The sequence below is a fragment of the Phoca vitulina genome, unplaced genomic scaffold, assembly GCF_004348235.1.
Source record: "Phoca vitulina isolate PV1807 unplaced genomic scaffold, GSC_HSeal_1.0 scaffold25, whole genome shotgun sequence".
In the NCBI taxonomy this organism is placed as follows: Eukaryota; Metazoa; Chordata; class Mammalia; order Carnivora; family Phocidae; genus Phoca; species Phoca vitulina.
In genome coordinates, this window is record NW_022589728.1 from 23,237,355 (window position 1) to 23,309,443 (window position 72,089).

At 41.8% G+C, this 72,089-nt stretch overlaps 1 protein-coding gene across 1 annotated transcript in view; it reads right to left on the minus strand.

The window, feature by feature from the left end:
* Positions 1–69,997: 69,997 nt before the first annotated feature.
* Positions 69,998–72,089, minus strand: part of CUNH8orf89 (chromosome unknown C8orf89 homolog) — a 20,735-nt gene continuing 18,643 nt past the window's right edge. Inside the window, exon 5 of the mRNA XM_032421934.1 lies at positions 69,998–70,231. Within this exon, the coding sequence (XP_032277825.1) occupies positions 70,083–70,231 (149 nt within the window). The 3' untranslated portion in view covers positions 69,998–70,082. The remainder of the gene's footprint in view (positions 70,232–72,089) is intronic.

Genomic DNA, 72,089 nt, shown 5'->3' on the forward strand with positions numbered 1-72,089 from the left:
TTCCAGTCACTGATAGGGAGATGGGTTGGAAAATATTTCCATTCTGGTAATCTCAATAGTATAAAAAACAAAGAAATCAGAAAGGAGAGAAAAATGTCTTATTTATATTTGAACTATATGAACCATGACCGTTGCTATGTTTCCTAAAAAATATGAAGCTTCCTGAGATATTCACAAGTTCTTTATGGGTTTTTCTTTCCAGAATGGTCTTAAAAATTAAATACAAATTTTCTAGGATGTAAACTTTAATCACAGAGCATGTAGAACAGTGAATTTTTATTTAATCTATAGAAAACATTTGTTTTAGGGACTGGAACTTATTCACTTAAAATGCAGAACAATTGTTTTCTCTCTCTCTCTCTTTTTTGTTTTTGTTGTTATTGAGGTAAAATTGATGTCTAACGTTATATAAGTTCCAGGCGTACATTAAAATTCGATGTTTGTATACACTACAAAGTGATCACCATCATAAGTCTAGTTACCACCCACCACCATACAATTGAGCCCCTTTACCCATTTTGCCCACCCCTAACTGCCATCCCCTCTGGTAACCACCAGTCAGTTCTCTGTATTTATGAGTTTGCTTTTGTTTTGTTGCTTGGTTTGTTTTGTTTGTAAATGAGCTGTTAATCTGATTCATCATTATATAAATTGTGTGAAATTCACTAAAGAAAATCATTCGGGGCCCCTGGGTCCAGTTTTTCTCTATGCCAATTTTGTAATACATAATAAAAATAAGAAAGTTCTGTGGCCAATTCAAACCCAAATACAATAAGTCCAGTATTTTTGAAAATATATTATCCCTTCTTCAACCACACACTATTATCATGGATCCCGCTTTCTAAACAACACTGCTGGAGGTCCCGTCTTATATTGCTTCTAGTGTTAAAAGATAAACTGAGGCATATTGAAATTTTTAAGAATTTATTTGATCATTTATTGACTCAAATCAGACAGTACCAAACCAGAAGTGGTTAGGGCCCTGGGTGGGCAGGAGCCACAGGAAAGACAGAGAACCTTTGGAAGCAAGGAAAGTATTTGATTGGCCACAACAAAAGCTTAATCGACTTTTTGTGACTGGTTGTCCTTAGTGTTTGTTTTTCTAAGGTTGAGGCATTAATAGGCTTAGATTTGGGATTGCTTACTAGACCAGCTGACAGGACATCAGAATCACCTCTGACAAATGGCTTCCTTGTTTAATTAATTTAACACTGGATAGAAGCTTCTTTCAAATTCTTATAGTCTGCATTTGCTTTTTAACTTTTTAAGTGTAAAAAATAATACAAATATCTTCTACTTTACCACAATCTGAATTTCCCAAGCATTGGGAACAATTTGACGCTGCTCCTTGATCATTTTTCCATTTCAGTAATATTTTCCCCTTTCCTCTTAAGGAAGAGATGAAGGTTATTTTCCATTTATGACTCGGCTGCTAATAACAGGGCATTTAAGAGAAATGTTACAGCACGGAGGGGGGGGGAGTGGTCCATATTCACTGTCTAATTGCATCATTGTACCCAAAATGAAATCACTTCTGTCCAAGACGCAGGGCCGGGTGACAGCCCAGTTATTATGGGCACAGGTAAAAGGAGACATCTAAGTGCTCATCTGGGAAATCTGTATGAAGCAGGACTCTGATTCTGTGTGGCATGGCTCATCTGGGTTGCAGTGACCATCTGAGAGACCAGCAGGCCCAGGCTGGGGGGCAGGCTTCCTGCAGTGTGTTTATATCCATGAGAAGAACAGCCCCAGCTATGCGAATGATAGGCTATTCAGTTGGAAGTGGCTTTAGGAAAAATAAACAGAGCCCAGCTGCATTTCTCATATCTCTGCTCTTCAGTAGAAAGGAAGGGCTCAGGCTCACCATTCTCTCCTGGAATTAGTAGATTTTTAAGATGTCTGATAGATTTCCAAGGTTTGGGCGTAGGACTAATAATACTATTAGCTGCAACTTATTGGACACTTAATCTACGCTACATACTTTGCATTTATTGTCTCAGTGAATCTCCTCAATCACCTAATGAGTGCTACTATTCCCATTTTCCCAGGAGGTGAAGTTATACAGCTCATAAATTGCAAATCCAGGATCTGAGCCCCCCCTCTCCAGCCCCCAGTCTGTCTGACTCCAAAGTCCGAGCCCTGACCATGACCTGTGGCAGTTGCCAAATTTCAAGCCAACTGGAAGACAGGCACATCTGCTGAGGGAGGAAGTGTGACTATGAGCCAGCCTTGGAAATAAGCAGTCACCAGTACCCTAGCACAAGAAGGCACTCCCAAATGCTTACTGCTTGAGCTGAGTATTCAGGAGTGAGGAGAAAAAGGTGCAAAGTAATTTGTAACTGAATGAAGCAAGTGTGGTTAAGGGAGCCTGGGCTTCTCAGGACGGTGGGCAGGGAACAAGTGATTAAGAGCCTTTACTGCAAAGCTAGCAGTTAGGATTTATTCTGGGCCAATGAGCAACCCTTGAAATCATTTAAACAGGGGAGTAATACAAGCAGATTTGTGTTTCGAAAGATCTTCTTAGCCACAGTATGGAAGGTCAATTGAAGGTGAGCCATGATGGTGGCAGTGAGGAGGCAGAATTGGTGGGATTTGGAGGCTGAGGGTGTGAGGGAGATGGAAGAGCCAAGGATGATGCCCAGGTTTCCAATCTGACGGGGATGGGTGGCTGGTGGTACCACTCACTGAAATAGGAAACAGGAAGAGAAGAAGTTTCCTGATGATAGCTCAGATTTGGACTTGCTGGGTTTGAGATATCTGTAGGATATGCAGGTGAGTGACAGACAAATAAATCTGCAGCTAAAGAGGGAGGTACAATTGGAAAATGGGAACGTGGAAGTCACTAACTTATTGTGACACATTAAGTCAGAGATATGGATGACATTGTCTTAGGAAAGCCTTTGGAATAAGAATAGAAGTCTTGGTCTAGACCCTTGAGGAATACCAATAGGTAAGGGATGAATAGAGGAAATGGAGCCATGAAAAATGATTGAGAGGGAATGACCAGAGAAAGGAAAACCAAGATGTATTGTTCTAGAAACCATAAGAAGAAGTGTAAAGAGAACTTGCCCACCAATCTCAGATACGCAGATGCCCTCCATAGTCCCCAAAACACCTGCCAAAGCCTTTACTGTGTCATGTACTGCTTGTCTCTTCCCCAGGGGTGGACACCATCTTCGAGGTCAGGGGCTGGTTATTTGTCTCTGGATCTCCAGGATCTGAAAACATGTCCATTGGCTTAGGCAACTGAGAACAGCTTCGGTAAAGTGATGGGGGTGGAATTCTGGTTGGAACAGATTGAGGAATGAATGGATGAGGGGGAATTTAAAATGTTAGATCTCAATTATCCAAGCCGAGAGAACAGAACAGAAATGGGGATGAAACAAACAGAAAGAGATAAGCCCAAAAGTTATATTTGACTTTGAACATAGACTCTGTAGAAAACCTGTGTTCTTTCACAGATTCAGACAGCCCTCCCTCAGTCCCAGCCCCCGCTCGGATATGGCCCAAGGCCTGCAGTTGAAACTCACCCTGTGTGGCTCAGCTGGGATTAGGTGCCTGCCTTCAACTCAGGTCATGATCTCAAGGTCCTGGGATCAAACCCCACACCAGGCTCCCTGCTTGGTAAGGAGTCTGCTTCTCCCTCTCCCTCTGCCCCTTCCCTGACTTGTGCGCACTCTCTCTTGCTCTCTCGCTCTCTCTGTCTCAAATAAATAAATAAAATCTTTAAAAAAAAAAAAAAAGAAACTCGCCCAAGGAGAGGAAAAAAGGAGACAGTAGACACCTCAAAGAGGATGAGCCCTTGCTCTGTGATTGAGAACTGCCTAATATGAAAGGGGCCTAAAAAATGAAGCTTCGTGTAAGGAAGCTCTGCTGGTGCAGATAACAGATAATCATAAGGTGTATCATCTCTATTTTCATGACAAACAGAAGGTCTGAATGTTTGCAAGCCAATAAAACATCCTCAAGCATTTGAAGATTAGTGTACTTTAAGATTTTGGATGAATGCCATTCAGAAAATGTTTCCTTCATGAAGGTGTCATTATAATAATGAATGTTTTGCATTTGGGGAAGTGGTGTAATATTTGGAATGTTCAGCCAAAGGGAAAAAGATTAGTAGCTAGCTCTAATGACTTCTGGAGAACATGAGAATTTTAGTTTCTTGAGTCTTCTTTTTTTTTTTTCACCCCAAAGTCAAATGAAGGGTGGAATAAGGAAAAATTGAAAACAAATACAAGAGATTGGCTTGATCATAATAATAACAAGAGTACTTCATGTACATATCAATTTGTTTTTTAAAGTGCTTTGACATGCATTAAGCTGATTTGGATGTATATTTATAAATAAACCATAATGAGGGCATGTTAGCTGTGATAATCCTATGAAAGAGATGAGGAAATTGATGATCAGATATAGCTTCATCCTTAGCAGCAGCATCCTTTTGACGGAATGCCCAAATCAGCCTCCCCCCACACCCTTCCTCCCTCCCTCCATTCCTCTCTCCCTTCCTTCCTTCCTTCCCTCCTTCCGTAGAGCACAGAGGACTCTGCCATCGTGATACTGTAATATAATAAGAGAGATATATATTTTGATCTTCATTCCTGGCTCCTAAAACAGTCCCAGAGCAATACAGATGAAAGGAGCACCTTTTGTTTTAAGATTTGGTTTCTGTTCCCAGTTCCTGAAATTGTTCTGGCTCAATAAAGATAAAAAAGACCGACTTTTCTTATTCATTACAAGCCCTTTCAACCCACTTGAGTTTATATGAATGAGGTGACTTTTAGAAAGTCCCTAAGGTTGGGAGCTGGTTTCCAAAGGAACCAAACTTATAATTAGAGAGTTGGAACTTTCAGTGCCCCCCTCCCCATTCCACCTCCAGGGAGGGGGGAGGGCCTGGAGTTGACGTTAACCACTAAGGGTCAATGGCTTAATTAATTGTGCCTATGTAATGAAGCTTCTGTAAAAAATCCTACCGGAAGGGGTTCAGGGAACTTCAGAGCTGGTGACCACATGGAAATGCCAGAATAGTGGAGCATCTGGAGAGGCCATGGAAGCTGTGTACTTCCCCCATACCTCGCCCTACGGGTCGTAAGGGGAAAACCCCACGTTTGTGTCAGACATAGCAATAGTAGTAGTAGTGAGAGAAATGGAGTTTTCTTTTTAGTCATGTACTATACAAGCTGCTAATCTAATAAATACCTTGTTATAACCTGTGTCCCCAAGTTATCCTATTGTCAAACAGACATCCTTCTTGGACTTCCGTATACAGGAAGATGAGAGCTACATGGTGGTCCAGGGCATGAGTCCTGGGTCCACGTACAAGCTCTTCGACCTTGGGCCAATTAATTAAAATGTGTGTGCCTCAATTTCCTCACTAATAAAATAATCCCTCCCTGAGAAGGTGGTTAGGAGTAGTAAATGAGTTCGTATTTGTAAAGTCCCTACTTGGCACTCAATAAACGTTATTTAAGTGTGTGTTTAATAAATAAATGAGCTGGGTAAGCTCGGCATTCCTTTGTGAGGGGAGAATAGCTCTTTATTCCTTATTGCTCAGCAACTTGTTCACACAATTACAACTAATCTCCAAATACACGGGAGCAAGACATTCGCTTTATTGTTTCTTTCCACCATCTAGAAGAAATTCCATAAATGAAAGAGTTTATGAGAACTGAATATATATCACCAAACATCTCTTATAAAGGCGCAGATCCAATGCCTACTTAAGGAAGAAAGGCTGCTTCTTTCCTGGGATGCACCCTTTATTCAAATCCCGGGGGACATTCCATATCTGAAATGGAGAAGTTAATGATTCCCAGAGACCACTTTTTGAGATTGTTGAACTTATTTCATCAGTTTATGCCATTTGTGGGTGGGTGGGAAGATTTTACAGTCCGCTACCAATTCTTTCCAACTGCTAGAGAAGAATATTCACTCAGGGTTGCTTCTACTAAGGTCATGAGGTCACGGCATAATTTTTTTTCTCTTGTCCTTACAAGGAAATCTTCAAAACTTTCTTCAGACAGGGAACCAAAAATAGTGACAAGGAGAAAGGGTTGCCAAAGATGTGTCCTTCCCCCCCCCATTTCATTTATAGTAAAATCTTAAATCTTTGAGAACAGTTGTGCACGTTCCTCTCGATAGACACTGTTTATTTCAAGCTGTAATTCATGCTGCATTTACACCACCACTCTCAGGTTATCTTATGTTTAAATATCCACAGCGACCACTAGTCCCTTCTGGTTGTTTTTAAGTGCAATAATTTTCCAGACAGTTACACCTCTTTCTGTCTCTGCCAAATTTTGCAAGATATCTGTAGTCCCTGAGAGAGGCAACAGTGGGTTCTGAGGGCGGAAGACACGAGTTCAAGTTCTGGACCCACCATTGGCTCTTAGCCCCGGGAAAGAGCTCTGCCATATTTCCTCACTTCTGAAATGTGGGTGATGGTAACTTGAAGTCTCCCCCTCCTTCCTCACAGAGCTATGGAGAAGATCAAGTGAAACGATGATGTAGAAACACTTGAAAGCTCTATTTCAAAGTAAGTTACATTACTTTAAGCATTTTCCCTGTATGTATATTTCACAATAAATAAAGCTAAAATAATTGAATCTGAAAATATAACAGGTGTATCATCTCTATTTTCGTGACAAACAGAAGGTCTGAGTGTTTGCAAGCCAATTAAACATTGTTGAATTTGCAAAACAAAAGGTGTCTATTCAAATATCAGTACCGTGCATATATACATACACGCTAGGGTACCAGACATGTCAGGGCTCTAACCGGGACTACCAACTTTGGATTTAGCATCTCTGAACCTTAGAACCTAGGATTCAGAAAACAGATTGCATTTTCTCTGCCCACCAAACATGCATCTTCTCCTTCTCTTTCGAACGAACTGAGGCCGGGTTTTTAGCGGAGCATGCCGATCCCCAGCTAGAGGATGACATGTCTCATTTTCCTGTACAGTTAGGTGTGGCCATCGAAACTCTGGCCAAGGAGATGTTAAGCAGGAGTGTTGTGTGGGATTTCCAGAAAGTTCTGTAAGTTCTGTAGTAGGGAAGAGTTGCACCCTCTCTCTTCCCTCTCTTCTCTTGTCCCGTTGTTTGGAAAGTGGCTAAGACGGCTGATAATGCAACTCTCACCTCAAGTGTGAGGAAGCAGACTGCATCCTAGGGAAGCTGAGGGTAAGACGAGAAGGGTTTTGTGTACCTGGCGACAGTGGAGTCAACCAAAAAACCCCAGATGACCTGGCTCTGAACTTCTTATGTGCAAGAAAGAATTAAACTACTATCTTGTTTCAATTTTTTTTGGAAGGGGGGGAGTGGGTATCTGTTATTCACAGCTGAACCTAATGTTAACTGAAAAATGTCTCTCTGTGACTGACCCATCATTTTTTTAAAGATTTATTTATTTATTTATTTGAGAGAGAGAGCAGGAGCAGGAGGGGCAGAGGGAGAGGGAGAGAGAATCTCAAGTAGAGGCCTCACGGAGCCTGACTCAGGGCTCGATCTCATGACCCTGAGATCATGACCTGAGCTGAAACCAAGAGTCAGGTGCTAACCAACTGCACCACCCAGGCGCCCCTGAGACCCATCATTTTTAAAGACAAGTTTGAATCTCTTTCCTAAAGTAAGATGCTGGGAGGCAAAATATATGATCCCCCATGATTATTTGGCAATTTACTGATGACTTTGTGTTAAACCCCCACAACTCCCAAATCTTGGTCTTTGGCAAGCAATAAGACTTACACAAATGAAAGGTTGGGCCATGTCAGCTGAAACAGAGCAGACAGAGTGTCTTTTTTAAAAAAAATCTGTCTGAAAGAACAGTGACTTAAGCAGGTCACTGTGGAGTTGCATGTCACTTGCTCATGGAGGCTGATCTGACAGAGCAGCACCTCATCCCTTGACACGAGTCTGGTGAAGATCCAGGGTGGCACATGGAGTGAGGTAGGTGAGCACATGTAAGTACATGGGCCTGTAGTTTTGTGCGCAGCACCAAGGAAATCTAGCTAAACAGCATTTATACCTGTATTTGGAAACCGATGAGGTGATTAGACAATCCATTAATATTTATTGGGCAACATGGTATTTTTGTACGGACAAAATAAACAGCCTCTTTGGGAAGGTACACCTGGCCATTATGTTCTCAGAATGTATGGTGCAGCACTGTCTTCTTCATTCACTCACTCAGCATGTTTCCGTGGAGGTCCTACTGCATGCCAGGCTACGGAGCGACATGGGACCACCTTGCTGACACGACTCCCCCTTCTGGGATAACATCTTTTATTCTCCCTTGTTGAGGGCCAATGTGTCTCTGAGGCCCAGGTTTGGGCCGAGAAGGCTTCTCTGACCTCCACAGCCCTCAGCCTTGGTTCCCTGCTCTGCTCCAAGCTCCTGCGATGTCTTGTATCTGCACAACCAATTGGGCACTTGGCAAATGCTACCTTCAATGGGTTTATTCTACTGTGAGGTGAGTACCTTGAGTTCAGAGACACATCTATGGTGCCTAATAAATGCTTGTGGGTGATACCATATTCGTTGAGTACTTGACAATTTCTTTGGTCAATATTCATCTCCTGCAGGCCTTGCACTATACTAAGCACGAGTGGGGAGAAAAGATGAATAAAACTCGGACTCAGGGGCCACTGGAGGAAGAGAAGTGTGAGCAAATCATTATAATTCAACATCATATATGTTAGAAAAAAAGCTTGGAGCAAGTGGTAGGGTAGAAGCTTCTGATTTCTTCTTGGAAAGACTTCACAGAAGAAGCAGCGTCCCACCTAGCTCTAAAGGGAGAGGAAAGGCCACGTGGGTGAAGGAGTGGCTCACACACATTCCACCAATGGCTCTTCAGGATCTCTTGCAAAGTCGGTAGGGCACTTACTGTATCTCCACTTTTTACACGAAGAACTGGGAGCAGAACATGTCAGAGTGTGAGGTCCAGGAGCTCCTGGCTGTCAAGAGAAATGAAGTGGGCCCAGAACTCAAGCTCTGGATCCCAATCCGGTGCTCTTTCTATCATGCCTCCTGGTCTCCCTAAGTAACGTGAGTTCGGCCCCGGAGGAGGTCAGGTGTTTCTTATTTTCTCAGTTAAAATGAGCTGAGCCACCCAATTCATTTAATTTATTGCATTTTCCCCTTCCATTTTTCATAATTCTCTCATTTACGAGGCCAGAGTTCTTAGTAATTCCCCTTCCTGGAATCTTCCCTAAGGAAATAATCAGAGACGCAGACACAAATTTATGTACGAAAACTTTCCTAGCTGAACTATTTATAATAACAAAAAATAGGAAACAACCTAAATTTCCAACAAAAACAGACTAGTAGGCAGGCCCTAAACATCTTTCCATATATTTTAATGACATTTTTAAAATGCTTACAATTAATGCTATTAAAAAAAAAAAAAAGGACAGGATAAAGACCCATGATTCCAATTTTGTTGGGTATATATGCCACGATACGCAGAGGAGAAAGAAGGGCTTTCAGCAAGATGCTCACCGCGGCCATCTTGATGCTCTTTGTTCAAATCGCCTGTTTGCCACAGTGTGCATTTTACCATCAGAAAAATAAATAAATAATAAATAAATAAATATCATTTATGAAATGCAAAAGTCATCAAGAGGGCAATAAAATGGAGACTGGATTCTTGTATTCGTCAGGGTGTCCAGAGAAACAGAAACAGAATGAGTGAGAGAGATTGATTTGTTGTAAGGAATCAGCTCATGTGATGATTAAGGAAGCCAGCAAGTCCAAACTCTTTAGGGTAAGCAGTGGGCTGGAAACCCAGAGAAGAGTTGATGCTGCAGTTTGAGTCCAAAGGCAGTTTGCTGGGTGAATTCTGTCTTATTCAGAGGTCATCTTTTTTCTAGTAAGGCCTTCAACTGACTGAATGGGCCCCACTCACATTATGGAGGCTAACCTGTTTTACTCAATGTCTACTGACTTAAATCTTAATCTCATCTAAAAAAGACCTTCACAGAAACATCAGAATAATGTTTGACCAAATACCTAGTTACTGTGGCCTAGCTAAGCTGAAACAAAATTAACTATCACAATCCCATGACTAAAGATTTCTCACTGTAGATGCAACCATTTGGAGACAGAAGCTCTGTCTCCTCCTCTGCATCCCTCTGTCACTCAGCACGGGTCTGGCTCATGGTAGATGTGCAGCAGGTGTTGGATGAGTGTGTCGGTGAGCAAGGGAGCAAATTACTAAAAGGATAGGCAACAATATTACTAAATTATCAATCCAGAATGTCACAATCTACAGTCAAGTTCCCTTAGCCTGGGACCTGGCCTGCCTTCAGAGGAAGCCATACCACACCATAAGGGCAAGTCCTGGCCGCCGTGATTACCCCAAACCCATGATTTACCCTACTCTACCCACATTTCTAGACCTACCAGAAACTTGCCCTGAGCCCAGAAGCTACTAAGGACACACAGTCCCTCTCAGTGATGTTGCCTTGAGTGAACAATGATCAGTGGGAGACACAAGTCCTGTAGGGCCCGAGATATGGCCCCTCCAGGGGTGCCTGAGTATAGTCCTCACTAAACAGCCTCCTTTGCCTCAGTCCAGGCAGGTCCCAGTGACCGACAGCCAGACAGCGACCTTTGCTGCCTCAGCCCCTGCTGAGAGTATGCAGTTTCTCCAGCCACCACAGAGTCCTCTTCCATTTTTCGATGTGGGTGTTTGTTGCCTCTGGGTTTCTTGTTTTACTGATTAGTTAAAAATTTGCTTGGGCTAGAATCTTTCCTGAAACCACAGAGCCCCAGATCCTCTGACCTGCCCATATTCCACCCCCCTCTGGAGCCTCAGAAGGGCGGAACTCTGGGTGCCCAGTCATTTCAGAACTGCCTGGCTTAGTTAGAGACATTTCAATAGCTGTGGTCACCAAGGCACAAAGGCCAGGGAATTCCAGAGGCCCATAAAGTGATTTGAAAGAAGGAACAAGGAGCAAGTTGTTGTTTTTTTTTATAATGAATAAAAATCTTCTATTCAATGTGGTGATCTTGTTCTAGTCATGCAAAAGGGTTTTGTCTTGTTTTTAATGAAAGATCTACTACAGGGAATAAGTTCTAAATCTCATGTATTTCATAGGAAAATTCAGACACAAAAGTTCTTAGTGAGGGAAAGAGACTATGATTTTATGTAGGGATGGGGATAGAAGCTGTCATTGGCAGACATCTGATCACGACAACCCCTGTCAGAAGCAGGTTTGAGGTGGGGGTTAGAGGACCAGGCTTCGCCCCACAGAGGAGTAGGCCTGGTAGGTGAACTTGTCCCTTTCTAGGCACAAAAGTGCTGACATGCAGTCTATATGGAAGGTGTTAGTTTTGTGTACAGGTGAGAAGCATGCCTGGTGGGCAGCGTCCCAGAAAATCAACAGCCTAAAAAGTATGGGTCATAGATGTTGTCTGATGTGATAACGCACACATTTATGGGTCACTTACCCATAACCAGGCACTGTTCCAAGTGCTTTGCATAGATAATCTCATTTAATGCTCACAATGTCCCTATGAAGTAATTACGAAAATTCTCCCTACTTTAGAACTACGGAATCTGAGGCCTAGAGAGATGACATGACTTAATTTGCCAAGTGCACAACTAGTAAGTGATAGAGGTAGGAATTGGTCCCACAACTGTCACTCTTAAATGATATGCTACACACATACACACACACACACACACACACACACACACACACACAGATTCTGGGGTGCTAAAGTCAGATGCCTTACACAGAAATGACATGCACACTCACTTTCTTACTTCCACGATCCCTGCCTGAGCCAATTTTCTGGCCTCTATTCCTGTTCCATCTCACTCCAACATTCCAGCTGCAAATCTAAACAGCTGTATTCCAGTCTTGACCTTTCCTTCATTACGTTCCTTGCTGTGAAAGCTCTGGACCAAGAAGTCACCACATACTAGGATTAATAGGCATTCTGTGCCTACTCAGTGGCTGCCCCTGGACACCCGTTTCTTTGGTCTTGACAGTGATGGAGCCACGTGGAGAGGCAGCTGAAGAGCCCTGCATCAGGCCTCGGGAGACCCCAGTTCTACCTCCAACCAACAAAGCAGCCTCCTGGGCACAGGGTTCTTATCTCGAAACAAGAAATTGGCATCCGCTATCTCTGAAACACTAACAAATTGTGTTTCAGTCGTCTCTTTCCAGGGGTGCCAGACTGGTGATTCTTCTTTTTGTAGCCATCATTCTTGCCCAGGCAGCTTGGTGGTCTATCCTGGGAGCAGGAATGGGACACAAGGAGATTTATTTGAGGAAACTGGCCATCCACACAAGTGTTCATGGTGTCCTTTGGGGCATAAGAAAGCAAGACCCCAACACTGACAGCGAATGCATCTTTGCCAAGTCTTGCAGGGGAGCTTTCTGATTTACAGGATCAAATGTATTCCTCAATTCAGAACGACTTGTTCTTCTTCCTCTCTTTTCAGGATATTTGCAGAGGAGAATTTTAGAATCACTCGTAGTCGTTCAGTGAAAATAAAAATGGCATGAGACTAAATGAATAATCTTTTTAAGTCAATACTTTTGAGAAAGATAAATATTTGCAGTTTATCCATTCTGTGCATTTTACAGCATTAGGAAAGCACCAAACAACAAAAATAGCTCCTGGGAGGCAGGCAGGTGCCCAGAGGCACTGAGAAAGCTGAGTTAGCACCTAGGGGTCACGTGTAGTTAGGGAAACCACCCCTCACAGAGGTAGGGGAGAGCTCCTTTACTTTGATGCACCACACTGGCCATTGGAATTTGCTGATCTTTCCTTAGAATGTTGGGATTAATGCACTGAATCTAATCCTCTTTCAGACTTTGCTGGGACTACCCAAAGGAAGAGAGAAAATAAATATGGTTAGTGGCTTGGCAGCCAGTAAAGCGGGTGGGGTACAAATATTCTGTCATTCCTGACTTGCTGATTTCTTGCTTTATGAAACCCTTCTTCCCAAGGTAGAAACCCAGCTTCTCTCATACATGCTTGGTATAAGCATGACCAAGTCCAGCTATATAATTTGTGGGGCCCAGTAAAAATTGAAAATGTGGGGTCCATTATTCAGAAAGTAGGAGGGAAAGGTGCAGTTAAAGGTACTACAATATGATCCATTTTTCCTTAAAAATATTTTATTACTGGGGCACCTGGGTTGCTCAGTCATTAAGCGTCTGCCTTCGGTTCAGGTCGTGATCCCAGGGTCCTGGGATCGAGCCCCACATCGGGCCCCACTCAGTGGGAAGCCTGCTTCTCCCTCTCCCACTCCCCCTGCTTGTGTTCCTTCTCTTGCTGTCTCTGTCTCTCTGTCAAATAAATAAATAAATCTTTAAAAAAAATTTATTACTGGGCGCCTGGGTGGCTCAGTTGGTTAAGCAACTGCCTTCGGCTCAGGTCATGATCCTGGAGTCCTAGGATCAAGTCCTGCATCGGGCTCCCTGCTCAGCAGGGAGTCTGCTTCTCCCTCTGACCCTCCCCCCTCTCATGCTTTATCTCATTCTCGCTCTCTCAAATAAATAAATAAAATCTTAAAAAATAAATAAATAAATAAATAAAATAAAAAAATTTATTATTCATAAAATGTACTATGGGGTAATAGAGATATGTTTACAAATTGCAAAAAATTGTGTCATAATTTTAAGTCAGATAATAAGGAACAATACTTTATTAATGTGCTATTTTGACTGATATTAAGATTCTTCTAACTTGCTTTTCCAAAAATCCATTTATTAGGTCCTCAAAATTTATGCTTTTAGCAACATGATTTTCGAACAATATAATCAAAAGTGATGTCAATTGTTTTTATCAAAGTAAGATCACAAATAATTTTTCATAAGTTTTTATTTTGAGAAGGACTTTTCTGATGCCACTGTTATTGAAATTGTTAAGAATATTTTATAGTCTCTCACAACATTTTTGATGAGTTACTTCGAAATAACAAATTTTAGTACCTCTAGAGTGGATAATTCTTGCAGAATAACTTTTCTAAAAAGATTTAACTCCTCATACAAATCAGTTTGGTGTAGGTCTGAATCTAATTTTAAATGCAAATATATACAATGACATTTTGATGTTTCCTCTGGTACTTCCTATAATTTGTTGAGGCCAGCTGAAAGTGTGGTCAGGATTTGTACATGATTCAAAAGGACTATTTATGCATTACATCACTGTATCTTCAGTGACAAAGAAAAATTAACCTTAAAACGATTTTCCTTGTTCATAATTGGTTCATCTAAAGCTTCATCTGAAAATAGTTTCTTTTCCATCAAATGTGACAATATCAAAATTTGATATTTGCTTTGTGGATATTTGCTTTGTGATGTTGCACAGTTTTAAAAACCAGAAAGTCCAAACTCTTTGAAGAATTCTAATGATTCCCTAACATGTTTATTGCAATGTCCGTGTATATGCATTTATTTTGTAATAATTCACTAAGCACCAGCAGTTTCCATTCTGGCTGTCGGGCTGGAGAGTATAAGTTAGATTAGAGTCACTGCGCTCATATTTGGATAGAGGTTGCAAGGATGCACAACCTGGCTTCCCCTTCGGGTCCCTGCTTTACCCTCTCCAGAGCCCTTTCTCTCCCTGGGGAGCAGCCACTCCCAGCACAGCTGCGGCTGCCGCCATCACCACCACCAGTCTGGGCCCAGGTCCCGGCCCAGCCACCACTTGGGAACTTCCTGGTACCTTGGAATGTCACAGCTGAGGACGTTGGCACTGGGCATCCTCAAACCTTATGGGCCCGAGGGCATGTGGATGCACCGCTGCCCAGTGCATCTCCTCTGTCCGTGCACGTGCTCTACTGTCCCATCACACTGCACAGGAAAAACACAAGTTAAAAGATCAAATTGTTAAGAATTTCAAGACAGCAATGGCGGTAGACCAGTAAGCCAAGCACAGGCCCCTTCTGAGAGAGGATCCCTGTTTATCTGCACAGGATGCATGCCACAAAGCCACCCTGCAGGTAAACACAGGTCTAGTGATCAGACACAGGCCTGAGAGTCTGATTCAGAAGTGAGATGTGCAGAGAGACGGGTGTGGCAGGGGGCGGTTCTGTCTTGCCAACACGGTGGACTGTGGACGCAGTATGTTTCTGGGGTAGACATAGTTCTCACACTACTGCAACTCGAATAGTGGGTGGAGGCAGCAAGGCCTTGATTAAGCCAGTGAGGCAGAATAGTACCGGGAGTTATTCCTGGAAATGTACCCCAGAGCTCATTTCTCTAAATCCTCTGGGGTCCTATGAGCCATCCACTTCTCCAGTAAATCTCTTTCTGTTTAAACTAGGTCAAATTTGCAAGTAAGAACCCTGATGATATGGTCGTTTTACCCATTTTACAGATTGGAGTATTTGCAAAATGGAGTATTTTCATTTTTCTACAGATGAAGAAACTAGGTTTCGAGAGAACTTGCCTATGTCCATGGAACTAATGAACGATACAGTACAGAATTCAGACCCAAAGCCTGGACTCAGCCATCATACTGCACCAATTCTTCTTCATACAACATCAGAGAGCTCGAGAAATCATCCTCTACACTGCATCGTAACTTCATGCTGAATATCTGCTCATTTTTTCCTTGGATAACATCTTTCCCTAGGGGGAACTACCTCTTCTACACTTGGTGGTATTGTCAACCACATGCCCTAATTACCCAGTAAATGGGAGGTATGTGAACAGCCCGGGCCAGTCAGAGTATCCCATCTTTCAAAACACAATGATGGGCCTGGTGGTGGACTCTTGACCCAGACAAGGTCATTCCGAGTCCACTTTGGAGGGACACATGCTGGGAAATTGGGTCTCTCTTCCTGAGCTTACAATCATCATGTAAGTTAACTGGGACCATTTTTTTCTATCCAAATGGAGCAAGAAGCTAACAGAATAAAGCTGAGTTGAGAGACACTCTGATGATGTCACTCAAGCCACTGTATCTAGCCATTCCTGAAGCTTATAAGTGATCCAATAAATTCTTCTTTTTACCTATGCTAGTTCGAGTTGGTTTTCTGTCCCTAAACATTAAAACAACAACAATAACAACAAAAACACTATGAAGATTCTTCCCACAGCAGAAGGGACAGCAGAGTTGTTATACTTTTTGGCCACTGTCTGCTACCTGCCTCTATAACTGCTTGTGGAGACTTCTTCTTTGACCCAAATAGCTCCTCACAAGGGACTACATCTCTCCCGTTATTTATTTTCCACTTCTGTTCACAATGGAGGTCACATTGAGCAGGGATTACTGCTACAACCACTCACTCACTCTACATGTAATTCATGAATTCTTCTTTCTCTTTACCTTCTGTCCCTGGCCATGCCCGACTCTCAGATAAAAGGCATTTTTAATCCCTGTCAGAGACAGAGAAAGGTATGAAGGAGGAGCTTCTCTTTAAATTCTAGAAACAACGTGAAATACTTTGGATCATGTGGCTTATTATAAATAGTGTGATTAGGTTAACACCAGTGTTTGGGTTTCTTTAGAAATATAAACTAAAAGGTCCTAAATGGAACCATGGAGATAAACTCTCTCAGTGTCAGTCAAGTGTGGGTGGCCCTCTCTGTTATACAAAAGACGATTTCATAGGAACCTGGACACGGCATTACATAATGCTAAACCGGAAGTACGCCAGTCTCTCCTGAATCTAATCAAGAGGAAACAACAGACAACCAGGAATTGAGGGTCAGTCTACAAAGGAACTAGCCTGCATCCTTCCAGAATATCTACGTCATGGAATAAAAAGAAAGGTGAGGAATGGCTCCAGATTAAAGAGACATGACCGCTACATGCAACATATGATCTGAACCAATTCCTGTACTGGGGAAACAACTATAAGTGACATTCTTGGGTCAACTGACAAAAGTGAAGCACAGCCAGCAGTTAGGTAGAAGTATTGCAGTGACGTTAAATTTCCTGACTATGATCATTATACTGTGGTTATAGAAGAGAATATCTTTGTTCTTCGGAAGTACATACTGGGGTATTAAGGGCGTGGTGTATGCAACCTACTCAGTGACTCAGGCAAGAATTCTAAGTATATAGACGGAAAGAGAGGGAATGATAAAGCAAATGTGGCCAGTGTTCAAAACCAGCAGATCCAGACAAAAGATCTACTGGAGTCCTTTTGTTCTATTCTTACACCTTTTATGTAAGTTTGAAATTATTTAAAAATAAAAAGTTTTCTTACAAAAGAGTTAGCCAGTCTTTCAAGTTTCTTTCAACCCTTGTGATTATGTCAAAGAGAAAGTATCATGGGGCGCCTGGGTGGCTCAGTCGTTAAGCGTCTGCCTTCGGCTCAGGTCATGATCCCAGCGTCCTGGGATCGAGCCCCACATCGGGCTCTCTGCTCCGCGGGAAGCCTGCTTCTCCTTCTCCCACTCCCCCTGCTTGTGTTCCCTCGCTCGCTGTGTCTCTCTCTGTCAAATAAATAAATAAAATCTTTAAAAAAAAAAAAAAAAAGAGAAAGTATCAGTTTGGAACTAATGTATCTTTAACATTTTTCTAACACCTGCTAATCTCCCTCTTTAATGAATAGAGAACAGGGGTGCCTGGCTGGCACGGTCGGTAGAGCACATTATGCTTGATCTCAGGGTCTTGAGTTCAAGCCCCGTGTTGGGCATGGAGCTTACTTACTTCTTTACATACACACATACATACATACATATATAAATAAAATAAAGAGAGAGCAAGCCTCGGGCTCAGTCTTTGGCAAGCAGTAGATATTAGCTAGAATTTAATTGCATAATTTTGTTTTCATTTTATTTACTTTTGAGTTATGGCAAGTAGGGTAGCTTTCCTTATATGGTAAGATAGAAAATACTCTTTAAAATAAATTTATATAATTAAAAATGAGTTCATGTAAAGAAAGACATGAATATAAAAATGCAGGTAGCATTTGTAGGGTAAAGATATGATATTTAATCACAAATTTGCTGATGTTTAGGAAACACTGTTTTATTCTAATGGCCTGGTTTTATAGAAGGGAACCTGCAACTCTGGAAGCTAGGTGGCTTGTCTTAGATCACACAGTCCCTTGTGATGACAACGAGGCAGGAACACAGACTCGAGAGCTCTCCTGGCTATCGCCCATTCTACCACAGCCCATTGCTGTGTGACTAGAGACACAAGAGTGCCAACCCTACAATAAGAAACACACCTCAAGACACAACACACATTATTGTTATCACCATAGATATGTTATCTACACATACACACACCACCCACACAAACTAGGTCGCCATTTTGCAAATTAGGCACTCATAGCAAAAGCAACCCTCACTATTGGCTTAGACCTTTGACATTGAAACAGTCTTGTTTCTTCTTTTCTAATCTCCCAAGTGATCAATGAAGCAGAGTGAGTTGTTCCTATAGAGTTTATAGACAACTTCAAAACACTCTTTAAAAAAAAAAAAAAAAAAAAAACCTGTACATGTATGATCCTGGAATCCTGGAAGCTTGAAAGAACAGCTAGTTCAATCTTATAAATAATTTTAGGAATAGTTGAGGGAAGCAAAGCTGGGCATTCACATGTCCTGAGGTGGTGACCTTATAGCCCAGCTCTCACACTTAAAATTCCTGTAGTCGACAGTTAAACTATTTCTTTTTTCTCTAATGTTCTTGCTCTCACTCAACATTGTTTTCCATAGGTCTGTAGGTGAATTTTATTTGTCCTTCCACAAAAAATTTGAGATACCATAGTGAGTGCTAATGTGTATGTCTGATCTAGTCCTTTTGCTACCGTCAGGGAATTCTGATCTCACTAGAAGAGAAGTCCCTCTGCTTACAAGGGTGCCAGAGGAGGGCATTTGACAGCTTCCTTAGAATCATTCCAGGCTTTATTGCTCTGACTGGCAGGACAGCCTTCCTCCCACTAACTGAATCCATCTGAGCACGAGTGTGTGTCTGCATCTCCTCATTAACTCTGTTGTGGAGAGTAAATGACCTCAGTCTTTGCAATATAATCATTGTGTGTTTGAAGATGATTACCAATCCTCCCTTTGACTATCTCTCCCCGATGTGAACTCACCCAGTTTTTCCATTTTCATGCATAAAATAATTTTCCCATCCACTCATCATCATGGCTCACCTCTGTGCTTTCCTGTTGTTTTTTCCTATCACTCTGAAGTTGTGGAGTCCAGAACAGAGCACAGTATTTTGAGGGTGTGTTCAGTCAGTGCAAAAAAGCCCAACATTCCTGCTTCCTTGGGAGACCCAAACCTCCAGGGTATGCTGGGAACCCTTGGACTCTCCAGACCCCAACAAATCTATTCTGGGACCCTTGGAGTCCTAAAAGTACCTTTGGTTATTCAAGTTCCATCCACACAACGTTTTAGGTGAAAGGTGGTATGGGAGGAAATTTAGACCTACTCTATAACTTCATACATGGAAAGTTCTGTTTATTACTAGGATCCTGGTCTAAAGGACAACCGAAAGGTTGGCCAGGTCCTAAAGCCCCTCTAGAGAACCAAACTCACTGTTAGGGGAAATCAGGCATACAGGTCAATTTGGGGCTTGTCAAATTCCTACCAAAGTAACCTACTTATCTAAGACTGCTATGTGGAATGATTTTAGGCACACTAAGAAATCACCGAGAGATGTCTCTCTCCCCAGTACCACGGGAGGAATTCTACACTGTGCCTGAAAATTTCAATTTACCTAATGTATTTGAGCTTCATTTAGCAGTTTTGTGTAATACTCTTGTCCTGCCCATCTTGCAGTAATGTGAGAATACTATCACATATGAATCAATCACTCTGAAAACCATAAAAACAGAAAGACGACACAGGGAACTGGAGGTAGAGGATTTTAAGAGCAAGTTTTCACAAAGTCCTGTTTGAGGCAGTCTCAGAAGTGTCCCAGCACCTAACTGTCATGAGGCTAGTTCAGCACCTCAATAAACCACCTGGCAGATTTAGAATTGGGCCCTAAGTTCTGAGATACAGCCCCCCCAACCACCACCACGGATTGAAGGGGATGGTGGTTGTCAGATGGCTGTATATTGGACAGTCTACCCAAATAACAAGAAAAGTACTCTCTAAACAGTTTTATGCTGATTGTTGGAGGCCAGTGAGTCTAGACTTCCACTATGTATGGGGAAACTGAGGCTCAGACAGGGTGCTTGGTCCATGGTCAGGCAACAAGTAATGGCAAAACCAGGGCTAAAATTGACCTCTCTTTCCTTGGCCATTTTGGCCTTCTCTGAAAATACTACAGCATCAAACCACTAAATAGAATGGGAGAAATTCTTTCATCTCTTTATCTGGACATTTGTAATAAATGAGGGTATGTCAAGTGCCATTTTCTGGTTCAGCTCAGATGGCAAATGGAGGGTGGGTAAGTGGGAGGCAGGGTTGAACAGTGAGTGTGTGTAGATTTCAACTTCTTTCTTTGCATTTTGATTATATTTAACAATGTGTTACCTCTTCACAGAGTAGTTTATATCATTTCAGGATGCCAAGAATGACATCAACATCTGTTAAAACCTAATGTTTCACATTCTCAACTGTAAACATTAACATTGCTTCGTTTTCAGATATAAACTCAATGTCATTCTGAAGTTGCATGGTTTCTTTCCAAGAAAGTTGGTGTTACTGTAATGAAATTTACCTAATTAATCTCCTTAAGGAGGGAAGGAATCCAATGATGACGGTTAATAAAGATCTCAACGTTCTTCTTACAATCAGAGCAAGGCAAGCTGTGGATTCATTTTGGGAGAGACCATAACTTTCCAAATAAATCTTAGTAAAGCTTTGCAGACAGGGCACTTGAGCTATTTCCCCACTTGGCTGGCTTGCTTTCAGCCTTAACTAGTCCTGTGTAAACTTCTCTAGAACCTCTGGGTGTATTTATATCCCAATGTCCAGGGTCACTGTTCTTGAAGCCAGAGCTCATATAAAAGGTAAATTTGCATGAGTCATTGATGGAAACTCTTGGTCTGCCATATTTCAAAGCCCTTCCTGGGCATTACCTGCTTGCTGTGTGCAGGGGCCTACCCCCTGATACCTGCGTAACATTTTGGTTGCACCAAGCAGTGAGTATGAAGAAAAGCAGCAGTCACCCTCTGCCAGGGCCTCGTCTGAGGAGCTGTCTACATATATGTCACCAATAATTTCACCATTCAAAGGAGCATAGAATGTCACAGCTGGGTATAGGAAACCATACTGGGGAGTAAGGAGAACATTCCTGAGTCTCCTGGTCCTGACTTCAAGAGGGCTGGAGAAATGGTACCCACAAGAGTCTTCTGAGAGATAGCTTTCTGTGAAGATGCTCAGGGAGTAGTTGGGCCTATTAACCCTGGAACTGGGGGGGGTCCGCAGGTATAAAGGGAATCACTGGGTGGGAACCTTGGGAGGTTGGGTCAAAATATGGGCATGAGGGTATAGAAGAACATTGAGGGTAATAGAGAAGGCCTAGGAATATGCAGGAATTAAGTTTTCCAAGTTCGGGCAGCTGGTCATCAAGAGACAAATAGCCAAGGGTAATTTCATCCTCAGTCCCAAACACAGAGCTGGATCTGTTTAAGTCCTTACTGATTCAGGACATGACTAGACAGGGAAGTGAGATGGGTTTGGGTTTGCAAGTGGCAAGTGGGACAAAAAATGTCAAGATAGGTAACATTTTAGGCCTGACACTATCTCAATAAAGAAGGCCATAAGGAGTCCCAGGAAGCCAGTGACCTGAGTAGAATTGTCAAGAACAAACTCTCTCCACCATTTCCCACCCCATCCATGGAAAAGTACTATTTAGGCCTTGATGTGGTAACAGAGCGTTCTATGCTCTGCAGCTTCCACTGCCCTTGAAAGAGGTCTGAAATCTGAGACTGGGCTCCGGCTTTATTGAAATTACTGGCTTTATCATTTGTGTCCCACACTGGATTATAAACTCCATGGGGGCAGGGAACAGATCTAATTCTATAGATCAATTTCCAGTACAATGCTGACACTCAATAAATATTTGACAAAAGAATGAATAACTGTATCCGACGGTATTACTATGCTCGAGTATTCACTTCCTCCTTTCCTACAACACATCCCTTTGGGCTTGGCCATGTGACCTGCTTTTGCCAATGGAGTGCAAGTGGGCGTGACACAGCCACTTCTGAACAGGTGATGGAAGTGGGATCGCATGGCTTGGCTCAGCCTTGTGCTTCTGCACTCTGCCACAAGGCTGCATGTTGCAGGTGGGGACTGCTTTTGTGGCCTGAGCCCCAGAAGAAAATGTGAGATGCTAACCCAGAGTCAGCCCACATCCTTGAAGAGAGCCACGGTCAATCCACCGCTCTCGTGTTGCATTATGGAGAAATGAATGTTTGCTGGTATAAGCCACTTGGATTTAGGAGTTATCTATTACCATGGCAAAAGCCCTGAGATTAGAGGAATAGGTATATCATTTACTTTCACCTAAGTGCTGGCACAGTTGCCTTCGATTTCTCTTTTTTGCCAAAACTGAGAGCAGATGGCAAACCCATTTGCCTTGCCCCCTGTACCATCTAGCAAGTGACCTTTCTGCTTCCACTTTTCCAAGACAACACACAGGGTTTCCTCCCCCGTCGAGAAACCTAATGGTTAACCATCAAGGCTACTTTGTAAAAGAAAGTTTACATATCATATTTTAAACATTTACACGGTTTTAAAATAAATACAAGCCTGAAGCCAGCTCCAACCCTCTCCCTTTCTTTACCTGCCATGGAAGCCTGTTCTTCCAGTTCTTCAAAAAGCCAGAGTGCTACTCAGGCTCTGATGGGGAATGCTGTCTAGAATCTGCAGATGATCTGGGTGAAATCTCCAGGGCTTCTCCTTCTGCACCCGTCTTCGATTTATTTTGGGAAGAACTTTGAGTATATAATGTGCATGGAACTTTAGGCACAAGAAAAAGCAGACTGAGGGAAATCCTGGAGACACTGTATTCCTTGTTCAGTTCTGTTATTACCCCCTGAAGCTCTCTCTATGGTATTTAAACTTTTGAAGAAAGGTGAAAAACTGCAGAGAGATCTATGAGATACTGGTCATCAAGAGCCAAATAGCCAAGGGTATTTGTAAACATCTGTAAACAACTTAATGGTTCATCTTTTTATCAGAGTCTGTAATGACATCTACCCTCCACTAATATGCTGAGAATTCCAAATTCTGCATTTCCGACCTCAGCTTTGCTCACAAAGTGCAGGTTCCTGGTAGCCACTTGATGGTGCGTAACACTTCAGATGCCATATGTTTGAAATCAAACGTTGGACAAGCCCCTGAGCATGGGCTCCTGTCCCTTCATTTCCTGTATTGATGAATTGCCCTCTGTTCACCCCATCATCCAATCCAGAGACTGGGAATCTTATTGGGTGCTTTCCTCTCCCTCAGCCCCTGCACTCATCTGATCATCAAGTCCAGCAGTGCGACTTCAAATCCTTTGCAGGAGAAAGTTCTCTATAAATTATTCATACCTACATATATAAATAAAGGTCCTACTTATAGTGTCTCTGAAATGTCCCTAAAACTCCCTTCCTCCACACCCCTCAGCGTGCCCCACCCTAATTGTCTCAGCTCATCTCTACTGTTGCCAAAACCTCCTAACCGGGCCCTGCAACCAGTTTAGCTACTGTCCCCCCCACCCACCCCCCCACAGTCTGTCCTTCAGACCAGAGTCCACTTCCTAAAACACAAGCCTAATGGTATCATTCCCTTCCTGGAAAGCCCACTGTGACTTTCCATGGGCTACAGAATAAAGTTCCAACTTGACTGACTCAGGAAGAATGTGGTGACCGGCTTCTGGGAATTTTCCATGTTCATCGCCCACAGTGTCCAAACTCTGAACATCCTTTTTCCCTGGGAAAACCGTGTTTACCTAGGGACCCCTGCTTGTCCATCATGATTCAGCCCAGGGTTCCTATCCCCAGCCCCCGAAGAGCTAGGCAACCCTCTCCCCAACAAGTGTCCAAAGCTCTTCTACAACGCCAACAGCATTGTTGTCCGTGGCGTGTTCACGTGTTTGTCTCCTCTCTCAAAGGTCACTGATGTGAAAGTGGCTAACCTGCCTGAGCTCTCTCTCCAACCTCAGGACCAGGTGCATTGCAGGTGCTCTGTAACGTCACTGAATAAATGGAAGAATAAATTCTCTAGCCATGGCCTTAGTATCCTTAAATGGATAAATGACTTAGCATATGAATTTCCCTATCTGTAAATAAAAATGATAATGAGAATCAGCAGCCTGATATATTTTTCTAAATAGAAGGACAAAAAATTATGGTATCCCAGCATTATTTCTGTAAGGACGATGACATTTGCTGTCGAACTAGAACATGAGAACGTGGATACACGACGTCTAGCATGATGTCTCCCACGCAGTAATGTTAAAAGGGGGGATATTAAGGAGGAAGATGTTTAAAATCTAAGGTTTTTCCTTTGTATTGAGGAAGCAAAAAAAGCTTATTTTGCAGAGTTCCCCAGACCTTTCTTTTGTGGATTGCATAGTCACTAAGAACATGAACTTTGGAGACCAAACTCTCAAGGTTTCAGTCTCAGCTCCAGCACTTAATAGCTCTGGGATTGCAAGCTTTCCTTTCTGTGCCTCAGTTTCCCTGTCTTCAAAATTTATATGTTAATAGCACCTATCTCATAAATTATTCTAAGGATTAAATGAATGAATGCATATAAAGCACTTAAGACAATGTGGCATAATGTAAGAGCTAAGTAAGTCACATATTTTCCCCAAAATAGCAGAATGCATTTTCTAAGTATCAGAGATGATTGGATGCACTTGAAAAGACACGTCTCCTACATAATCAAGCAGTTTTGTATTTCTATGGTTCCTCGTCATTAGTTATTGCCCAGGGTTTTACAAAACCCACACAATTTGCATGACGTGTACATGAAAATTTAGAGAAATAGACCCAAGATACAGAACTTTAGGGAGTTTATCCCCAGCTCCCTGCCTTGACTATCCTTCAGTTTTCACTCAGGGAAGATCAAGCCAGGAGCAGTGAGTGCCGGAGAGCCAGAGCGCACCATGATGTGTGAGCCCAGTGTCACTGTGCCATCTAGTGGACATAGAGCTCAGCCGCCCTTCGAAGCCCTCTCAGAGGAGCTGGATCCCGGTGAAGGGTTTAGCCGTAACTGTTCTGGTCCATCTGGCCAGCTCCTGGGTGATCTCATCACGCAACCCCCTTGATGTGCATCATCAGCACTAATCATCTGGGACGCCGGGAATCTCCTATAAGCTGACAGCCCTACCGATGAATTCAGCTTGTCCCTCAGCCATAACAGCCATCTTTGCAAAAAGCAGGCGAGAAGAAAGGGCTGAAAATGGACACAACAGTATTTATACAAGTGAGAAAAAAGCTAGCCAGCATTCCCCTATGTTTTAATAAGGAGCTACCAAACAAACCGGCCAGCAAAGTGTGCCAACGCTTAGTAACTTTTTGACCTCCGTTTCTGGCTTCGGTGCATATTGGCACAAGGAAATCTGGGGCTGACGATGGCTGAACCGACTGAGGGCTGAATCCCACTTTATTGAAATGTTTTTAGGGGAGGCCAACTGCTCTTTGTAGGTGATTAAAAGCTTATCCCCAGAAGGCAAGTAAACACTCCCCCGCCAATAACTCAGCTCTGGCATGCAGAGCAAGGGGTATTGAACACCATAACGGGGAGAGAGTATCCACATAAAAACCCAATCAAAGGCAAGGTTTGCCTTTGAGGGGTGCTTGGGGGCCAATAATCCACCTCGTCTTTATTTTCCATTCAAAGTTCTTGGCCACAGTGACGGGGCGGACCAATATTAAACTTGAAAGACAATGGGTTTGGAATCAACAACTAACTGAAATCACTTGCTTGGGCACATTCGGCACATTCTGGCAACAGAAATATTAACCAGTAAGTTGGCAATGGGTGAGTTTAGCTGCATCCTGCCCAGAATGCAAGTTCTTTGGGTAATCCATTTGTTTCATGGTCCTTCAAAAATTTTATACCATTGTTAGAAGAAAGTCTCTGGGACACTATTTGTCCCAGAACACCATTCTGATGAAAAGAAAAAGTCCAAATCAAGAAGATTTAAGTAGGAAAGATTTTTAAATATTTTAAAATAAAAGTTTTTGTTGTGTGTTTCTTTTTTTTTAAAGGGAGCTTGGAGTGGGAGTTATAGTGCAGGGAGAAAGTCTAGACACGTAGGTAGATTCTAATTACATTCTCTTTTGGTTAGTTCCAAATTTATAGAATCAAAGCACTGTCCCTTTTAAATTTATTTTATTTAATTTTAAAGTTTTTTTTTTTTTAATTTATTTAAGTAATCTCTACACCCACATGGGGCTCAAAGTCACAACCCTGAGTTCAAGCGAGGCATGTTCTTCTGACTGAGTTAGCCAGGCGCCCCAAAGTATTGTTCTTTTTAAAGATCTATTAGAGAAAATAAACTAAGTCAAAGCACCATTTTGTAAAAATGCTAAAGAAGCATAAAAAGGCTACTAAACAGTTCTGTAAACTGCAAAGGTTTACAGGAGGGAGGACGTCTTGCCCCATCTCTTTGGTGACTAGCCATCCTGAGCCAGGAAGCCCTGTTTAGGTCCTCTGATGGCACTATGTGGATGCAGGTCCTTGAGAGTCTAGAGCTAAGAAAGCAGAACTTCAGGCCACATACCCTCCAACCCCTAATCCTTCAGCCCACCCAACAAAAAATGCAGGCCCCAGAGAAATCAGGGTCACTCAGCTAGTGAGTGGCAGAGCTGCATTTCAAGATTCTAAAGTTCATGTAAATAATTTCATTGCATTGCTCCTGCAATCGGAACCCAACCTGGAAGGGGTTCATTCATTCATGTATTCTTCATTCATTCAAAAAATTTTGAGCTTCTACAAAATGTAAAGATACCACAGTGAATAAAATATCACCCTTGCTCACAGTGAATGTGTCATCCAATAGAGAAATAAACAAACAAATCAACAGTTACAAAGCAGTGTGGTGAGCTCTCTAGGTGGGTCATATGCTCTGAGTACAGGACAGAGGTCATCCAAGTCAGCTGTCTAGGGTAGGGGAAGTCTTCATTAAGACACTTGACTCTGAGTCCCAAAGGGTGACTAGGAGTCAATTAGAATAGAGAGGGAATGGTGTTCTAGAAAGGCCTCCAGACTTGGGAGAATATGATAAATGCAGAAGATTGAAAAGTCTGGACATGGTTAGAGCATAGGGTGTCTGTATGCACATTGTGTGTGTGTGTGTGTGTGTGTTGGTGTGCACTGTGTGGGGAAGGAAGTAATGTGGAATGGAAGAGGAGATGAGATGTTTGCAGCCAGATCATAAGGGTCTTGAATGCCATGCTAAGTAAGGAGTTAAGATTTCAGCCTGAAGGTAATGGAAAGTCACTGAAAGATTTTATCTTGATGTGATTTAATATCTATTTACAGACAACTTTCACAGTAATGTGGAGCTTGAATTGAAAGGGGAAGGAGTAAAATTCATAGTGATTTCAAAAAAGAAATGGCCTGTTTCTCCAGTTAAAATAGTTTTCATAAATATTGACTATCATTAGACATCCTTTATAGGAAGAAGAAATAAGGTATACTGAGCCAGCAAACCCTCCTGAGACCCACATATCCTCAGGGGGTGCCAAATGGTTTTCCCTGTAGGTGCCTTACCACTGCCTGGGACCCCTCCACCCTGGCCACAGCTTTATTGGACAAGAGCGGGGGAGACACCTGATCTAAGGCAGCCTATCCAGGACCTAATGTGTCGCTTGTGGTGTGGTTTGGGGCAAAACTGCCTGTCAGGAATGATAATGACGTAGTACGTTCATCAAATCCTATTCTGAGGGGTTTGAACAGGAGACATAGAAGGAGGGTTGAGCAGTGGCTGAAGGAGCAGAAGTTGAACAAATTTACAAAAATAAAGACTGAGACTATCTGGTCACGGTTACAGGGCTCTCCTGCTACTGAGGGGGCCCCAGAATAACCTAGCCACTAGAGCTTTCCGTTCCCAAACCACTTCCAATCTGGGTGAGCCCCAGCTCTCTAAGGCCGGGCGCTTTGTCCTTGTTTCTATGGCATTCTGACAACAGTGCCCTGTGAAGCCGAGCGAGTGTGCCTCCGCTCCTGGGAACCCCAGAAGGGCACTGAACACACACTGGTATCAAGGAAGACAGACCCAGGCTGAGATTTGTCGCCACGAAGTCAGACTCGCGAGCAGTTTGGTGACTGCTATTTAATCTCCCACTGTGCGGTTTCCTGGTCCTGTCTCAAGGAAGACAGTACAGCGTCCACACGTCTATGGAAGGTGTCACAGAAGCACCTCAGCAGGGTCAAGAAAACATGGAGCCAGTACAAGGGGCTAGAAGTCAGCCCGTAGGTGCGGAGACAGCAGGCCCCACCCTTGCCGCCCCTCTGCAGCTGCGAAGAGCCAAGCACACAGGCGGTGGCCCGAGAGGTCTCCGGACCTGCACACCTGGAGCTCTTAGAGCACGGGACCCCAAGGCACCACCAGGCTGTGAGATCCTGCCGGCGCACCAGCCAGCCCTTTCTCCCACTGACATTGCTGTCTGCTGACTGTGCAGGCGGCCGTGATCAGCACCGGCTAAACAAGAGACTTCTCTGGTATCCGGGAAGAATACCGTCTACATCGCCTCCTCCCGTCTACATCGCCTCCTCCCGTCTACATCACCTCCTCCCGTCTTCAATAAATATTAAGTTCCTGCTACACCTCGTGGGATTATTTTGAACCATTAAAGGGAGAACTGCCCCCCCTCCCCAAGTATGAAGGTCTTCAAAAGGACAGATATGACTAATGATTCCAAAACACAGCCGAGGACACTTTCTTCTTTAATGAAGTTATTTACTGTCATTCCTTTGGTTCTTGCAGGAAAGATAATCGCAGGAGATTGTTTTCCTAGCCTTTCCTTCTTTTTGCCCCTTTGGATAGCAGACGCCTGTTCTGAATTACCCAAATATGCCTAGAACTCAGAAGCATGCTTCTGATTATGCCCTTTCACACATTTAATGTGGAAAAACCTCACTAACAAGAAAATAGGACGGCGCGGAGATCACGAGCTTCCTTCCCCCCGCGAGCGAGCGCGGGGTGCGCCACTGTCACTCCCAGCTCTGCCGCCCAGCTGTTCGGCAGCTGCCTGGGGGTGCCCAGCCCTGCGGGGGTAGTTCTTCCCACGCTGGCAGAGCCCCCCCGCCCCTCCCAAGGCAAGCCCTGGGTTTGTTGACATTTACTCTACAAAGGGAGGAAAGGTAAGTCAATCAAGCGAGCAGAAGTGACTCAGCCAGCTCCAACAGCGATTTTATGACCGGGACCGCACAAAGCTGAAGACACGCGAGATGAAGCACTTTGAAGGCCACGCGGCCCCTTGGAGGGGCAGGGCTCGGGCGGCTGATGCAGCACCCCGCCCTGTGGTCGCCTCCTCTTCACCCTGCAGGTGAAGGAGGGAGTCCCGCCCTAGGGCTCGGGGGATGGCCACGCGCTCGCCCGCGACCCTGGACAGCTGAGATCGGCCCCGCTTGTTCGTCCAGTGTTCTCCTCCGCGCAGGAGAGGACGACTCCCCCTGCCAACAGAGCCTTGCAGGGGCTGCCCTCAGGCGCGGTGAACCAGCGGGGGCTGGGGGCGTGGGCCCGTGGAGGCGGGCTTTGTACTATCAAGAGGGTGGGCTGTGCCCCGGTTCCCAAGGGAGGATGCCATTGGCTGTCTGCGTAATTCCGTGGGAACCAAAGCCTGGTAGTCAAGGCTAAGCAGGCACTGCGCCTCGCGCGGGCGACGGTGACGCACAGGGCTGTTGCGCGAAGGCAGCTTAGCCACAGGAGCAGAGGGGGGGGGGGGGGAACTTGTGGTTAGGCCATTCAAGGCCCTTCTGGTTTCGGATGTCAGGACAGCACATAGTAGTGGGCTGACTTTGAGGCCCATAGCACACACCTTCACGTCTCCTTCCCTTCCGTCTTCTGGGTTCGGGAGATGGATTTCTCTGATACCTCTTTCTATATCCTGTTGCTTGTGCGATGTCATTGTTCATGGGCTATACCAGTCACTCTTGTATGAAAATTGTTTCCTAAATGGCAGGATGCCAAGCCCTCGGGGCAGGAGTATTTTCTAGGGGAAACTGAGACAGATGGTATACCCAGAGACAAAAAAACACCTTTAAGGCAGAATTCCACAAGGGGGCTGCGTGCAGGAGTTTTGCCAACTTGAAGCAACAGCATCTTTACTCTAATGTCAGGTAAGGCCCTTGCGATTCAGAGCTAAATATAGCTTTACGTGGAGGAATTGTGGGAACTTCATTAAGATGCAACACGTTTGATGAGAATGACTTAGTCCTGCTCTATAATTAGCTCTCATTTAATGCATCGTGCTTTGTCAATTCCAGTGAATTACACAGACGCACACAGGGAACCAAAGGCACACGCTGCGCTATCAATGGCAAGATTTCTGTGCGGTGGAGTTAGGGGATTTCTTCTTTCTTTTACTTGTATTTGGAAATGATTATAGATTCGGAGGAAGTTGCAAAAATGGCACAGAGATGTCCCATGTACCCTTCACTAGGTTTCCCTCAATGGTACCCCCTTCTCTTTGCTTACCTTTCTTTTCTTCCCTTCTCTTTGTACCCCCCCCACCCCCCCGCCTTCCTGCCTTCCTTCCTCCTTTCTCTCCTTTACAATCACCATATATCACCTGCATAACAAGGGAAAGAAATGATTAAGAGCAATGTCAACAACGTTAATCACCCCCACATGGCTGTTAGCTTCCCCCACTAAAGTCTGCACCGGGGCAGGGAGAGGCATGGTTGGGCTGGGCTCTCACAGCTTCCCTCCACCCTCGGGCTGGGGGGTCTGCCACAGGCTCCGTTTGCACTTGATCCGTCCCCTAAGTGCTGAGTTAAAGGTCATCAAGCCCTTCCATGTGTCCTGCGCTTCTCCAGCTGCCTGCCCTGCTTGCTAGGCATGGTATCATGCTCTAGCTGCTGCATTTCTTGGTCCTGTGTGTCTAGGTCCCCACCCCCATGGTGGCCAGGGCTCTGTCATCAGGGCAGAGCAGGGCAGGGCAGGAAGGCTCTCAACCCCTTTCAGTGGGATCATTCACTTCCAACCTAGACACTTTCTGTGCAACTTATTAAACAGACACCTCCTCTTGGTCTCCAAGAGCTCAGGGGGAGCTCTGTGCCACGCCAGCGAGATCACTGCCTGCCCCTGACTGCGGGAGTGACCAGAGTGACAGCAAATGACAATTCTCGTTTTCTTCTCTCCGTCGATACTGTGGATAGTATCACCAGGCCCTCCTGGTGTGAAATTCAGGATGTTCTTGTTACTGTTCGGTCTTAACATTTTTCTATTCTTCCTGACTTTGATAGTTCTCAGGTTTTGGAATAACTTCTTAGGGAATTGTGCAAGAATCCTCTTTTCTAGCAGTCACTCAGAACAAGACAGATCACACCCTCTGGGACATCAGGACAGCTGGTGGTCTTGGAGGATGATGCTTGGGCCTTGGCCCTGTGACAACAACGCCCTGTGGACACCGACACGAGCAGCAGGCCGTACCGCGGCAAGATGAGCCAGAATGTTAGCCTATGGGACACTGCCGGCCAGAGCCTGAAGACGCTGCGCTCTTCCTTCCCCGCCCCTGCCAGGGCTCCTCTCGCACCCACTAAAACTTGATTTGCAAAAAAGAATTCAGAAAAAGAAAGGGGTTCTCAATTTTATTGTAAAGTGCTACAAAGTGGCTACGTATGTCATGTGATTGAATCGCTAAGATTTTACAAAACCAAGAGGCTTGCTGTGGAAGGCATCCCGCACAATATCCCGCAGCTGGTCAGAGAGAGCCTGGCATATTGGCTAGGTTTCATCCTTCCAAGAGGATGAAAATCGCAGCCTCAGGATCAGACAGCTGGGTGACCTTGTGGATAGCACTCAAATCTCCAATTCCTCAGCCTTAAAAAGAAGCTGATAAGAATGCCTAGTGAGAGAGATTTGTACAAATCCAGGGAGATAAGCATATACTGGGCTTGATACATGGTGCCAGCACATGGCGGGCCCGCAAAAATGTTAGCTGTCGCCGTCTTAATAAGCACATGCTGATAATGCTGATGAGAGCAAAATCATAAGAAAAACTTCTCTGCCTCTCAGCAGTCACTGTCCTCGGCCCCTCTAGGGTTGGCCAGGAGTGAGGTATTTTGAGCTGGGGGCAGGAGGCAGAACTGAGCCAGGGCGGAAGCAAAGTACCACAGGGCATTCTCGCCAGCTTTCTAGGCTGCGCGTGATAAACCCGCTGGATAAAAGGCAAACGTGAGTTGTACCTGCCTTTTCATTATCGATGATGCATCCTGAGAGATTGCAGGGAAAGCAAACTTTACACAAAACCATATTTTAAACTCACAAGGGAATTTTCCATTTTTTAAGAGCCTCTTTCCAGTTAGTCTTTTAATAATATAAATTATGAATAAGTTTATTAAATGCAAGTGATTGTTCCATTTCTTTAAAAGAGGACGTCCTGAAAGATTTTTTAAATTGCCACTACGTTGATAGCATTTTTATAGATGTAACTGAGTGGGGAAAATGATCATCTTAACATCTGGACCCAGTACTCCTAGGGAGGAAACATTTTTGCGCAGGAAAACACAGTGGAAGCCACTTAGGGACACAAAACTAGACTCAGAAGACTCAACCAAAAAATTTCACAGGGTTAAAAATAAGCAGGCTTAAGGGGCTCCTGGGTGGCTCAGTCGGTTAAGCGTCCGACTCTTGATTTCAGCTCAGGTCATGATCTCAGGGTCGTGAGATCGAGCCCCATGTTGGGCTCCGTGCTGGGGGTGGAACCTGCTTAAGATTCTCTCTCTCCCTCTCTCTCTGCCTTTCCCACCACTCCTGTGTGTGCTCTCTCTCTCAAAAAAAAATAAAAAAATAAAAAATAAAAATAAATAACTAATAAGCAGGCATTTGGAGGTAGGAGAAGAGCAGGGACTCTGGGGTTATTGAGCAACTCAGTGTAGTAGGAATAGTAGGGGTGATGGTTAATTTTATGTGTCAACTTGCCTGGGCAATTGGATTCCCAGATACGTGGTCAAACATTATTCTGGATGTTTCCGTGATGGTGTTTTGGATAGATTAACATTAAAGTCAATGGGCTTTGAGTAAAGTACATTGCCCCCGGTAATGTGGGTGGCTCTCTTTTTATCAGTTGAAGATCTGAATAGAACAAAAGACTGACAGTCCCTCCCCCACCCCAGCCAGAGAGAATTCCGACCGCAGGTGGCCTTTGGACTTGAACTGCAACCTTAGTTCCTTCCTGAATCTCCAGTCTGATGGCCTTCAGGCTTAAACTGCAGATTCTGGACTTGCCAACCTCTGTAATCATATGAGCCAATTCCTTAAAATAAATTTCTCTCGATAGATCAATTGATCCTACTAGTTTTGTTTCTCTGAAGAACCAGATGTATAATATTACATGTGAAGTTGTGCTGCTGTGAAGTCCATCTCCACTCCATTTTCTCAAACACATTCAGTCTGCAACCCACCAACCCACCCGCATGCCTTGTTCAAGTGGTTTTGTGTGTATTTGTGTGTGTGTGCACGTATTTGTGCATGTGTGTGACCCAAAGGAATGATCTAAGTTCTGTGTCTGGGTTGTCATAGCACAGAACAAAAATAACACCTGACAGATGGCAAGACGACCCTCAACCTGAACCAGTTCAGGAAAAGCAAGAATGTGAAGCCAGAAGACTCCATGAGAAAAAGCCTTTCTTTTGTCTCCCCAGGAATTTTCGTACCTTCAGGGAGAGCAATAGGTCCACAATGTTCAGCCAAACTCAAGGAGCTCTTAAAAGATGGCGCAAGAAAATTGCCCCTCCCTCCGCCTCCACCAATCTGGACATCTGTGTTCCATAAAAACCAAAACATTTTTTGCTTTTAAATTCAGACTACTTCCATGTTAATCATCTTCAGCTAACATGCTAAGAAGCAAAGCTAGGTGATAAAACGTCACTAGTGACCACAGCTTGCTTCTAATTATTCATACTCCTCTCTGAGATTAAGGGGGAAACACACCAGATAAATCAAACAAGTGAAATAAAACACGAAGAAAGGCAATGTGCCAAAAAGAATGAGTAAAGCATCTTGATTCTGTGAAAGAGGAAAGTGAAAAACGCCTCCCACTATGGTCCTGAGCACCCCACTGTGAATGCTGCGTTCCTGCTGGACACCTCAGTGGCCCCCTGGCCCAGGCAGGGATGGAAGGAGAGGAAGAGCCATCTTGGATATTGCTGGTATGGGGGCCGCCCACGACCGGGCTAGCGTGGGGGCCCATTCCCTGGGGTTAGCAGAGAGGACCAAGGTCCTTAAGGCGGCATGAGACGACAGAGATGCCCAAACTAACTAAAAGTAATTATCTGAAAAAAATGACACTGTACGTGTCAAGGGGAAGGACACAGATCAGGATGAACTTCAAATGTATGTATCTTAAGGGAGGAAGAAACAGTCACCTAGGGACTGAACAGTGCTCTCTAGTCCAACAGAATTCATTTCCAAAGTGTTTCTTGACAGGTGCGTGGCTCAGTTTGCAGTATGCCGGGTGCCTATCGCAACAGTGGCCTTTTCTAGTTGCTAGGGAACCAAAGTAGAAATGATGGTGTTTGGTGCTCTCAGACAAAAACTCACCCTCCTCCATACAGCTTGTCGCATCATTCTCTCCATCCGGAAGTTTGAGAGGGGCGGAACACCGTTCTTAACTGCCTGAAATTAAATCCAACCTCACACTAATATTTTTTTTTCTCTCTCTAAACCTTGTTACACAGAGTAAGTCTGTATGTGACTCAGAGGCCAAATGAAAGAAATGGGAGATTTATGACTTATTTTTAAAACCCAAAACAGCACATTCTTAGGGTTAAGTAGAAAGATCACAACCAATAAAAGCATCTAATCAGTCTCATTAGTATGTTCCTTTAGCCACATTTCTCTTACTCAATAGAGCATGTCTCCCCTGAAGAACCGGATTTCACAATAACACATGCAAAGACCCGAGGAGGAATCTCTGTGATGCAGCCAGGACCCATCAGCCCAGGGAGCTTCTGCCTCAGAGGGAGAAGAAGGAAGGGCAAATGTTTAAAAAGGAGCTTCAAGCCTCTGACATGTGCACCTACCCACCAAGCTTAATAAAGTTTCAACAAGGGGCGCCTGGGTGGCTCAGATGGTTAAGCGTCTGCCTTCGGCTCAGGTCATGATCCCAGCGTCCTGGGATCGAGCCCCGCATCGGGCTCCCTGCTCCGCAGGAAGCCTGTTTCTCCCTCTCCCCCTGCCTCTCCCCCTGCTTATGTTCTCTCTCTCTCTCTGTATCTCTGTGTCTCAAACGAATAAATAAAATCTTTTAAAAGTAAATAAATAAATAAAGTTTCAACAAGGTACCCTTACATGGATCTACAGGTGAGCTGTACTGAGCTCCAAATGAAGGGCTCATTCTGATCCTGTGGGAGCTGGAGCAGGGTTTCTTTCAAGAACCAACTAGACTTTGTCTACAGTTGGTCTTGGAAAGAGAGAGACTCTGGCCCTCCCCTCAGCGATGGTAGACTTCTGCTTGGTACCGTGAAAAGTCCTGTGCCCGAGAGTCCAGAAGCAATTGGCAGTCATTTGCCTAATAATCAAAAGAGTTAATACAGTTTTATTATCTCAAGTTTCTGTGGAATGAAATAGTGTTTTTGTGACTTACAGATGCTTACCAAATCTAAAATCTTCCTCCAAGGGATCATTGAAGTCTTTCCTCTGTGTTCCTGGCCACAGCTTCTCTGTCTTCTTTATGCTCCCTCCGCCTCCTCCATCTTATGTCAAATGGGTGACCTCTTCTATCGCCCTCCTTTCCCTAGGTAACCCCATCCAGGCCTGAGACCTTAAATATCATTTCTGCACTGTTAACTCCCACAGGTGAATTGTCAGACCAGGACTCTCCTCTGACTTTGGCTGTGAGTCCCCAGCTTCTGACCTGATACCTCCACTTGATGTAGAACTTCACATGTCCAACATGGAACTCTTGACTTGGCCTCCACATCTGTTCTCCTACCAGGAGGTGACATCAGCATTCATGCCATTGCTCAGACTAAGCTTGGGAGGCATCCTCGAGTCCTCCCTCTCCCTCCCTCTCTTCATCTAGTCCATCCTCAGATCCTCTCGGCTCACTTCTAAAATGTGTCCCAAATCCCTCCTTTCCCTCTGGCGCCACCCGAGTCCAAACCAGCATGCTTTCCTGACTAAACCGCCTTGCTAGCCTCCTCAATGGTCTCCCCACTTCCACTCTTACCCACCCTAAAATGCATTCTCCACAAAGCAGTCGGAGGGAGTTTTTAAACATGTAAATGAGATCATAACACTCTGTTGCTTACAACCCTCCGGAGAAGCTCTGTTCCCACTGAGGTTGTAGAAAGCCACGGGAGAACTGAGGTTCCCTAACAATGCGCACATGGCAGATAATCCACACAATCATAATTTTCTTGAACCCATCAAGGAGCTGAGGTCACAAGGCAATCAAATAAACGAAATCCTAAAGAGTAACAAGCCCTGTGAGGGAAGACGAGACACAAATATTGTTTCACATTCAACAGAGCAAGGATGGAGGAGGTGGCTGCCTTATAAGTATGTGGAAAAAAATGATCTAAAATTGTGACATATTCTTAAAAGCCAGTGTGGGCTAGCACATCAGTTTGGAATAAGTAGGATCACCAGACACAAGGAAAGTTGGCACTCCCTCACAAGGTCTTTACCACTGGCCTCCACACGGGGTTCATGAGGAAAACTGGGGAAAGAGCAAGGGACCAGAAACAGACCCTCTTTGTCGTATGAGAATAGCTGAAGTCCCAACCAAAAAGATAAGAAAACTATATGCTGTCTATAAGAAACCCACTTTAAAAATAGGGAAATACAAACCGATTAAAAGTGAAAGGATGGAAAAAAAGATATACCATAAAATTACCACTCAAAATAATCAGAAGTGGTTACATTACTATTAGAATATCAGTATTTCAGAAACAAAAGAAACTTACCTGGAATAAGGAAACACATTGCATAATGACAAAGTGGTCAATTCATCAAAAAGATATAACAATCCCACATGTGCATGCACCTCACAGAGCTTCAAAATACATAAGCTGATTGAACAAAAAGAAAAAAATAGATATGTATACAATTATACTTGGAGATTTTGACATTCCTCTCTCAATAATTGATAGAAAAAGTAGACAGAAAATCAGTAAGGCTATAATGACCAATGCTACTAAACAAATTGGCCTAATTACATTTAGAGAACACTTTAACTAACAACATCTGAATACATATTCACTTGATGTGCTTAGGAAATATTCACCAAGACAGACCATATTCGAAGTCATAAAAAAAGCCTCAACAATTTTTTTAAATTAAAATCATATAACTGTCTCTTCTCTGACCACAGTGAATTAAAAGTAGAAATCAATAACAGAAACATATTTAGAAAAATCACACAACACATTATATTAAACAATATCCTTCTAAATAATCCTTGATTAAAAGAGGAATTCACAAGAAATGTTAGAAAATGTTTTAATAAGATTAAAAAGAAAACATATCAAAATTTAAGGGATGCAGTTAAAGTCATTCTTAGAGGGGAATTTATAACATTAAATGCTTACATTAAGAAATAAAAAAGACGGGTGCCTGGGTGGCTCAGTCCATTAAGCATCCGACTCTAGATTTTGGCTCAAGTCATGATCTCAGGGTTGTCAAGTTGAGCCCTGTGTCAGCTCCACACTGAGTGTGGACCCTGCTCAAGATTCTCTCTTTCCCTCTCTCCTGCCCTTCTCCATCCCCCTCTCTGCACCCACGCACACTCTTTCTAAAAAAAAAAAAAATAGTTAAAAAAAAGAAAGGAAAAATGATCTCAAATCAATAATGTAAGTTTTGACCTTGAGAAACTAAAGAAAGGAGAGCAAATCAAGCTCAAGCAAGCAGAAGAAAGGAAACAATAAGAGCATATATCAAGTAAAATGAAAATCAATACAAATCATCAATGAAACCAACAGCTGGCTTTTTGAGAAGATCAATAAAATTGATAAACTTTGAACCAGTCCAATTAAGAGAAAACAGAAATTTTGAAAGACAACACAAACTGCTAATATCAGGAAGGAAGGAGAGATCACTGTAGATCTTACATATATTAAAAAGATAATAAAATATTGTGAACTATATATCAAAAAGTCTGATAAAGTCCTTGAGGGGCACCTGATAAAAGAATTGTATGCAGAATATATAAAGAGTTCTCAACACCTTATAAAAAGTGGCTCAGTCTGTTAAGCGTCTGCCTTCGTCTCAGGTCATGATCCTGGGGTCCTGGGATCGAGCCCTGCATCGGGCTCCCTGCTCTGCGGGAAGTCTGCTTCTCCCTCTCCTCCTGCTCTCTCTTGCGTGCGTTCTCTCAAATAAATAAGTAAAATCTTAAAAAAAAAAATGGAAGTGGAAAGAATATTTCCCAAACCATTTTATGAAGCCAGAATTACCCTGATACTAACCTAGACAAAGATATTACAAGAAAAGAAAGCTACAGGCCAGTATCCCTCATGAAGATAAATCCAAAATTTTAGCAAATCAAATCCAAAAATATATAAAAGGGATAATATATCATGATCAACTAAGGTTTATCCTTAGTTAAAGGGAATGGTCCAACAATAAAAACATCAATCAACTTAATCAATGCAATATTAAAAAGAAAACTGAAACTAAAACAAATCTATGATTATCTTAATAGATGCACCCAAAAAAGGGGACGAGCACTTTACAAAATCCAATACTCACTCCTGAGAAAAGATCTCAACAATCCAGGAATAGAAGGGAACTTCCACATTCTGATAAAGGGTATCAGTGAAAGACCTACAGCTAACACCAAAATGGATGATGGAAGACTGAATGCTCTCCCCATAAGGTCAGGAACAGGCAAGAATGTCTTCTCACACCAATGTACTGTAGCCAGTTCAATAAAACAAGACAAAATATAAAAGATTGGAAAAGAAGGAGCAAAGTCCTTTTGCAAAAATGTTATTAGAATAAGTGAGTTTAGCAATGTGGCAGGTGCAAGGTCAATATGCAAAAGTCAATTGTATTTCTATATCCTAGCAACGAATAATCAGAAATCGGAATTATAAAGAGCAAAATCATTCATAATCGCATCCCCCAAAATGAAATATTTAGGGATAAAAGTGACAAAACGTGTAAAACTTGTAGCCTCAAAATTACCAAGTATTGCTGAGAGAAATTTCAAAAGATATAAACCAATGGAGAGACATATGTCTATGGATTGAAAAAAAAGTTGATGTCAATTCATCCCAAATTATCTATAGATTTGATGCAATCTCGTTCAAAATTCCAGCAGATTTCTTTTGTAGAAATTAACAAGCTGATTCTAAAATCTATACGGAGATTTGAAGTACTTAGAAAACAACTTTGAAAAAGAACGAAGTTGGAGGACTAACACTATCTGACCCCAAGACTTACTATAAAGCTACAATAATCCAGACAGTGTGGTATCCGTGCCAACACGGACAAATAGATCAATGAAACTGAATACAAGTTCCAGATACAGGCCGCTATATATGCTTAACTGATTTTTGACAGAAGTGCAAAGGCAATTCTGTGGAGAAAAGATAGTCTTTTCAACAAATGGATATCCATATGCAAAAATGTACTTAGATTCACACCTCAGATCATATACAAAAATTAACTCAAAATGGATTATGGATCAAAATGTAAAACCTAAGACTATAATACTGCTAGAAGAAAACATAGAGGAAAATTTTCACAACCCTGAACTAGGTAAAGAGTTCTTAGATATGATACCAAAATCTCAATCCATAAAAGAAAAAAAAAATGGTATGTTGAATGTTATCAAAATTAGGAACTGCTTTTCAAAAGACACTGGTAATAAAAATTAAAAGATAAACCATGGACTGGGAAAAATCTACACCTGATAAAAGAATTGTATGCAGAATATATAAAGAGTTCTCAACACCTTATAAAAAGGAAACAATCCAGCTTAAAAAAAAAAAAAAATGGGCAAGAGAGTTGAAGACCCAGTTTGCCAAAGAACAAATATGGACATCATAGAAGCACATGAAAATATGCTCAGTAACATTAGTCATTAGAGAAATGCAAATTAAAAACACAATTAGATACCACTATATACCTATCGGAATGGCTAAAATTAAAAATCTTATACAAAAGATCTTACCAAGTGCTTCTAAAATGTTGTGATTATCAACTGCTGGTGAGAATGTGAGCACCTGGAATTTTCTTACTTGCTGGTGGGTATGAAAAATGGTACAGCCACTTTGGAAAAGTTTGGTAGTTTCTTATAAAGTTAAACGAACTCTTACAATATGCCCAAGCAATCCCAGTCCTAGGTATTTATCCTAGAGAATGGAGAGCACATGTTCACAAAAAAATCTGAGTTATGTTATAGCAGCTTTAGTCACAACCAACAAAAACTGAAAGTAACAGAAATGCCCATCAACTGGTGAACAGATAAACAAATTGTGCCCTATCCATACAATGGAATACCACTTGGCAATCAAAAGGGGCAAGCATGCAACAACATGGATGAAAAGCATTATGCTAAGTCAAAGAAGCCAGACACAAAGGGTGACATACTGTAGGATTCCATTTATAGGACTTTCTGGAAAAAGAAAAACTAAAAAGCCAGATTACAGTGGTTGCAAGGGTGAAGTTGGGGAGAGGGGATTGACTACAAAGGGTAACAAGGGAACTTTTTGTGGCAATGGAAATATATCTCTTGGTTGTGGTGATATATTATGTGACGTATGTACACTCATCAAACTTATCACATTGTACACCCCACATTTCCCAAAGAATACGATGGATGAGGGTGGGATTGACTCCAGGTTAGCCGCTTGCAAGGGGTATAAGGGACAAGAGGCTGAGGAACTGGGGATGCTGCAGGAGAAATTCAGTCAGGGCTTCTGAGAACCCAGCCCATAGCTCGTAAGATGACCAGAAGTCCTTACCAGAAGCTTTGTTCCTGTGTTCCCAGTGTACTTAGAGACACCTCAACCCAAGGGAGGGAGCACTGTCCAGTGAGAGCGAGAATCACATTACTTTCCTCTTGGTCTTTGATTCACAGTTAAATTTAATCCTAATGCTTTGATAATGTTGGTGATAAATGTGTTGCAGCCCTTTCATAAAATAGGGATCTAACTCATCTGAACTTTACTTCCTGATGTGTGGACCAACAAGACAATGGGCAACAGTGAATTGATGTCATTTCTAACCAGGATTTGTGAAATCTAAATAAGTATAAAGGATAAGATGATCTAAAAAGGAAGCCCTCATCATATCTGATGAAATTATTAATGTCTAAAAGACTACCTTTAAAAACTAATGACAACGGAGAGGTAGTTTGGTAACAACATTAGGAATCAGATGACTTGGGTTTTAGATTTGGCTCCATAATTAACAAGCTGTATGACCTTGAGAAAACCACTCATCGATATACAGAGCAAAAGGATCAGGCAAGGTGCTGGTTAAAATTCCTTCCAATTTTACGGATTTATCTTTTTGAGGATTTGTATCAAATCTCAGGCCCATCTCAGTACAGACATATAACAAGAACTTCATAAATGGTATTGAACCGAACTGAGGTGAACATTAGGAAACCACGCAGAAAACACATAGTTACCCTTGAGAGAAGTCATGGGTCACACCTGTGCACACATGTGAAGCCGGAGACCGTCACAGAGAGAGAGTATCACCAGGCTCCTCGGTGTCTCTCCCCCTCTCCCTTCCTCCCTCTCCCTCCCTCTCCCTCTTTCTCTCTCTGGTCTCTCTCTCTATCTCTCTCAGGTCTCTCTTTAAAAGCCTTCCAACTGATTAGGTCAGACCCACCCAGGATACTCTAACTTGAAGGCAACTGATGAGGTACTTTAATCGCATCTTTAAAACCTCATCACAGCAGCTCTTTCTGCCCACAGGTCCTGTCCCCGTGCTATAGTAAAACCACCTTTGTGCACCAAAAGAAAAATTTTTTTAATTAAATTAAAAAAATAAATCTCTTCACAGTAGCATCTTGATTAGGTTTGGTTGAATAACCGGGGAGAAGTGTGTGTGTGTGTTACAGAAGCTTCCCTTCTATTTTCCAGCTCTCGTGAGACAATATCTCTTGTAACCTGCTCTACTAGAAGCATCCTAGAGAAGGAATTCTGGATATGGCTGTAGTTTAGCCCAGCCAGTCTCTCTCCCACCAGTGCCTAGGAAAAGGTCGCGGAGGAAACTAATAGTCACAGCCACGCCACAGCAACCACCAAAAAGCAGCACAGTGTAGATGTTAAAATACCAGCACTTGAAACCAGGTTGTCTTGGCTCGGAGCTCAGCTTGTGGGTAATATTGTTCTTGGCAAGTTTCTTTTTTTTTTTTTTTTTAAAGATTTTATTTATTTATTTGACAGATAGAGAGACAGCAAGAGAGGGCACACAAGCAGGGGGAGGGGGAGAGGGAGAAACAGGCTTCCCGCTGAGCAGGGAGCCCGATGTGGGGCTCGATCCCAGGACCCTGAGACCATGACCTGAGCCGAAGGCAGTCGCTTACCGACTGAGTCAAGCAGGCGCCCCTCTTGGCAAGTTTCTTAATCTCTTTTTGTCTCGGTTTCTTCTTTAGTAAAATGAAAGAGGTAAAATAGCACCTAACTCGTGGAGATGCTGGGGGACTAAACTGAAAAACTGCGTGGACCAGGAAGATGAGATTGCACGCTGGTACCACAGCAGCACGCACTATTATTATCATCGTGTGCTTCATACTTTGCACACCTTTCCTCATTTAATAGCTCACTTCATCGTCAATAAATGGTACACATCTACTGTGCAGCCACTGGGAACAGAACGAAGGACAACAGCCTTGGTCCCTGCCCTCAAGGAGTTTGCAGTGAACAAGTAAGTGGAGAAATCAGAAGAAGTCATTCTAACACACGTGATAAGCACTATTAAATTCACCATAACCCAATGGGGTAGGTGATACTATCACTCTTTTATAGGTGAATGAGCCAAAATGTATTGAAATTAAGGAGTTAGCTCAGAATTATATAGCAGACCAGTTTGCCAGGGCTCCCGTAACAAAGTACCACAAACTAGGTGGCATGAACAACAGAAACCTATTGTCTCACAGTTTTGAAGGCTAGAAGTCCAATGTCAAGGTGTCAGCAGGGTTGGTTACTTCTGACGGTTTAAGAGAGAATCTGTTCCATGTCTCTCTCCGAGCTTCTGGTTTCCTGGCAATCTATGCAGCCCTCGGCTTGTAGAAACATCACCCCGATCTCTGCCTTCATCTTCATTCACAGGGTGTTCTCTGGGTGTGTGCGTGTCTACATCCAAATTTCCCTCTTTTATAAGGACACCAGCCATAATGGATTAGGGGCCCACCCTACTGCAATATGACCTCATCTTAAGTAATTATATATGCCTGACTCTATTTCCAAATAAGGTCACATTCTGAGGTATGGGGGTTAGGACTTTCACATATACATTTGGGGGGGACACAATTCAGCCCATAACAAATAGATACAAGGTAGCAAAATCAGGGGCCAACCCCAAGTCTGTCTGATCTGTCTGACTCAGAGGCCACGTACCATGCCTCTTCACTCTGGGTAACAGATGTATAATGGACTATTGAAAGAAAACTAGGGACCTCGGGGTCCATCCTTGACCTGTGAGAAAGCCCTGTGAACAACAGCCTATCTAATCTCCCAATCAACATTTTGCATGTGCATCAGACTGAATGGCCCACTGGTATTTTTGACTGATACTCTAATTTGTAAAGCAAAATGTCACTCCTCATTTGGTGAAATCTAAAGCTCATGTGCACCAGAAACTTAAGACCCATAAAAGTATCAATGTAACCAATTTTGAATGTGAAGCATCAGGCTAATTTATTTGGCAACAGGTAAAATTAGCCTGATCCTTTGCAAGAAAGATTAAATTGGTCAGTTAAGATGTGGAGAAAATCTAATTTCTAGTTTAGACAAATCCAAAGGTGTTAGCTGAGAATACTTTGATTACATTTCAAGCATACTGGTGGTGTTTGAACCATGCTTCTGCTTCTCTCTTGAAATTGCTTCATGATTTTATTGTTACTCTCTTTTTGCTTGTACTAAATATTGGGGAGGTAGTGCTTAGGCCAGTATTTTTATGTGATTTGTAATATTCCTAACCATAATTTTAAAGCTTCAGTTCCATACTTGTGGTACATACGTTTGCCTGACTTGCTATCTACGAGTCCCTAAAGAAAAGCGTTTCCAACATTCATCTCAGAGAATGCCATATGGAGGCTATCGATAAATATGTGGAGAACTGAACCATATTTCCAACATCTTTAGGTACGGAATGTATCTGAAGACTAATGAACAAATTATAATCAATAAAAATTCATTTATTAGTTTCTGTCACTTGAAAACTTTTTAGGGAAGATTTAGGTTCTTTCACTTTGAAAGAACTAAAGTGTACATTTAAAAAAATGAATAAATAAGATGTATGCACTTCTATTTTAGCATCAGTGATCATTTAATTAAAGTCTTTTGCTTTCTACAAAAGTATGAATAAAGACTGCTATTCATGTTTCAAAAAAAACCAAGCAGGATCTGGAGTTTTGTTTTATACAAGAATATCAAATTTTATGATTTTGCTAGCAAGCCTTTCCTGTCGTAGATATCACCTATTGTTTTGTCTTTAACCTTGACCATTCATTCTAACGTGTGCACAAGGGCAGGACAAATGCTCACTAAATGACTACACGAAGGCCAGGCCTCGCCATAGAGAAGGCCAGTAAAAATCTCACCCAATTCAGACACATGGGGAATAAGTTTAACCACGGCATGAATACAGTACATCATAGTGGCTAAACGTTTTGGGTTTAGAATCAGAAGGATTCGAATTTGAATCCCAGTTCTACCATTCACCTGCTGTGTGAGATGGGGCAAGTTACTTAACCTCTCTGAATCTCATCTGCAATGTAAATATCATATTTATACTTGCTTCATAGGGCTGCGAGAAAATTAAATAAGGTAGTGGATATAAAGCATTTAGCATCCTAATAAAATAAGGGTTTAATAAATGATAGCTATGATTAAATACTTCATGAAGGGAAAAGTTTGAATTATAGAATTTTTATTACAGATTTATTACTTTAATATACATTTAGTAATGGGGTGCCTGGGTGGCTCAGTTGGTTAAGTGTCTGCCTTCGGCTTCAGTCATGATTTCAGGGTCCTGGGATAGAGCCCCACATCAGGCTCCCTGCTCAGTGGGGAGTTTGCTTCTCCCTCTTCCCTGGCCTCTCCCCACTGCTTGTGCTCGCTCTTGCTCTCTCTAATAAATAAATAAAAAATCTTCTTAAAAAATATACATTTAGTAACTAAATTACACACAATGTCTAATTATCATAATTTTTGACATAATTATCAACAGACATTTCTTTTTTTTTTTTTAAGATTTATTTATTTGAGAGAGAGAGAGCAGGGGAAGGGGCAGAGGGAGAAGAGAGAATCCCCTGCTGAGCAGGAGCCTGATGCAGGGCTGGATCCCACGACACCAAAATCATGACCTGAGCCGAAACCAAGAGTCGGACGTTCAACCGACTGAGCCACCCAGGTGCCCCTCAAAAGACATTTCTGAAAACCTATTTATTTTTTTTTTTTAAGATTTTATTTATTTATTTGACAGAGAGAGAGAGGGAACACAAGCAGGTAGAGTGGGAGAGGGAGAAGCAGGCTTCCCGTGGAGCAGGGAGCCCGATGTGGGGCTCGATCCCAGGACCCTGGGGCCATGACCTGAGCTGAAGGCAGACGCTTAACGACTGAGCCACCCAGGCACCCCTGAAAACCTATTTAATTTGTCACTTGAAAACAAAATTTGATATTCTTGTATAAAACAAAACTCCAGTGCCCTGGGCTAGAGAAAAGAAGGGGTAAATAATTATTTAGTTGAAGAGATAGGTTTTAGTATAACCTAGTAAAGATCTTGAAAGGATGTCTTTAAATGACTATGTAAAAATGACTTGAATTAACATTTTAGTTGTTTGTATGTCAGCTAGAGCTTATAAGTACCTGGAAAAATATTTTCCTAAGTAAAATAATCTTTTACTTGTATATAAGTATATGCTACTAAAGGTCTATGAAAACTCATTTTATTACAGAGACTACAAAATTAAATTCTAACTAGTATCTGTGTGGATGGCACAAAATTGAAAATGAGCAGTCTGAACTAATGTGGGGTTTTCTCCTTACGTGTGTTTGTAAGCATGCAGCATGACATTTATCTATAGCACACACAGGGATGTGAACAAGAGTGCTCACAGGAGATCCAAGCATTTGGGTTCAGTCACTTTTAATCAAATTAGTGGAAACTTAGCACAAGAAAAACCTCCACTAGGTAAAGGCATGTGTGAAAGGCTGGTGGGCCTGTGGGCTACTCAGATTAGAAACATCCTTCATCCATTTTACGACTGGCAACTTCTAAATTCTTTGTTATTTCGCGTTTTAGGAGTGTAGAACTATGTTTTTGTTCCCCCTTCTGACAATTCTGGACATATCTCTGGCGCAGAACATTTCTCTGGTTGACAGGTTGGAGCTGAGCCCTCAAGATATGTCTCTTATTTAGGGCTCAGGAAACGGATTCTTTTCAGAGTTCTGGGTTATCATTAACTATGGACTGCCCCAGGATGAATAATATGGTGCTGGGCACGATGCTGTTCATTTTGTCAGTCCCCTGACATGATCTCCTCCTTTGGATGCAGTCAGTTATTAAGCATCCAAGTCAGTGCAGAATTCAGTATTCATGAGGATTTGAGCGGGCAGCAGCATAGAGGGGATTCCAACACATTTTCATGACTGAGACACTTTGAGGGAGCCTGGCTGACTAATAGAGAACAGCCTTGACCTTCAACCCTACAAATTCAAATGCAATTTGTCATCCAATATAAAATGAATTTGACCATGTGTAATCCTGCATGATGGAGGGATCTTGTCCCAGAAACACTCACAAACATGAAAGAGGGGCATTGAAAAATAAAATCCACAAAATGCTTGAGAAGACTCATCGATATGCTAATAACAAATTCCTTTTCTAAAATAATGGGCAGCCCTGTGATGCCATGGGTCGTAGAGACTCCATCATCACAAAAAGCTTGGAAGTGGGAAATTGCTGCTCCTTTTCTTCCCTCCGTGGAATTTGAATTTTGTTTTTATATTTATCGTTCATGCTCTCCTTTAATAATTTAAAATTTATCATCGAAAATTTTGTTACGATTTTTGTGTTCTACCTCTCTCTGGATAACTGAAGAAGAAAGGCTGAATTGGAATAGTCTTTCTGGTGTTTAAGAAACTTCTTCTCTGAGGACTTTTCTGAGTGGATCAGGAGCCAGGACTGGATGGAACTCATCCTCTGGGAGAGGCTCAGAGACCCAAACCTGAAATTAAAGCACCAAATCCCTCAAGCTCTGTGAGGAGGTGTCCTGGGGCTTTCAGGAATTCCACCTAGGGACTTTTGACAGCCTCAGCATTATCTTACAGAGCATTCTCAAAGTAAATCCCCTTTTCACTTCAGTTTCTAACTGGCTTAAGTATCACCATTAATTGTGTAGCAGATGTAAAGACTGGAATGGCCTGGAAGCCCCGTGTAAATCATGATACGCATCAAGTTCTTTAAGTTGGTATTTGGAGTTCATTATCAATGTGCATGTGAAAGCTTACAACAATGAAATAGAGCAATCTTATATATATTAGAGCAATGTTATAAATAGCTACAAATAATTCTCCAGTGGATTCTTTGCACTTACACTTGGATGATAAGAGTAAAGAAGAAAACTCCTCTGGGTTTACTCTGTCTTATTTTATCATGAAGTGTTGTTTTTTTTTTAATTTCTTTCCTTGCAAGATCAAGAAAATATTCAAAAGTCCCACCCCCATCTGCCAGAGACATCTCTTAAGGCATAATAAGTTATCCTCAGTCTTGTCCTCTGTAATTATAAGAGGAGTAACTGTACTTTTCTAGAGTTCTACTTGAATGGGAAACTCAGTGGCCAAAAATTGACCGTGACCCAAAGGAATTATTATGCTGTTGAATGTGTGAAAATGTGGATCTTTTTCTAAAAAGAGCAATCATGGAAATTATATTGCAAAGCTTTCTTTCCCCCCTTTTATAGATATGAAGCTGGCCCTAAAATATAACAGGAAGAGTTTTGCTGCATATCTTTGTCATAAACCCTATTTATGGGGGTCCTGTCTTCCTCACCTCCCCATACACATCTCATGCCTTTGTCACGAATTCCTCATTCCCCCATAATAACAACGTACACGCTCATACCTCCAAGCCATTGAATAGACCGTTTCCTTGACTTGACCTTCTTTTCTCTCCTCTGCCTGGTAAATCCTCCTCCCAATGTTGAGAATCTCCTGCAGGCTCACAAGCAGAATTAGCCCCTCTAACTTCTGCGCTCATGCAGAACTGTACACACACTTCCATTTCTGCACTTGAAACTCAGTGTTAGAACTGGTGGCTTGTGGGTCTGTATTTTCCTCAGTGAAGAACTAAAGGGACAAATTATCTCTGTGTTCCTAATTTCTATCCCAGTCCCTATCCTTTTCCCTTCCACAACATAGCTAGTGCTAAATCATTCCCTGACAGAAGTAAATCAGTGATAATTAGGGGAACCCGTCTTTCTGTCACACTATGGGCCCAAACTTTGACACTCCTGGAGAAGACTGTACTTCTCATTCAATAAAAATACTGGGATTTGTCTGCAGCACTTCATAATCATTGTCAAATCGTTCCATCATACTCAGCGCACTCCAGCCCCCAGCCTGATCCTCACCTAGTGGGACTGTACTGAATTTGCCATTTGTGCCTACAGAGTCAATATTCACATCTCTATACGATTGGTGCTGGGGAAAGGGAGTCTAAACCACACACTGGGATGCGAATCGATCAGTGCGACTTCCCTCACGTGGCAAAATCAGATGCTCCAATTGTTCTTTTTTTTTAAGATTTTATTTATTTATTTGTCAGAGAGCGAGAGAGAACACAAGCAGGGAGAGTGGCAGGCAGAGGGAGAAGCAGGCTCCCTGCTGAGCAGGGAGCCCGATGCAGGGCTCGATCCCAGGACCCTGGGATCATGACCTGAGCCAAAGGCAGACACTTAACCAACTGAGCCACCCAGGTGTCCCTCCATTTGTCCTTTTTGATAAACAAATAGTGAATATAAGTTCAAATACCACATCAAGATATAATTACACATGTTGCAGCTCATTCTAGGCTATATACTGCTTGAGAAGAGCAGCCTGTCTTTTCTACCATCTCACACAGGGTCCCATGTCCTGGAGTGCAGCAGGGTGGTTGAGAGCATGGGCTTTGGCACAGGACAGACATGGGCTCAAATCTCAGTTCTACCATTAACTAGCTATGGGACCTCAAGAAAGTTACTTAAATGCTTGCGCCTCATCAAAACATAGATAAAATAATAATAATAATACCTGGATCATTGGGTCATTGTGAAGAATCAATGAAATAAAATAATGTTTGCTAAGTACTTGGTACAGGACCTGACACAGACTGGGCAGACGACAATGATCGTTACTAACCTGAGCACCCCCTAAACATTCCCTGCTTTGGTCTATCCTCGTCTCACGGGTCTCCATGGAGATGTCATACTCCCTCTTAGCAACCTAACAACTCTTACGGTTTAGTGTTCTGACTTTGGGTACTACTTCCTTGACAACCAGGGGGCAGAGGTAGGGAGGGGACAGTGAAAGTTGCTGTTTTCAAGACGGAGGCATGATACAGTAAGCCACTCACTCACGGATGATTTCAAGTGCATGATTCATAAATGTCTTTTCCTGTGCCAGTGTTGAGCATTGGACAATGCGGCTGTGAATAAAGACAAAACCACTGGGAGGGAGGAGAAAACCACTACGGAGCTGGCAGGGGTGGGTGTGTGGAAGGGAATCCTAGATTGTGTGCTCTTTTCTTGAATCAAATATTGGATATTGGTGTCCTTCACTTGGAAAGTAAAGGTGGAAAAGAAGGGGCCAGTGTAAAGGTTTATTTAAGAGAATATGCATCAACATTTAAACTCTGATATGAGCATGTACTTATTATCTTTCAAAAACGTCCTCATTTTTTCCTAAGTCAGAATTGCCAACTGTCACCAGGTAATTTAAGGAATCAGAGCTTCTACCCTGGTGGGACAGAGTTCAGGAATGCTCAGAAATGTGTAGCTAAACACACTCGCACCCCCACCCCCACCTTAACAACAGCAGTTCTGGGAAAAGGACTCGAGCTGGGTTCCCCTCCCATCCCGTGCCCCCGAGAGGGAATGCTGAGTCTCAGTGGAGGGCATCAGTGTCAGCCCTCCACCTCAGATTCCTTAATCTGATCCTTAAGAGGATGCAGAGAAATCACAGCGGCTGCTTGTGATTTTCTTTGTTGTCAGGAGCCTGCAAGCCTTCTTTCATCTTATTAAAATTACACCCTTTCTGCTAAGATAGAAAAGAAAACCAGGAATTGGTAATTGTATCCCAGTCAACCCCTTCCAGGACAAGGGTATAGAAAGGGGACGTGGCTGATCTGTCCTTCTCGGGTTACCTTACCATTCACACCATGCTTCCATTTCCCACACCACCCCGACACTCCAAGGGTTTTGCTCAACCCCCGAGAGGTGGGAACCATCCTGAAGGATTAAAATAACATAATCAAACACCATGTGGTGGCCACTGTGTTAAAAACTTTACATACGTTATTTTACTTAACTCTCCCCATACTCCCAAAGTAGTAGGTGTTGTTATTACTTTGGTGTTTTTACAACTCCAGTTTCTAGATGATACTTGGGGAGGCAAAGAAACCAGACAACAGTGAAAGAGCTAGCGAGCGTCAGAGTGGGGATTTGGCCCACAGGCAAGCTTGCCCACAGGCAAGAACTGTATCCTCCTTACCTTTAAATGTGCGCTGCATTGCCTTGCACATGGTTGACTCAGTGGTTGTTGAGTTGATTTAAATAATTTCTCTCTAAAAAAAGAAATCTCTCTATAAGCAGAAACTATACACTTAGATGGAGATACTCACCCAAAGCCATCTACAACTTCTACTAAAGAATTCAGGAGGGGCCCCCGGGTGGCTCAGTTGGTTAAGCGTCTGCCTTCAGCTCAGGTCATTATCCCAGTGTCCTGGGATCGAGTCCCACATCAGGCTCTCCGCTCAGTGGCAAGTCTGCTTCTCCCTCTCCCTCTGTGATCTCTCTTGCTCTCTCTCTCAAATAAATAAAATCTTAAAAAAAAAAAAAGAATTTAAGAGTAGGCGTCTCTCTAATTTTGCCAAATTACAAGAAAAACTCCTTGAGCTATTACGGCTTTCATAGGAATTCACAGAGTGAATTATAACAGGAATATCTTTTGTTCCCCACTTAGGGGGCCCCATGTCCAAAGCATAGGCTTGCCACATCGTACCACTTGGGTTGAATTTTCATTTCAGTATATGACTGGGACTCTATTTGTCCTTAGCCTTATCTAGTCTATACAAGCAATACCAGAGTCCCTATATTTCCCTGAGAGCTTGCAACTCCTTCTCCAAGACCAATTTCCGTTGTTGTTGACGTCATGATAATTCTACTCTTTCCACGAGCTCTGCAGTTGAGATAGATGGATCTTCTGGAAACCACCCTTTCTAGGCACCAGCACAAGCGTTCACCAGCCCTAAATGTCTTGAGACCTATGCTGACTCTCAGGCGTCTTGTTGGGGCTCAAGCATCTGATCCTCAGGACACAGAGACCTTTTTTTTAACTCCTTCCCACCTGTTTGGATCAGAGTCCTCCGCAACACAAAGGAGCTCGTTCCTCCTCTGCCACCGTAGAACCTGACAGCCCATCAGCTAGAGTTTAGCAACAGAAGGATCCTGATGCCTAAATAGGTCTGGTTGGCCTCCCTAGGATTAAGGAAAACCTGACCTTAGAAACAGAAATTCCTTCCACTCTGTCCTGGGAAGTTAGTATCTTCCCTCCTCTCCACTACTGGCCAGCCCATCACTGTATCCCTGCCCAGAAGAGGGGGCCTCTTACACCATGGCAGTGGAAAATAATACACAAGTAAGGCCTCCACAGCTCACTCCATGACTTGTGGTTTTGCTGCGCCATCCTGCCGTGGGTGCCGTGTGGATCATTCTTTTTCCCCTTTTGTACAAAGCTTCAGAATTTTTTGCCTATGTGTTGAGATGGCAGGAGTCAAGCCAAGAAGAGAAAAGTAAAGTAGGACAGAAGAAAGGAAGTTAGTCCTGAACAAAACAAGAGAATTTAAGACTGTCAATGAGAATGTACTTAATGCCACTGAATTGTACACATAAAAATGACTAAGGTGGTAAATGTTCTGTTATGTGTATTTCACCCAACACACGAAAGGATTATACAAACAAAACCTGTAGTGCGGGAGGGATAGTTGTCAGAAATTGTTTCAAGTGTGTGTGGCATTCCTTCTAATGTGTAAATCATCTTGTGAATATATTTAATCTGCTAAAATACATTGACATTGAGTGAAATTGACTTGTCATAAGCCAGAGGTGTCTTGTCTTTTCTTCTTTTTGTTGTTGGTGTCAAAACAACACCCCATAAGCATAGACTTTAAGTCTGTCACCTACCTCAGAAATCATCACTTTTAGGATGAGGTCCCCTGAGGCATTATTTCACCAGATCCAGTTTTTGGAAGATAGGTTTTTGATCTCTGTTCATTGTGCACATTGTCTCAGATTACACCGAGGCTTATAGCGTTGTTGAAAATTACACACTGATATCTCTTTAGTTTCAGATAGAAACATAGCACAAGCAAAACACTCTTAATGTCTCTCATTACTGTCTGTTTTGTGTAGAGATCAACTTGCATTCCCAGAAAAGGAATTGTGCCCACGGCTGGGCACGCACACACTTTCTGTGTTTCGCCAAATACCTTGGTTAAATCACCAGGTACCAGTGGCAATTTCTATACTTCTTTAAACACAGGCATCAGTCAGAGTACAGACCATAAGCACTTTGAAAAAGACATACATTAAGAGGAAAGAACTGCTCGAGAAATCACAAATATTTATTCTAAAGCAGGTCTTAGTTTAACTTTCTTCTGACTCAGGCTGTCTGCTGACATCAGCCATTTATTCAACATCCCAAACCCATTCAAACAGGAACCAGCTCCTCCTAATTCCAGTTGGCAGTCCTCTCTTACTTTTTTTTTTTAAGATTTTAGTTTAGTTTAGTTTTAGTTTTTATTTAAATTCCAGTTATTTAATATACAGTGTAATGTTCGTTTCAGGTGTACAATATAGTGATTCAACACTTCCATATATCACCTGATGCTCATCACAAGTGCATTCCTTAATGCCCATCACCCAGTTACCCCATCCCCCCATCCACCTCCCCTCCAGCAACCCTTAGTTTGTTCCTATAGTTAAGAGTCTCTTATGATTTGCCTCCCTCTCTGTTTTTGTCTTATTTTATTTTTCCTCCCTTTCCCCTATGTCCATCTGTTTTGTTTCTTAAACCACATGAGTGAAATCATATGGTATTTGTCTTTTTCTGACTTATTTCGCTTAGCATAATACCCTCTAGCTCCATCCACATCATTGCAAATGGCAAGATTTCATTCTTTTTTATGGCTGATTAATATTCCATCATGTGTGTATCTATATATGTATATACCACATCTTCTTTATCCATTCATCAGTTGATGGACATTGGAGCTCTTTCCATAGTTTGTCTATTGCTGATAATGCTGCTATAAACATCGGGGTGCATGTACCCCTTCGAATCTGTACTTTTGTATCATTTGGGTAAATACTTAGTAGCACAATTGCTGGATGATAGGGTAGTTTTATTTTTAACTTTTTGAGGAACCTCCATACTGTTTTCCAGAGTGGCTGCACCAGTTTGTATTCCTACCAACTTTGAAACCAAGTTCCCCTTTCTCCACATCCTTGCCAACACCTGTTGTTTCTTGTGTTGTTAATTTTAGCCATTCTGACTGGTGTGAGGTGATATCTCATTGTGGTTCTGATTTGTATTTCCCTGATGATGAGTGATGTTGAGTATCTTTTCATGTGTCTGTTGGCCATCTGTATGTCTTCTTTGGAAAAATGTCTATTCATGTCTTTTGCCTATTTTTTAACTGGATTATTTGGGTTTTGGGTGTTGAGTTTTATAAGTTTTTAAATATTTTGGATACTAACCCTTTATCGGATATGTCATTTACAAATATCTTCTCCCATTCCATAGGTTGCCTTTTAGTTTTGTTGATTATTTCCTTCACTGAGTGGAAGTTTTTTATTTTGATGAAGTCCCAATAGTTCATTTTTGTTTCTGTTCCCCTTGCCTCAGGAGACATATCTAGTAAGGAGAAGCTATGACTGATCTCAAAGAGGTTACTGCCTGTGTTCTTCTCTAGGATTTTAATGGTTTACTGTCTCACATTTAGGACTTTCATCCATTTTGAACTTATTTTTGTGTATGCTGTAAGAAAGTAGTCCAGTTTCTTCTGCATGTTGCTCTCCAGTTTTCCCGACATCATTTGTTGAAGAGATTGTCTTTTATCCAATGGATATTCTTTCTTGCTTTGTTGAAGTTTAGTTGACCGTATAATTGTGGGTTCATTTCTGGGTTTTCTATTCTGTCCCATTGATTACTACGGCTTTGTAATATAACTTGAAGTCCAGAACTGTGATGTCTCCAGCTTTTGCATTTCTTTTACAAGGTTGCTTTGGCTATTCAGGGTCTTTTGCGGTTCCATACAAATTTTAGGATTATTTGTTCTAGCTCTGTGAAAAACGCTGGTGGTATTTTGATAGGGATCACATTAAATGTGTAGATTGCTTTGGGTAGTATAGACATTTTGACAATGTTTGCTCTTCCAATCCATGAGCATGGAATGTTTTTCCATTTCTTTGTGTCATCTTCAATTTTTTTCACAGTGTTTTATAATTTTCAGAGCATAGATCTTTTACCTTTTTACTTGGGTTTATTCCTAGGTATCTTGTGGCTTTGGGTACAATTGTAAATGGGATTGATTCCTTGATTTCTCTTTCTGCTGCTTCATTATTGGTGTATAGAAATGCAACAGATTCCTGTATGTTGATTTTGTATTCTGCAACTTTACTGAAATCATGTATCAGTTCTAGTAATATTTTCGTGGAGTCTTCTGGGTATCATATCATCTGCAAATAGTGAAAGTTTGATTTCTTCCTTGCTGATTTGGCTGCCTGTTATTTCCTTTTGTTGTCTGATTGCTGCGACTAGGACTTCTAGTACTATGTTAAATAACAGTGGTGAGAGTGGACATCCTTGTCTCGTTCCTCACCACAGAGGAAAAGCTCTCAGTTTTTCCCCCTTGAGGATGATATTAGCTGTGGGCTTTTCACATAAGGCCTTTATGATGTTGAGGTATGTTCCCTCTAACCCTACTTTGTTGAGGATTTTTATCATGAATGGATGTTGTATTTTGTCAAATGTTTTTTCTGCAACTATTGAAAGGATCATATAGTTCTTATCCTTTCTTCTATTAATTAATCAATCATGTTGATCGATTTGTAAATATTGAACCACTCTTGCAGCCCAGGAATAAATCCCACTTGACCATGGTGAATGATTCTTTTAGTGTACTGTTGGATTCAGTTTGCTAGTATTTTATTGAGAATTTTTGCATCCATTTTCATCAGGGATATTGGCTCATAGTTCTCTTTTTTAGTGGAGTCTTTATCTGGTTTTGATATCAGGGTAATGTTGGCCTCATATTATGAATTTGGAAGTTTTCCTTCCATTTCTATTTTTTGGAATAGTTTGAGAAGAATGGGTATTAACTGTTCTTCAAATCTTTGGTAGAATTCACCTGTGAAGCTGTCTGGCTCTGGACTTTTGTTTGTTGGGAGATTTTTGATTACTGATTTAATTTCTTTGCTGGTTATCGGTCTGTTCAAGTTTTCTCTTTCTTCCTGTTTGTTTTGGTAGTTTATATATTTATATTTATCCATTTCTTACAGATTGTCCAATTTGTTGGCGTATAGTTTTTCATAATATTCATGTAAAATTGTTTGTATTTCTGTGGTGTTAGTTGTTATTTCCCCTCTCTCATTTGTGGTTTTATTTATTTGGGTTTCTTGTTTCTTTTGGATAAGTCTGGCTAGGGGTTTATCCATCTTATTAATTGTTTTTGAAGAACCAGCTCCTGGTTTCATTGATCTGTTCTATTGCTTTTTTTTTTTTAGTTTCTATATCATTTATTTCTGCTCTAAATTTCATTATTTCCCTTCTTCTGCAGGCTTTAGGTTTCATTTTTTTCTTTTTCTAGCCCCTTTAGGTGTAAAGTTAGGTTGTTTATTTGAGATTTTTCTTGCTTCTTGAGGTAAGCCTGTATTGCTATATACTTCCATCTGAAGACCACTTTTGCTGCATCCCAGAGGTTTCAGACCATTGTGTTTTCATTTTCATTTGTTTCAATGTATTTTTTTATTTCTTCTTTGATTTCCTAGTTGACCTATTAATTATTTAGTAAGATGTTGTTCAACCTCCATGTATTTGTGATTTTTCCAAATTTTTTCTTGTGGTTGACTTTGAGCTTGATAGTGTTGTGGTCAGAAAATATGCATGGTATGATCTCAATTCTTTTGTACTTGTTGAGGCCTGATTTGTGACCTAGTATGCAATCTATCCTGGAGAATGTCCCAAGTGCACTTGAAAGGAATGTGTATTCTGCTGCTTTAGAAAAATGTTCTTTTTTTTTTTAAGATTTTATTTATTTATTTGAGAGAGGAGAGCGAGCACAAGCAGGTGGAGCAGCAGAGGGAGAGGGAGAATCAGGCTGGGGGAGGACCCTGGGATCATGACCTGAGCCGAAGACAGATGCTTAACTGACTGAGCCACCCAGGCACCCTAGGAGAATGTTCTGAATATATCTGTGAAGTCAATCTGGTCCAGTGTGTCTTTCAAAGCCATTGTTTCCTTGTTGATTTTCTGCTTAGATGATCTGTCCATTGATGTAAGTGTGATATTAAAGTCCCCTACTCTTATTGTATTATTATCAATTAGTTCCTTTATGTTTATTATTGTTTTATATATTTGGGTTCTCCCATGTTGGGGGCACGAATATTTACAATTGTTACATCCTCTTGTTGGATAATCCCTTTTATTATGATATAGTGCCTTTCTTCATCTCTTGTTACAGTCTTTGGCTTAAAGTCTAGTTTGTCTGATATAAGTATTGCTACTCCACGTTTCTTTTGTCATCCATTTCCATGATAAATGTCTCTCCAGCGCCTCATTTTCAAGCTGCAGGTGTCTTTAGGTCTAAAATGAATCTCTTGTAGGCAGCATATAGATGAGTCTTTTTTTTTTATCCATTCTGACACCACCTGTCTTTTGATTGAAGCATTTAGTCCACTTACCTTCAGAGTAATTATTGATATGTATTTAGTGCCATTTTATTACTTGTTTTGTCATTGTTTCTGGAGATTTTCTCTGTTCCTTCTACTCTTTGTCACTTTTGGTCTCCCCTTTTCATTCAGAGTCCTCTTTAATATTTCTTGCAGGGCTGGTTTAATGGTCACGAACTCCTTCAGTTTTTGTTTGTCTGGGAAAATCTTTATCTCTCTTTCTACTTCTCCTCTCTACTTCTACTCTGAATGATAGCCTGGCTGGATAGACTATTCTTGGCTACAGATTTTTCCTATTCAGCAAGTTGAATATATCATGTCACTCCATTCTGGCTTGCCAAGGTTCTATGGAGAGGTCTGCTGCTAAACTTATGGGTCTTTCCTTGTCAGTTAGGGACTTCTTTTGTCTTGCTGCTTCTAAGATTTTTTTCTTTATTGCTATATTTTGCAAATTAAACTACAATATGTCTTGGTGTTGGCCTGCTTTTGTTGATTTTGATGGGAGTGCTCTGTGCCTCTTGGATCTGGGTGTCTGTTTCTTTCCCCAGATTAGGGAAGTTTTCCCCTGTAATTTCCTCAAATAAATTTTCTGCCCCCCTTTCTCTCTCTTCTTCTGGGACTCCTATAATACAAATGTTATGATGTTTGATGGAGTCACTGAGTTCCCTAAGTCTATTCTCGTGTTGCATAATTCTTTTTTCTCTCTTTTGTTCAGCTTCATTATTTTCCATCATTTTATCTTCTATATCACCTGTTTGTTCCTTTGCTTCTTCCATTCTTGTTTTCATTGCATCAAGCCTGTTTGAATCTCAGTTACTATATTTTTCATTTCTGTTTTTTAACTCTTTTATCTCTGCAGTAAGGGCTTCCCTGAAGTCTTCCATTCTTTTCTCAAGCCCAGTGAGTATTGTTATGATTGTTGCTTTAAATTCTCCATCAGGCACATTACTTGTATCTGTTTCACTTAGATCTCTGGCTGTGACCTTATTTTGTTCTTTCATTTCGGATGAATTCCTCCACCTTAGCATTATGTCTAAGTCTCTGCCTTCTTCTGTATGTTGGAAAAGTCCATTATGTTTCCTGCTCCTGAAAGAAATGGCTTTATGAAAGAGGTCATGTGTCCAGAGCCTGGCCCTTTAGGGAGTGTCTCGGTGTGTGCTGCGTGCACTCTGCTGCTGTGTTTTGACTGCTTTATCCTTCAGACCAGTCATCTGCAGAGGCTCCCCTGGCCTATAGTGGGCAGTGTTTGGTTCTTGGCCAGAGTGTAGCAAGTTTTAATTAGGTGTGCTCCGGTCTGCTTATTAAATGAGACCTGATACTACTTCCACTAGAACTGAAACCTTGCAGAACTCTCTGGTCGGGAGACATGGTGTGGGCAGGGGTTCCTCCTGGTCTTCTGGGGGAGGGGCCTGACATGCTGGGACTGAGGCAGACTTGACCAAAAAGGTCAGTACCACCAGAGTACAGGGGTGTGGGACTTGGTGTAAGCCAGTGTCAGCACTGTGCTGCTTCCCACAGGTGGCTCTACCTTTACGCTGAGGGGCAGGGGAGGGAAATGGCACCTGCTGGCTCCTTTGTCCCTAGAGAGGCATCTCTGTGAACACTACCTCTTAGAGACATGCTCCAAGAAGAGCAAATAATCTCCCCGCTGTGTGCCCCAAGCATTCTTCAGATCGCTGTCTCTACATCATCTGTCCCAGTGTTGCTTGCCTGCCTACCTTCTCTTCAGGAGTAGGGCAGGAGTCCCAGGTCTCTATCCCAGCCAAGCCCACTGACCTTTATTGTTGTTTGTAAGATTTTATTTATTTATTTGACAGAGAGAGAGACAGCGAGAGAGGGAACACAAGCAGGGGGAATGGGAGAGGGAGAAGCAGGCTTCCCGCAGAGCAGGGAGCTCGATGTGGGGCTCGATCCCAGGACCCTGGGATCATGAGCTGAAGGCAGACACTTAATGACTGAGCCACCCAGGCGCCCCTCCCCCCCACTGACCTTTAGAACTCCAGTTTCTGCTGGTTGCAAGAACTCATGAAAATCAGCCCCTCTCATTTTCCCAGCCAATGGCTTTGGGGAAATGTTCTCCTTGTGCATTTCCCTGTGCACTCCACTCTCTCTTACCTTTCTCCATGACCAGGGCTCCCTCCTCTCCACAGCACCCATGATCCATTTCTTCCCCAAACCATGTCTCTGCATTTCCTACCTTCTTTGATGTGGCTTCTTCTCTCCCTTTAGTTGTGGAGTTTGTTCTGTCAGTCTTCAGGTTGATTTCTGGCATATTTACAATGATTTGATAGTTATCTAGTTGTGTTTGTGGAACTAGATGAGCCTAGGGTCCTCCTACTACGCTGTCATCTTAGTTCCCCTCCTTCCACAGTGTAGTAAGATTTTATTTTTAAGTAATCTCTACACCCAATGTGGAGTTTAAACGTACAACCCTGAGGTCTAGAGTTATATGCTCTACTGACTGAGCCAGCCAGGCAACACCTCCCTTCTTATATTTAAAAGAGAAAAAGCCAGATAGAAAAACTAAATAAATGTTAAGTATTTAAGATTACATGGCTCATTATATGAATCTATGATGGACCTAAAGGAGATTTATAAAGTGTTCCTGATGACAGAGTACTGTGGTGAGCTGCCTCTCAGTAACTGTGTGGCAGTAAGGGAGCCATTGGCTTGGGAAACCCTCTGTTGTCCTCATCCATGAAATCATCCATATGTAATGTCCCTGTGTGACCTTATCTTCCAAAGCTCTAGTGGAATCGTGTGAGTGAAAGGGCTTTGTAATCCATAAGTCACTGTACAGAAGCCAGTTATTATTAAATTTTTAAATTATTAATTAGGTTTCTACAATATGTCTATTTATTTTCCAAGATGGGGAAGCTAGACTTTCCCTCCCTTAATGCATCAAGCCCTAAATGGGGTGAGGAAGAAGGAATTAGTGATAATCAAATTTGTATCCACAGCTCTAATCCAGTGATCAACACAAATGGCCCATCAATTACATGTTGTTCATGAGTGAGTCTGAGTGGAGGAAACAAGGACCTGCCCATGAGCCAGGAATACAGAAGAGCACTTTTTGAACTGGAGGGACATTAACAAAAATGTTCAAAGAGGAAGTAATATGATGGAGAGAGCAGGGACTTGGGAGTCAGGTGAGCCTAGGTTCAACCCCTAGCTCTGCAATTTATGAGCAGTGGGAACGTGGGTAAGTTACTAACTCACAATTTCTTTGTCTATAAAATGAGAAAACAATACCTTCACTTTGCCAGTCATATGGGGATTAGAAATGATGCATATAAAGCATTTGTTCAGATTCCTAGGGCCACTGAAACAAATTACCACAAACTGGGTGACTTAAAACAGCAAGAATTTATCCTTTCAGTTCAGAGGCCAGAAAATTAAAATCAAGGTGTCGGAGGGCCACCTTCCCTCCAAAGGCCCTAGGGGAAAATCCCTCCTTGCTTCCTACAGCTTCCAGGAGTTCTAGGCCATTCTTGCTTGTGGGTACACAACTCCAATCTCTGCTCCTATCTTCACATGGTCTCACCCTCTTCTCCTGTGTCTCTCTTTGTGTCTTTTATAAGGACACTTGTCATTGGATTTAGGGTCCACCTGGATAATCCAGGATAATCTCATCTCGAGATCCTTAATTTAATGGCATCTGCAAAGACCCTTTTCCCAAATAAGGTCATATTCACAGCTTCCAGGGATTAGAACATGGACTACCTTTAGGAGTGAGGGGGCAGACACCATTTAATCCACCACAACATCTAATATGTACCCAGCACAGAGCAGCCACTCAATATATAACCCTCTGCTCAATAATTAGCCACTAGAATAATAGTTATTATTACTATTCTCAGCGTGGAAGAACAGGGCTTTCGTCACCCTCACCCCATCCTTCCTTCTTTCCTGGACTCTCTCCCGGTGGGAAGAGAGCCTAACCTGAATAACACATCAAAGCAGTGTTATGGGAGTGGCCATATTTACCAGGAGGGATGTGTGTTTGTCTTGTAGGTGTTCCACCGTGACAAATCTAAAAGACCAAGTCTACCTCTAAAGAGGACTGTTTATAAGCTACCACCTTCTCATTTTCTCAGGAAAAGTCATCTGCAGAGCCTTGACCTCCCACTACCAAGACGGAGCCAAGATGGGGATGGGAGCAGTAGGGTAGAGGGGCTAAAAACAAAGAGGGAGGAGACCAAGCAGGGAGGAATCCCCAGATGCCTGACTCAAGCTGACTGTGCAGGAAAAGGAAAAAATATTTGCTGCCATCATTTGGACTTCATATGCGTTCATTATGAGATGCTGGCAAGTATTTTTATAATGATGGACTGCAGCTGCACCCCCAAGCCCCCTCCCTATCCAGTTAAAGCTTTCCTGTCTCTCCACAGCTTTTCCTTCCCCTCTCTACAGCTCAGATTTTTCAGGCTACATGATATATTCAAGCTTGCCTCCCCAAGTTCACTTGTTCAAATGCATCTGGAAGGTCCTCCATATGATCCCTGTGTTGGAGACCTTAGTTGGAGACCAAACAAAAACAACAGGGCTTGGTGGGAGTGGAGGCAAGGTCAAATGGCYTCTGAATTCTGTGAGGTTTGTTGATTTCTTGGGCTTTACATTACTCTCCATACCTTCTTTCCCTCAGTCCTTCAATCCTTCCACCATCCTTTGTTCAACCCTGCTCCCTTGCTTTAGATCCAATCCTCACATCAGAGAACCCAGCCAAAACTCAGTCCCATTCCCAGACTCTAGGTGAGCCTCAGTCTTCATCAATAGAAAAGTCTGGAAGGCAGGGTGGAGCAGCATCTCAACCTTTGTCTCTGGTTGTAATCCCTGGACTGTTTTTAACTTGTGGCCTTTGTTGGTTGTTCCCCATTTGCTTACCCCAAATCCACTCTATGTCCACCCTGCTCTGTACCAAGAAGCTGACTCCTCTGGAATGCCTCACCTAGGCTCCATTGCCAAATGACTTTCAGCTGGGTTTGACTGATGGGAAGCACTGGCATGAGGTGGAGAGTGGTAGTAAAAAGAGGTCGAGGACTTACCTGCTCCCATGGCACCCTTCTGGCATCCCTCATGACTGTGGTTCCTGCCAGACAGTTGTTCTTCTGCAGCTCAGCTCCCACTGGGCTCAGGTCTACTACTTCCCTCCCTTAGCCCTTCAGCCATAAGGGTGGTAACAGCCTTCCAGGGTTGGTTATCTCTGGGTACTTCATGATCTTATCTGCTTCCTTGACATTGACCATGAAGTCTCTTCATTCGAACATTCTCCTAGGAGGAGCCTGACCAGTGCGTGGTCAAGTCATCTTCTCCCTTCTTAGGTGCTCATCTTCATTCTCTACCTGTTACTTTGGTTGTCTCTGGGGAAAGGGGTAGTGGGTACTGGACTGTACCACCCAGAGCTCTCTCTTAGGACTGCGGTATTCACTCCTCTGTTGGGGGGGGGAGGGGTGTTGGTGGTGCTCATGGCTGACGGTGCTCATGGCTATGTCCTTCTTCAGGAGAGCCACTTTGCCCAGGGTCACACCCTTCGCCAAACATGGTTCACATCCAGTGATCCAATGGTTGATCAGTAAGGAGAGGGGTGAGGTTTATAAAGTGAAATCTCCTTGCTTCAGGGTTGTACAACCCTGAAAGGCCTTTCCAGCTCCAGCGCTCCATGTGAGATTGGCTGAAGATTTCAATGACACTGCATTGTTGTTCAACTCCTCTGCCCTTCATTCTGCCTCCTTCCCCTCATCAGTGCTATTCCTGATTCCCCAGTGAACTTCTTGGGCATATATATCCATCACAGTGTCTGTTTCCTAAGAACCTGTCCTGAGACAATGGGTTCCTGACTAAAGACCAGGAAGTGGTCTCTCGGCTCCATGCTGCTAGCCTCTGACAACAGTGCCTGCCAGACTAGACCAAATTTCCCTCTGTCAAGTCCTAACCACAGTTTGCCACTCACCTGTCTGGATCTCCCACTTGTTCCCCACTCCTCAGAAATTCGATTAATTGGTCCTTTCTCCCTCTGTAACTAGAGAGTCCAGTGTCTCTGGTTTGAACCATCTCATCACCAACTGACCTCTAGCGCTGATGTTCTTTCTCATAAAATAATAAAGTTCACACTATGTGCTGGGTGCAGTGCCAGGTACTAGGGACACAGAAATTGGTAAGAAGTAGTTTCTGCCTTTGAAGATTCAAATCCCAGATATGCCACTTTACTAGATGTATGACTTTGTTAAGGAGACTGAGAAGAAGTGGCTAGAAATGCAGGAGGAGGATTCAAAGAGAATGGTGCTCTGGAAACTTTTTCAGGAAGGAGGGAGAGACCAGTTGTATCAAATGCTGCTTGATAGGTCAAACAACATAAAGACTAAGAATTTCATTGGCTATGGCTATGGCTACATGGAGGTTACCAGAAAGCTTGACAAGAGCAGTTTTAGTGGAATGGTGGGGCAACAGCTTAACTGAAGAGTAGTTCAAGAGGGAAAGGGGGTCAGTAATGTGGAGATGGAGTGAATGATGTGGAGATACAGTTTTGCTTTAAAGGGAAGCAAAGCAATGCAGTGGCAAACCATAAGAGGTTTATTTGTACATTTAAGACAGGAGATTTTGCAGCATGTCTTTATACTGGTGAAATGATCAAGAGGAGAAATTTCAATGATTTGGGGATACGGTTGCTGGAGTGAGAGGAGAGAGAGATGTATCTGGTGCACAAGTGAGGATGCTGTTCTTAGGAACATGGAGACCAAATGTAGGAGGACAGAGGCAAGTAGGTTCATAGAGGAGAGGCTGCCCTTCTAATTGCTTCCATTTTCTCAATGAAATGAGGAGAATGGTCATAAGCTAAGAGTGAGAGAATTTGGGAAAAGGCACTAGTGATTTGAACAGAAAAGAAGTACATAGTCACTCAGGGGAATGGAGGCCAAAAGAGTTGACTAGGGCTTGTAAATTGGGTTGTTGGGATGATTTGATTAGATAATAAAAGAAAAGTGTTTAGCACAATGCCCTGTACATAGTGAACATATTTAAAAATAGTTATTATTAAGTCAATCTGGTGGGGGATGACCATGATATCCCTCCAAGTACTTTCAGAACATGGAGGAAGTACCCCTCCCAGGGAAGCTGGGGAGCTATCCCCAGAGGCAGTGAATTGAGAGTTGGTCATAATGAGGAAAAAAGGAACAATATAACAAAGAACACTATGTGCCACACGGCTACTGAGAATGAACCAGCTGGTGACCTGTTTGTAAATAAAGCTTTATTGGAACATAATGAGTCCTTTTTTTTTTTTTTTTTTTTACAGATTGTCTATAACTGCTTTCATGCTACAACATCAGGGTTAAGTATTTGCAATAGAAACTGCATGGCCTGCAAAGCCTAAAATATTTACTATCTAGCTTTTTACCAAAAGAAGTTTGTTGATCCCTGAACAGAATTAGATAATGAGTGACTGTGGACCTAAGAAAACAAATTAGAGACCAAATAATATCATTATAGAATGAATCCATTAGAAACAGTGAGGAAGAAAAGCGATACCATTAGAAACAGAATTGCTGACCTAGAGGAAACTGTAAAATCATCAATAGCCAATGCAGTTAGGGGAGAAAAAGAACTCACAGGTTAAAGCAATCCGAAGGAAAACAGAAAAATATTGACAAATCTTATTCTCAAACTCTCCAGAAATTTAGAACAGCTGAAGATGATCTCAAGGATATTTGGTGTTCCTGACGTAGAAAATTCAACAATATGGAACAGAAAGAGTAAGAATTAAGATATAATCCAAGAAATTTCCAAAAATGCAGAAAGAATTGAATGTGTAAAACATACCATGTTCCAGGAAGTTTTGATCTAGGACAACCCATAGTGAGTCATATTCTAATTCAGTTTCAAGAATCAAGAACATCTTCAGACATCCAGGCAGAAATTGCAAATAATCCATAAGGGATGAAAAAAGAATTGTGATGCCAGGACAAGATGGAATGATATTCATAAAGCGCTGAAGGGAAGAAAATATTCTTAATATTTTTCATAGTCTTTCAACCTCACAACAGTAGTTCTCAGACCTAGCTGCACATTGGGATCTCTGGAGAGTTTTTTAAATGTTCCATGTTTAGAGCCACCCCCCCTCCCCAAACCAGCTAGATCAGAATCTCTGGGAATAGAGCTTGGACAAGGGTATTTCTCAAAAATTCACCAGGTGACTCTAAGTGCAAGTGATTCTAAGGCAGGATACTCTAAGTGTGGACCCTGGTTCAGCAGTAACAAACATGGAGCTTGATAGAAATGCCAAGTGTCAACCCCCACCCTAGACCTATAGAAATAAATACAGATTTATCTGTATTTTAACAAGTTCTCCAGGAAATCTGGATGCCTGCTTAAGTTTTAAAAGCCTTGAAGAAGAATCTCTCTCTCTCATAACATTTTGTTCACTTTATTGTTATAAAGACTCTGGTTCTGTGAAAGGGTTCATTATCTTTTGGTGTGGTGACTTACTGTCTCTTAGAAGACCAGGGAATAACTTCTGTGTGATTGACCGAATGAAGCAGAGGCCAATGCTAGTGGAGAATGCCATTCAAGTCCCAAGGTCTCTCTCTATGACTTATGCTCAAGTTTCCCCTGCAACAAAGATCATATGTGGAAGCTTTTGTTTGTTAACTCGTCTTTAGAAGACTTCATGTAGGTTTTTCTAAGTTGACAAATGTTTTAGATCAGAACCAGAAGTTTCTTGCAGAGGAATTTTTTAGGAAAGAATATCTCTTTTAGGAAAAAAGGTTTAGATCTAGATTCCGAGATAAATCTAAAGATGGATCTAAATATAGATTAATAAAATATTTTAAAATTAATAACATTTGGATTTTAGCAATGTCTTCAGTCGCATTTAAGTTTATTTTTCTTATAGCTGAGTAAAATTAAGTTGATTAACTTGGATATAGCATGCATAGAATGATCCCATTACAATAAAAGTAGTTCTGTATCTATTTGCAAATATACAGAGAAAGATGTTCATCTGATGTTATTTATGACTGGTGAGATTTGAGGTACTTTTTGAATTTTCTTCTCCTGTACTGTTGAAATTCCTGAAAATGTAAATTATTTTTCCAAAAATACTGAAGTGATTTTTTAGTAAACAAAACAAAACAAACCCAAATCCTCAATTTATTAATTTGACCAGGATAATCAGGATCTGTGTACCAGCTCACACCAACCAGATTCACAGAGACTGTGAATCAGAATTGCAATACATTAATTAACATACCCAATCCTAGATCTAAGATATGTCATCCAGAGATGACTTTTCCAGGACTATATTTACTCAGGATTCTAAACTACGTAGTAGAGGGTTGCTTAATAGAAGACCATAGTATTAGAGAAAAGGCAGTAGGTCTGATCTTTTTAGGAAATTTCTTTGAAACTATCATTGGCTAAAGATTTGTCCTTCACTGAAGCAATTATCCTTTGTCAAGAACTGTTTTCTCACCCTAAAATCAAGACTCTATCTTCCCATCCTAAATATTTACTATAAGGTACAGTTTCCCAAGATTATGATTGATATTGCTTACACTGGAGGACTTTCCAAATCACAAATGCAAAAAAGTCATTTCTGACAAGATCATCTTCAACTCAAACCTAAATTTAATATCCATGGTAGCTACGATATCAGAAGTTGGCATCTCATATTTATCTCTGCAACCTTGGGTTTATCTCACTAGGGGGTTGTTTGAGCCTTCTGGGTACTGAATACATCCTGTTCATGAGGAACAAAAAGAGTACATGCAATGTAAGGAAGTAGAGCCTGTGGGGCTTTTTTTCTTTTTAAAAATTTAATGAAAAACATAAGTTAAATTCAATCCAAGGTTTAAAAAGTGATTAATTATTGTCAGTATATCTCATATCTTTCTTTATTAAAAAGAAATAAACATTCCACTCCTTTCTTGCATTGACTTGGGTTGAACTCTTTCATGGGGGAGTGGGGAGCAGAGATTTTCCACTCCACTAATATAAATGCTGCAGGATGTGTTAGTGTCATAACTTAGAAATTCAACTCAAGATCGGGGGATATTTTTCTCTGGGCAAGGACTGTCTTCCTCTAAATTTTAAGTAACTAAATCATGATGTATCAAATAAATTTAAGTTTTTAAAAAATTATTATTCCATTAAGTTTATGTATATGGGCTTTGAATCCTAGTAGGATAGAATTCTAGCTCTCCTGTTTTCTAGCTAGAGATCCAGTGTAAAACAAAAACCCTTTATTTACTTCATTTATAAAACAGCAAAAACATCACTTACCTACTTTTTAGGGTTTTCCTAATGCTTGCAAAGTAATATTAAACGTTGAGAGTACATAATAGGAGCTCAATAAATGAAATCCATTTGATAATCAAAGATGTTTAGAAGTGCTCATCCAAATAAGAGTTCATCAAATTTTTGTTTGAGAGTAGCTTTTCTCCTGTTTCCCATTTCTCAAATCACTGACCACACTTGGAGTAGTTGGTCAGAAGATAGAAAAAGTACAGGTAATATCTAAGTCATTCTCCTTCGAAATTCAGAAGTAAGCACAAACATATTCACATACGTTTACTTGGTTATCTTCCAGGAATGAATGCATTGTGATAATGCATACAAACACATACATATTCATAATATATTTTACACATTAATATAAAGCATTCAAGGACATGGAACATGTTCATTCTCCTGCATCTGTTTTTGCTTTCTTCCTATTTCCTCCCATCCCTTAAGAATTTGGGCTCTCTTCTCTCTCTACTTTTTTTTATCAGGAGAAACACAGGCTTTGCTAGGCAAATGTTTCTCCAAGTTCTAGTTCTTGTCAGTATCTTTTTCCGGAACTACACACCTGCTTCCAACTACCTATTTGGCATCTCCGTCCTGATGGCACCCTAAACTGACTATACCCAAAGTTGCATTCATTATCTTATTCCCCCGCCAAATAGGACCTCCTTCAGAGAATCTTATGTTTAAAATTGGAAATGAGATGGTTTTGACTCTTCCTCTCCTGATACCCTATGCTAATCAGTTAATTTGAAGTCCTTTGCCATGATGTCTTAATTACCTAGTCTCTCCTTACCATTCCCGTTTCTACCTTTCTACTGAGAGATTCTTACCTCAATTTTTATAACAACCTCCTAAATGCTTTCCCTACTCCAGCCTCCTCCCGTTACAACCTGGCCTACCAACACATTATACCTGAGTGAACCTTCCTCAATCACAAACGCAATAATTTACTTTCATTCTCAAAATCTGCCATTGTGAAACAGGAAATATAAACTCAGGCTTGGCATCTGAGGTTCCCTACCAGGTGTCATCAGGTTATTTTGAGCCCTATCGTCTTTGATTCTTTTGACTCTGAGGGTGTATAAATGAATGGCCCCACAAAGGCAGATCTAGTTTGCACGTGTAATTTTCTTTGACCCACACATGATTCTATACATTTGGAATTAGTTGCTTATTTCACTTAGTTGCTAACTTTACACATTGCCACATGACACAAAGCTAGGCAGTGAGTGGCCTCTTAAATGGAGAAACATGCCCTGGTTCACCATAGCCTTCATCTGATGGGTGCTCTACCACTCGATCTGGTCCCGGCTGGGTGCCTGTAAGCACGTGAATTTATGACACTTGCCCTATACTACCTAGTGCCCCAGCCAAATGCATCATTCCCAAATGCACAGCATGTCTCTGCTTATGTTATTCCATCTTTCTAGAAATGCCCTCTCCCTCCATCTTTCCTGTCTTTAAGGTTCATTTCAAACACTGTTACCTTCTGTGAAGCTTTCTTTGACCACCCCAATGGATGTTACTGCCCTGTTTTTGAACCTCTGTAACACTTTGTGGTTCTCTTATGGCCTGTATCCCACTCTTCACTGGATCAGTCATTGGTATCCTTGATTTCTTCCCATATCTCAGGGAGGTGTATTGATGGGTGCTTGTCCCCCACTCCTCAAGGCTTTCTGAAAGAGGGGTTTTCCTCTTGACCTAGACCTTCCTTCCTCCTCCCTACAGAGATGGAGCAAGTGTCCATCTCTCCCCTCTGGGGATCTTCCTGTCCACACAGTAGAAATGCCTTGCTCTACTTGGCAGGAAAGGCCCTGATGTGGTGGGTGAGCTTGTCAGTAATGACTGAATGTGTACATTTGTCCAATTCTGAAGTTCAGGATTAGGAGGCTCACTGTTGCCACACACCTAAGACAGGATTTTCCTTCCAGGTTTTACCAGCAAACAAAGCTATATTTTTATCTGCTTGAATACTTATCTCACAACTGTTTTCAAACTCAAGCAGGGAAAAGGAGGTGTTCTCATTGGACATCTCTAAGCCCAATAATGATTCACTCTGTCTTGAATCCTCTGCAGCAACTAGCAAAGTCATTCACTGTACAAACAGGCCCTCAAAACACATGTATCAAATTGAATCAAAGGGTATAATCAGTATGTATAAAATTCATGGAATGTAATTTTTCCTATGTCATGTCCCCATAAACCATAACTTAAATGTCTTTTTGTAGATGTTAAAGAAATGCAAATGATTCTGTATATTACATAAAATATTTATTTCTTATTTACATTTCCATTTTTATGTAAATCATTGCACATAATATTACATATCAAAAAAAAAAGAAAAAGAAAGGAAAAGATATATAAACCTTAGACATCAGTGAAGAAAGCATTGCACCATGTGATACTTATCAGCAGTCTTGCAGGTCTCGTTTCTTGCTCTTTTTGGATTTTCTAGTAGTTTCTTGACGAATGGTATCATACTCCAATATGGCCATTTTGGAAAGTCTCTGTAAGTATTGAGATGATGCTCCAGCAAGAGGATCGCTGAAGCCAGAACCTGTGAAGAAAAAGAAATCAACTATTAAAATTAAGCACACTGAAATGATATTCTCTAAAATACAGGGCAAACAAAATCTCTCTTCCTCAAATGACCATTAAACACTGCTAGTTCTTGATATATCACATTAGTTGAAGTAAAAATAGAAAATATTTACTTTCTAAAGTGATTGTGATGTCAAGTCATCTCAAAAATATTTAACTAGGGGTGCCTGGGTGGCTCAGTCGGTTGGGCGTCTGACTCTTGATTTGGTTCAGATTATGATCTCAGGGTCATGGGATCGAGCCCTGCATAGGGCTCCACTCAGCAGGGGGCAGGAGGGGTCTGCTTGAGATTCTCTCTCCCTCTCCCTCTGCCTCTCCCCCCCCACTCATGCTCTCTCTCTAATAAATAAATAAGTCTTTTTTTAAAATGTAACTAAAAAATCCTATAATATTCATATTTAATTATATAAAACTAAATCTGAGTCTATAATGTACTTTTTAAAACATGGGATGGCTGTGGAATTTATTCCAAAGCAAAAGAAACAGTCTCCAAAAATAATTAACTTGTTTCATACCTTACATGTTCATCAAGTTATTTTCTCCAAATATACCATTTCTCATAAATGCTAAGTTTAGTAAAATAGTAAAACTGTAAAGGAAAATGAATCATTCACTAACTGAACAGCATACTCAAGTTTCTATTATAGAGTGGTAGTAATAATAGTAATACATAACATATAGCAAATGATCTCTCTGTGCCAAGTACTTATATTTATTTCACCCACACAACACTATGAAGTAGGCAGTTAGTACCCTCTTGGACCACAGATATAAAAAGATTTAGTGGGGCTAAAAAACTTGCCCAAGGGCAAAGGATTTGAATCCAGATTCATCAAATTCAAACTTCCCATGCAATCACTACATATTGCCCTAAATAAGTAAAGATGTATAAATACTTCTATTTTGAAACATATAAAACTTTGAAAATAATGTACTGATTCAAACTATTTTAAAACATTATTTAATTTCAAAACAGTCAAGTGTCAAAAAAAGCTATCTACAATTCTCCAGTGTGGTTATTTTTGGTTTGTTTTGTTATTTGAGTGCATAACATGAGTAGGAAGTTCAGAGAAAGACAGAGGGTAGAGGGAAAGAATATGATCGGGATACTGGTTCTTAGCAGTACAATGACCCTGACACTTAGAAAAACTCTCTGGCTACAAATTAACTGGATTCTAGATATTAACCAAATGTCAAAAAGTTTCAAAAAACTTCAAAACTTTATACAAACCAATACAATTAAGTTGGACGTTAACAATAAGATAAATTTAAAATCCTCAAATAGTTAGAAATTTATACACACATTTTAGATTATTCATCAGTCAAAAAAGAAATCATAATAAACATTAAATTATTTGTAACTAAATGATAATGAAAATATTACAAAACTTCTGTGATGCAGCAAAAGTTATACATAGAGAGGTTTATACCCCAAATTCCTATGTTAGAAAAGAAGGCTTAAAAATTAATAAGTTAGGTATAAGATACACATTAGGAAAATAATAAACCCAAAGAACATAGAAGAAAAAGATAATATAGGAAAGAGAAGAAATCAATGAAGTAGAAAACAAATTTACAATAAGAAAGATTTTTTAGAAGATGAGTTCTTCATTGAAGATAATAATAAAGAAGAAAAGTCTCTGGGGAGATTAATTAAGAAAAAAAGGCAGAAGGCACAAATAAATAACACTAAAAGAAGAGGGACACGTAGAGCGTGTGACTCTTGATCTCAGGGTTGTGAGTTCTAGCCCCACATTGGGTGTAGAGATTACTTATAAATAAAATCTTTAAAAAAAAAAAAAAAAAGAAGAGGG